The sequence below is a fragment of the Ambystoma mexicanum genome, chromosome 2q (assembly GCF_040938575.1).
Source record: "Ambystoma mexicanum isolate Mex_15411 chromosome 2q, UKY_AmexF1_1, whole genome shotgun sequence".
Classification (NCBI taxonomy): Eukaryota; Metazoa; Chordata; class Amphibia; order Caudata; family Ambystomatidae; genus Ambystoma; species Ambystoma mexicanum.
Genome location: NC_090924.1, coordinates 633,056,517 through 633,128,605, shown reverse-complemented (window position 1 = coordinate 633,128,605; position 72,089 = coordinate 633,056,517). Strand labels below are relative to the sequence as shown.

The 72,089-nt window shown below is 47.5% G+C and overlaps 1 protein-coding gene across 2 annotated transcripts; it reads right to left on the bottom strand.

Annotated features, from left to right (window-relative positions):
* Positions 1-30,333: 30,333 nt before the first annotated feature.
* Positions 30,334-35,777, bottom strand: SOCS1 (suppressor of cytokine signaling 1). 2 transcript variants are annotated; one of them, XM_069647803.1, is made up of 2 exons: positions 35,638-35,777; positions 30,334-31,193 (listed from the first exon to the last, which is right to left on the bottom strand). In XM_069647803.1, exon 2 carries the CDS (start codon positions 31,111-31,113, stop codon positions 30,478-30,480), a length of 636 nt encoding a protein of 211 aa, XP_069503904.1. In that variant the 5' UTR covers positions 31,114-31,193; positions 35,638-35,777; the 3' UTR covers positions 30,334-30,477. The 2 variants fall into 2 exon arrangements, with proteins under 2 accessions (XP_069503904.1, XP_069503905.1); XM_069647804.1 differs by lacking the exon at positions 35,638-35,777 and adding an exon at positions 33,160-33,183.
* Positions 35,778-72,089: the final 36,312 nt, after the last annotated feature.

Here is a 72,089-nt window from a genome sequence, read left to right as displayed (position 1 = left end):
AGCACCAGAAACCTAACAACTGCTCTACATGGCCACCCATTCCCCCTCTCCTCCATCCCCTGCCCCTCTCCTCCCCCTCTCATACATGCACCCCACCCTCCTCTACACCACACCCTACTCAAGGCTCATCCGCCCTCCTTCTCTCGCCTCCCCATTCTCCTCAACCCCTCCATGCATATCTCACACTTCCCAGAACAGAACTGCATGCTGGTGCGCTACAATCCAGAACATCAGCCCTATCAGCCACTGTCCCATCCCTCCTCATGACCCCACCCCCCAACCTACCTACACACTCGACCTGGGCCACTTCCCCACCCTTTCCTCCTCCCACATCATCCTTACAACCTTCCTCCACTTTCCCCAATTCGCACTTCCCCTTCCCAAGCGCAGCACAGACTGCGTTGTGCAACACACTGCTTTCAACAGCCCCTCCCACACTCACTCACATCCCTATGGCACCCCGGCCCCCCAAAATGCACTGGTCTCACTCACCTCAGGACCTCCCACCATCATTCTTCTCCTCCGCTCCATCCGAGATCCCACCCTTTGCCCCCCTATTCCATTCAGCCCTCTCCTGCCACCCCCAACCCTGCCTAGTGTTTGTCTCCTCGCCCAAATCCCTCAATACCTGCCAGTTTCCCACCTATCCCCTTCCCAGAAACCACCCGTGTGCTTTCCTCTGAATCCCCCCTCATCCTCAACCCCGCCCCATCTCTCCTTACCTCCCACCCCACCAGCCCCACACCAACACACTTCTACACCCACTCACAGTCAGACCCTCACTCTTGTCACCCTTCTCCACCACCGCCCATGCCGACTCCCCCTGTCAACCCTAATACAATCCTCTTCCAGAAACCGAACCTGTTCTCTTTCAAACTCATCAACGCTAGCTATGTTTCCAAAAACAAATTCAGCATTTTTTTTACTTTATCTCCAATGAAAACCCAGACATGCTCTTCATCACACAGACCTGGTTCACTAACTACGAACCCATCCCACACAAGGCTCCCCCTCCCCCCCCGCGGCTACTAATTGTGCAGAATAGGTCCAGCAGAGCAGGGGGGTTAGTCATCCTCCACAAACACCACCTTTCAGTCCTACTCACGGAAAAACTACCCTGCAACACAGAATGTGAATCATTGCTAGTAAAGATACACCCCCACCCCCTTCCCTTTCAGCCATAGCTTCCTAATCCTACAAAGGCCCCCCCAGTTACAATAGGAACTTTATGTGTAAAGTTTTATGTTAAAACTGTGTGACATTAAATAAAACTTTGAGACTCCCTTAGTGACTCCTTATCAGCCACCTTAATTCAGCATCCATCTCTCACCATATTAGGAGACTTCAATATCTGATTTGACACTTCCTCCAACCCCTTAACCCATTCTTTCACTAACAACTTGGAAGCCCTTAACTTAAGCCAACTGATATCAGTGGTCGAAGTGGGCGGGAGCAGTCGGGAGCGGTGCTCCTCTACTTCTTTTAATTAAGTTTTACCGTTCCTATACTTTTATTTTCAAAAGAATCCGCTCCGGAACGGTTTCGTTTTAAAATAAAAGTGTAGGAAGAAGTTGAAACTTGCACTTTCAGTGCACTGCACAGGACGTTTCATTAAAGAGCAGGCACATGTGTTTTGGGGTTTTAATTGTGCATGGGAGGGGTCGCGGCGATGAGGTCTGTGGGGAGCGGTGTAGGCCAGTAGGGAACATAGTTCTACTACTTCTTTTCGTGCACTTCGACCACTGACTGATACCCACTCATACCACAGGACACAGCCTCAATGCTTTGTTCTATGGACCTGATCCCTGCCCTGCCACCCCGCCCACTAATCTGGATGGATCACTCCACGATCATCATCTCCCTCCTGATCACCCCACCCTCCCCTTCCTGTCATGCCAGTCTTCCCTCTCTAACCGCTAACTCCCCTGTCCCTCTCTGGAATAAAGTCATTATGAACCTTCATCTGGCCAACTCCCTTCTATACTCTCTCCCAGCAATCTCATTCCATGAAGGACCTCCTTCCATTGACCCAAGTGATACAGAGCCAACTTCAAATCCCTCAAAACCCTAAAGCATTGCCTGGAGCTGGCTTGGAGAACTAACCCTATACTTCAAAACAAAATCTCTCTTGCAACACGGAGCAGGGCCTACGAGATGGAAATTAGAAAAGCCCAAAAAACTTCCATGAGAACTAAATCTCCAACCTCTGTAACCCTAACAGGGAACTGCACATGATTCAAAATGCCTCGCTGCTCAACCCCGCCCTCCCCTCCCTCGCAATCACTCTGCGATGCACTGTCTGACTACTTTCATAACATCGCTATTGATAGACACTGTTCCATCATCTCCAAACTAGCTTTGGCCACGCCCCCTCTTCATGTCCTCCACCTAGCCCCACCCCTCTTCTGTCGGTCATCTCCTCTTTAACCCCTATTTCCCACCCTACGTTCCTCAAACTTCTAGCACAAAGCCGACCCTCGGGCCCTCCTGTAGATCCCTGTCCCATTCGCTTAAGAACATCCTAATGACAACATGTGCAGGCAGTACTGCAGAGTACCTTATTAACCATTCTATCTCCTGAGAGGCCTTCAAAACTTCACATGCCACGCCCCTTCTCAAAAAACCCTCTCTCGACCCCCTCCTTCCCTCCAACTACAACACTATTGACCACGCCATACTCACAGACAGGCTCCACTCTTTAGGCATCAGAGACTCTGCTCCAAAATGGATCTCCTCCTTCCTTTCCAACCGCTCGCAAATCATGCTCCTCCCCCTGTTCACCTCACCCTCTTGCCCTGTTCCCAAAGTGGTCCTCCCTGTCTCCTCGCCTCTTCAATCTCTACCTTAACCCACTCCCGACACTCATCCGCTCTCATAACCTTATCATAACCTTATCTGCTAGAACTATGAGGATGACACCCAGATTATTCTCAAGATCCCTAAGATGCCAGCCTCCGCCCACCCTGACCTCTCCTCTTGCCTTTCTGAAATCGACCTCTGGATGACGGCCAACCACCTCCTCCTCAACCCTGGCGACCCTGACATCCTAATATGCAGCTAAACGTCTCCCTTTCAATAACCGATCCCCTGGCCACACTCCCTAGGGCCTCCTCCTGCAGCATCCACATCTGTATACATTCTTGGATGCACGCTAGACTCAGGCCCATCACTCTCCCACCACATCAACTCTGTGTCCAGAACTTGCCTCTTATACCTAGGCATCCTCAGGCGAATTTTCCCTGCCCACACCAAGTCTCTGCAATCCTTGTCATCATCCTCTCCGGCTTAGACCATGCCAACTCCCTCTACATAGCTGCTCTAGCATACCAGCTCAGGAAACTCCAAAGAATGCAAAACTCTGCCACCAGACTCCTCCTTGCCCTCTCACCCAGAGACCACATTACTCCTGCCCTCAGAGTACTACACTGGCTCCATGTCACCCGACAGGTGACCTTTAAAGCCATTTGCATCACTCAATGCGTCGTCCATAATACAGGACCGGAATCCCTGCATAACAAACTCAAACGCTGCCAACCCACCAGAAATCAGGAGCCGTCCACTATCCATCTGGAGGAGCAGGAGCTCCCCCAGGACTGTAGGAGCAGTGCCCACCTTGATCCGTGGGACCGGATCACTTGCCGCAACATAGGTAAGCCTGTGGGCTCATTGTACCTCAGCAGATACAAATTGTGCGTGGCGCAACATTCGCGCTGAGTTTGTGCATATTGCCCCCAGCCAACGCCATTGCAAAACACAAGGTGTTTGCATAGCCCAAGATGGCCGACCGTCAACCTACTCATACTCTCCTTGCCTTGCCTCATCCAGCTGCACTACTATTAGCTGGAGCCTCCCTTTTGGCACCCAATCCTGAACCGGCAGGCGATTAGCCAGCCCAGAATTACAAAGGCACAGATAACTAAGGCTGGCTCCTGTCTTCAGCCTGCGCAACCTTCCTCGCCGTTCGCCGGGATACCATGCCCGATTACATCCTTACTGCTACTTCCGTGAACCTATGAACCCTGCATGATGATCCTGTCGGGATGCACTGCCGCTGACTTGCCAACACAGTCCCGCTACAGTAAGACTCTTATACAACACAAGCATTGACTATGTGCACTACTATATCTGTACTAGATAATGCATCCGTGCTTACCATCACAGTAACTTTACATGCGCACCTTTCTCACCCGCCATCCCTGCTCACCTGTTCAATATACACGCACTTGCTGTGTACGCTCGCTCCTTCTATTGCCCCCCCTGCATGCGGAGACTGCTCTCTGCACTACTGTTGATCATCTCTGTCTCTGTCTCGGTGCTTCAAATCCTCTTAACATATGATGCCTTCTGTGCCATTGCATTGTTGATTACTGCCTGTATCCGCAACACTCGGATGCCCGTTAAACCATTTGACTACCATATGTGATTTGCCAGCTTGCATAACTGCCTTATTCATGCCCCATGCTAACGCATTGCCCTTGTGATTGTGATTATTGTGCATCTATTGTCTCACATTGATCAATCCCGCCCAAACGCTTTGAGGCCTATGGCTATCTACCTGTTACTATTTGTGCATTACCCTTGTCCTCACTATTAAGAACATTACTGGCCACTTAATGATGCTCATCCTTGCTGTATTTTTTCCTCTGCTATCCTTGCACCATTGTTAACTTGCCTACCTGCATAGGCTGCCCTCTTATTGCTTGCCCATGCCAACTAATAACCGCAGTACCGCATACTTACCTACTGCAAACTGTACTCCGGCAAACCTAACCCCTTTACACTGCCGGCCCTGTCACTATGTTTGGCCAGCGAACTCCCTCTGTCAGTGCCTACCGCATACTGTGTCTCACCTTCAAAATATTAGCTTTGCTTGGATTACTTTTATTCTGTCGTAACACCCCACTTGCAGCCTTGCCACTGTCTTGCCCACACTCTTACCCTTCGCCTCTCTGCGTGTCACAACTCATATCTAACATGCCTCCTACCTCACACATGCACAGCCTTAGTAGCACTCAGTTTATCCCACGCCAGCAACACCCTACTTTGGCGACCGCCACTGCTGCTCATTCCACTAACCCCTACCTCAACTCCCCTTCCCTTTGGCTTCAACACTTTGCCACTAAACCAACTCCAAACCAACCCTGCACTGTGCCCCTGAGGAATCTCAGACTAGGATCTAGACTCCCTCATGTCTCCCACCACCCTACTAACAACAACCAGCAGACCAACCTATCTCACTGAGAGCCAATAGCCCTCGCACCCCATCCACCCACACCCATAGTGGACGCTAATCCTGATGCGAGTACCCAACCTCACATCCCTACAACATCTCTTAAGGCTGCACTGATCAATACCAGATAACTCACGGCACACGCACTTGATATGGCTGACCTCATCACAACTCATGACCTTGACTTCATAGCCATTACTGAAACCTGGCTTCATGCGGCTTCAGGACCACTTCTATCTCTACCTATCCCTGAAGGTTATACTATTATTAGAAGTGACCGTACCACTGGTCATACCAAAGGAGACAGCATTGCCATTATACATAAAAAATATATCAATCTCCACCGCTCCTCTGCTCTCCAAATCAGCTCAGCCGAACTACTCACAGCGAAGTTAGCCATCACCCCCAATCAGACTATTACACTACACCTTATCTACAGACCTCCTCGGCCCTTATCCACGTTTGCTGAAGACCTATCTCACATCCTTGCTGATAATACCAAGACCAAGTCTCAAACCATCGTACTAGGTGACTTCAACTTAGGCTACCAAGACCCTAATGATGCTTCAGCCCATGACAGGAATAGCAGAGGAGAGTTAGAGTCAATGGCTATTCATGGACGTAGATGGGGAGGTCACCTATGTGGTAGCAGTGGAGCTAGATGTTTGCTAGCTCAAATTGAGATCACCGGGGGCTACAGAATATTTCAATTTGTCATAAGAAAAAAGTTTAATTCAACATAACATGAGAAACATAATTTACATAAATAGGCATGTGCCTTTGGTATGCATAGGGAAATACATTGGGGTATGCATACAAGTGGGTTAGTAGCATAAGTGACAATTATTTCCTGTATTGCTAAAAACAAATAATGTAGTAATATGCTAACATTGTCGACACACTGGTTGGTGGTGTTTCTGGTTCGGTGCGTACTAGAAAAGAGCAGTGGCTGCTTAGATTGAGCAGCGCTGCTATTGGGCACCAAACTGTCTTCAGGACATTGATTGTGGTCAAGACACTGTTGCATGGTGTTAAGCGGCTTCACTTCAACACTACAGCTAAGTCAATGCCTAGTCTGGGATGCTGAGGGAAACCCTTATTGATATATTTTTAGGTCCAGTTCATGTACTCTGGATGACAACCCTTATATAACACCCCTCTCTTAGAATCCCCCTGACCCCACTGAGCCAAGAAGTAGGTCTGTTTCGCAAATTTAAAAGGTTTATTTGAGAAATATAACAATATATATCTATCACACTTTTATAATAAATTAATATTGGATATCACACTTAAAATATGACAGTGATCAACAATGGATAATGTTCTACTGGCAAACTGATTTGGTTACTTAGAAGTAGTATAGAGGATGAGGTAGCTGAAATGCTTTATGGTTTCAAGGAAATGCAAGGTGGAATAAATGCAGTACAGAAAATAAACTGATATGGTTTCACAAGAGATAATCTGTTCACTTTTTCCCCTGGTGGCAATTCACCCCCCCCCCCTATATGCAATGCAAGGAGATGGAAGTAACACACACAGTATTCAGGAATACAATCAAATACAATACGGAATTCAGTTCCCCCCCCAGCAAGCTTAGACAACAGGTATGCTTTTTAAAACACGGGCAAGAGTGCTTTGTAATGTGGTGGCAAGGAAGTGAAAAATGCTAAAATTGCTTTTAATTCCCTATAGGAGGTTCAGGGTGAGTGGTAGACACTTTAAATCAGTTCAGGTCAGCCCTAACAATGGTTCAGGGATGGTTATTAGGTTGCAAACGAATTTTAGCAGTTCAGACAAAAGCGGCTATCTTTTTACAGATGACGAAATCAGGCCAAATCGCAAATCGCGGTAAATTTTGCGAGTGCGTAAATCGCGATTGTGGTAAAAGTATAAGGAGTAGGAGGTCGGTTCTAGGCTTGTTGGAAAGCTTAGATTCTACGCTTGCAGAGGAAAGTTAAATCTCGTTCCTAGGACAAACGGTTCCAGAGATACGGACGATTTAATAAAGGTAGTTTTTCGGATTTAAAGTAAAACTCAAAGTGACAGGTGACAGTTTGCAGCTTTAGAATGACAGATGACAGCTTGCAGCTTCAAAATGACAGATGACAGGATTACTAGGAGGCAGTTCTACTTAGGTTAAAATAGTTTGGATTAGATTATTTTAACTAAGAGATTGGTTCTGCACAGTTCTGCTAGGTACTTGCAATATAAATTTGAAATAGGCCTCGTCACGGATCTGGTCAACACGTCCAGCGGCGGTTCTCTCTGTTCGGCGGGTCAATCAGGCACCGGTTCTGCTCACAGCGATCCGGATCTCTGGTTCTGCTCACAGCGGTCTGGGTCTGGTCTGCGGTTCCGGCAAAAGTTCTTGGCAAAGAATTCAAACAGCTCGTCCGGCTGTTGAATAGTTTGGTTAGGTTTGCTGGATTCTGAAGGCCTGCTGAGAATACTTTTGCTTGCAGTGGGCCTTCTAGGTTCAAAGTTATGTAGTCTATGGGTCTCTGGTTCTGGTCTCTGTCTGGATGGGATGTCGGCCGTCAAAATGCTCAGCAGAAATGGAAAATGAATGTCTCTACCTGTCCCAGCAGTCTCTTTTTATGTGTTTTAAAAAGTGGGTGGAGAGGCTAGCATCACTAAGCCTGCCCCTCTCTTGATTTGATAGGTCAATAGATTCTTTGGTCCCTGATTTGGGAAGGGATAGTGTGTCAGAGTGATGTCATTTTTATGACCTGCAGAAATGAATCCCTGAAACCTTTCAGCTTCTCACCCCTTTCCATCATCGAAGTTGAACATAGTATCAACAATCTCAAACCTTCTAACTGTCAGGGTGACCTATGCCCTACTACCATTATTAAGGAGTCCTTGCATAATCTAGCGCCTTTCATTACCATGCTCATAAACTCTTCTTTTACCTCTGGGATTGTCCCTGACAACCTCAAGGATGCCTGTGTCATTCCTCTCCTTAAAAAGCCTACATTGGATGCAAACATACCTACCAACTACAGACCTATCACCACGGTCCCTTTCCTTTTAAAAATTCTTGATCGTGCTACATACCTGCAGATCCAAGATTATCTGGAAACTAATAATCTCCTGGGACTGAGGCAATCAGGTTTCCGTCGTCATAGATCTCAAAACTCAGATTGAAGACCTAAAAGATAAGGATAAACTGGCCCTCTTACTCGTCTTAGATCTATCTACGGCCTTCGATCTAGTAAATCATCAAATCCTTTGCCGTCATCTTAAAACTGCGGCCCACTTCTCTGATAAAGCAACGACTTGGATCACTTCTTTCTTGGAAAAATTGATCCATGAGGGTTTTGTCCCGATCTGCCACCGCTGAACCCTCACCAGTCACCTGTGGGGTACCACAAGGATTGTGTGTCTCTCCGACACTCTACAATGTGTTTACGAAACCACTTTTCTTTTCGACATCTTGGATTATCTGGGTGTCACCTACACTAATTACGTCGATGACACCCAGATACTCATCCCTATTACAGGTGACCACAAAACTGATACTCTAGCCATCAACTCTATTTACCAAGTCATCCAGGCATGAACTGTGCTTGAATGACGAAAAGACTGAGCTTCTCATCCTAGGCTCCCACCAAAGACTCAGCAAACTAGACCTGTCATTCAAATCTTTCATCATTGATAGTAATACTGTGAAAACAGAGAAAAAATATCGAGGCTGAGTACCCCAAAAGGAAATACACCGAACACGGGTTACAAAGGAACATACAAAGTACTTTATTCTATACTGAATCCAATTACAAAAACAGTGCAAAATCAGATAGCTATCGGCCCTCAGTACAACACAACGAGCTCCAGCGTGGTTCAGTGTGTTCAGTGAGAGATGCTGTACATTAGAATGCATTTGCTTTTTATACATTTAGTGGGTGCGATGTCCAGCCCCACTTCGGGTTAATATTCCTTTTAATATATCACCGATCTAGGGTTCGTGCCAAGTCTCAAATAACCGCATATAACTGGTTTGCCTTTAATACATGTATCAACAAGCGTATGCAATAGCTGTGTATTCTAAAGTTTTCCATGCAGGCCTTCTTAAACATTAATACAATGTAGTTTAAACAGATGTTCTTTGTTCAGTATTTGAATACATTGTCTCAACATATGCTTGTGGATTAGTTTTCATTGTATGAGTAATCCTTCTACACATAGGTCAACGAAGGACAAGGTCTCAGTTCATGACCTCAACAAGTGGCCTGCAGGCAAATTACACATTAGCTATGTACAGAGGTCAAGATGGCCATGTTGTATTCTGCAATTACATTGTCCACCATTTTAGCTCACAGGGTGACTTTTACACAACAAATCCTAAATGGCGGTTTGATCTAAAATGGCTACCTACATGGATTTAAGGTCAGGACCTTGCAACACAGATTTCTTTCGCAAGCGACTTTCGAGCAGCTTGGCATAGGCCAATATTAAATATATTTATTACAATAGGAGGCACAATATACTTTCTATTTCGACAATACCATTAAAGTTGCCAAGGATACTAAAACCCTTGGCATCTATATTGACTCCATCCTCTCATTGTCCAGACAAACCAACGCAGTATCATCGGCTGCAGCATATACATGCAAGCTCATTACAGCATGTTGCCCTTTTCTATCACCAGCCAATTGCACCACACTAGCCAGGACCTTGGTTATGTCCAAAATGGACTATTGCAACGCCCTCTATCTCGGCACTAACCAATGTAATATCAACAAGTTACAAGTCATCCAAAATAATGCTATCAGAGCGGTACTAAACATCCCCACGAACCTTCACATCTCTGACACTAGACGGAGTATCCGCTAGCTCTCAGTATCTCAAAGAGTCTCACTTAAAGCGCAAGCGCTAACACACAAAAGTCTCACTAATCATCTGGCCAGCAGATTTACTATACACACCACTTCAAGACCACTCAGAAGTGGCCAAACCAATTGCCTCTCCATTCCGCGCTTCAACCTCCAGAGATCGGCTGGGAGCAGCTTCCCAGTCTTGGCAGCAAAACTATGGAACTCGCTCCCTAATACTCTCAAAGCAGAACCCTCCTTCTTGTCCTTCAAGCGCAAAGCCAAAGCCTGGCTGTCTGCTCAAGACCTGCCCTGACTCTGAGCTTCCACCTCCACCTGCTTCATAAATCTAGCGCCAATTTGTTAGTAGTTATAACCTGATTGTTAATATGTATATAACTTGTATATTTGCCTAAAGTGTCCTTCTCATTGTACTGTTTTTATTCTTTACACTGTTTTGTATTATGTCTGTAACCTAAGTGATGTGCCCGGATGCCCTTGGGCCTGGTGCGCTATATAGATAATAAAAATACAAAATACAAACACAGAAATCTCAGACCTGGTTCTGCACTCCTCCTCGTAATCCCCCCTTACAACTCCACCAGAATGGGAGGATTCCCTTTCTCATTGAAAGCCTCCTCCATCTGGAACTCATTTCCACTACACATCCACTGCAATGAAAACTCTCCCACCCTCGGAAAGGCCCTCAAAACCTAGCTATTCATTACGGCAAACTGAATTTACTTCACTACCGTTATCTCCATCATTGCGGCTTCATACACTTTCGATTTTCTTGGCAACACCAAATTCAAAGCGCCAACAAGACATGTAGTCATAAACCACCATGCGGATGCCAGCCGTTGTCGCGGCGGCCCACCCATGCACACTCACAACCGCACCCTGTACACAAATACACAACAGCCGTCAGACTGCGAATATGACCGATGATTAACTTCAGGCCATCAGGACACACAACAAATCCTTGGCACCAAAATGCAGCTTGAACCACATCAGAAGTGAGGTATGGTGGTCACATGGTGAATATCTTCGCTCTCTAATTCCCCTGACCTCTCCCACTGCACTTCTGTTTACCCAACCATCCAGGCTTGCTTGGTTGGATGCCAGCCAGCCCACCTGGCTCCCTCTCTCAGCCATTTGCGCACACGCATCCTGTACATAGATCCTAACAATGTGAGGGTAGTCTGTCTATTACACATGAAATGTATTAGGATAGCATGCCCATCGCACGAAAATTGTATTGGGTTTCCTGCCTATTGCACTCGATTTGACACCTAGAAGATCCATGATGTTAACCTGTCTTTGCTGTCCAAAGATGCATGGGATTGCTGATAAATGCACTCAGAAGATACTTGATATTGGAATCATAAGTTTCAGGATGACAGCCTGTCTATTGCACTTAGAAGGTGTATTAGGCCTGCCTGTCATTAGCACCTAGAAATAACACAGCCTCTATACAGATGACCTTATCACTCAGCTACTTCAAAGACAATACTCCATCTGAGCCTCAAGGTACATATGCACACATCACTTCAGAGAACTTCTGCCTCAGACATGGCTACCCACCTGCATGCTTCAGAATGGAGCGACGACCTACGACAAAAGTTCAGCCTAGCTGGACACATAATGCTCCACCAGGCTTAAACACAGTGCACAACGCCTCTGCCTTCAGAATGAAGTGACGACCTATGGCAAAATCCGTTCTAGCTGGACACATAATGAATCCTTTTGTTATCACACATAATTCTCTGTGCCTGACCTCATGGGTAGCTTTTGGAGTTCTGGCCAGCCTACCTAACTCCTTATCTTAGCCAAATGCACACACACACTTCAAAACCTTCACACAATTTCCCCCACCTTGGACTTTGGTCCCCCAAGGGTGTTGCCACCATGAGTGTGTTGAGGCCATGATAATGGGATAAAGGTGCTATACAAATGACGACTACTACTACTACTAAACATGTGAGCTGGGTCCCAATCCAGAGACTATTTGCTGCCCCAGTCTCATTTCTAAACCCATGAGCTGTGCCTCATTTCTTAGCTGGTGATCTGCACCCCTCTTCTGATCCCATTCTCCATCATTGGCTTGAGAACTATGCCCCAGTTTGGAATCTGCGTCCCATTTCTCAGCCTGTGAGCTGTGTACTATTTCTGAGCCTGTGCGCTTCCTCAGTCCCATTTCTAAGCCTGTGAGATGTGTGCCATCTCAGAGTCATGAACGTTGTCCCATTCCTGAGGCTGAGATGGTCTTCACTCTTTAAAGCCTGCATGCTACTCTAGTCCCAATTCTAAGCCTGTAAACTGTACCACACACACTACTGAGCCTGCACCCCATGCCCGGTTCTCGACCTTATGCATTGTCTCCACTCTCTGAACCTGTACACTTTTCCCATTGCCCAATTCTGGTTCATTCCATGAGCTGCCCCCCTCTTGGGGCAAAATGTGTTCCTGCCCCAGTAGTAACAGAAGTAAGGGGGGGATGCCCCCCTGTACTCGGCGCATACGTTAGGGGCAACACACGACCGAGCCACGGGCCTGTGTGAAGAGGCACTTCTCGAGTCTTCACTGAATTCAAAGTGGCTGCTTCTTTGTTTCGAAGGAACACGAGCCCCCCAAGCGCCCATGCTCAAACACAGCGCTGCCTCCCCACGAAGGCAGGCACGCCTTGGTCCCCTGATATACCTCGCACCAAAGCAGCCATTATTAATTATTAGTGGTTGTGTTTGTTATACTTCGCATGGGCAGAAGAGGTATACTGTTGAGCTCCTGGCATTCACTGGGGAGCACAGTGCCAGTCAATAACCGAGGAGACCAGGCAGTGGTAGTAGAATGAAGATCGGAGAAAGCATTGTGCATTATAATATTACACACTCGTGCCATAACAATACTGTGAACCTGCTCTTGACATTTAGAGGAGAGGAGATTTGTCAGAATAGCGACAGTGTGCGTCAGTAAATATGGAAGGGCAGGCCACGAGTGAGAGAGTGTAAACAAAGAAACCCCCACCCCCTTAGTGGCTTTAGTCTGAAAGATCCACATGTTGGCGGTATACAAATCCTGCACCCGAAAACTGCGTTACAGGGCAGCACACCCCTTTGCCCCTCTTCTCCCCTGCTGACCTGTTTTCCCTTTTGGCACCATGCACCTGGACACCCTCTGTCCTTGGGCCCAGGTACCTGCTCACCCTGCCTCCCTCCTGCACTGCCTCCGGGCCTCCCATTGCACTGGGTTCTGTATCTGTACCCATACAGTCCCCTACTATTCTTCTGCACTTATCAGATATACCCTATCTGACTAATCTTGCACTTGCCACTTGTTGGCTGCACTACCACCTTTTCATTGTCTGTATTTATTGATTTCCTTTAACTTATTCTGTATTCTTTTCTCTCCTCTGTTCTGCACTTTCCACTTCTCCACCTTCCATGCACTTTCCCCCTTTTTCCATCCTCCATGCACTTGTGCGTTCTTAATGTCACTAGTAGCCTAGTCAGATCGTTGTTTTTATTTTTTGTTCTCCCTTGTTCCCCTTCCTTTGCTTGGTCGCGCTCTGAAACACCTATTTAAAAATATATCATATCATAATAATTTGAGTGTAAGCATGAGCCAAACATACACCCAGTGTGCATTGTAAAATAGATCCTCAGGGGTGGCTATGTGCTGCCCAGCCACTGGGGCCCACGTCAGCCCTACATAGGTTTGCTGTCCTCTGTAACTGAACTAGTGCCACCTTACTTCCCAGAGATATCTGGCTGCAGAACAAGGTGCTGGACCAGTGTATGTATCACTAACAAAGAACCTCCAGCAAAGTGGATATTTGTTTAACACTGTTGAATCTGGATTTATAATTTGGGTAATGTCCAATGCCGCAAGAAACAATGTGTAATTTGGTGTAGTTTGCATAACACACCACTGTATATCAAATGAGAATACGCGCATATGATCTGGCCCAAACGGATGTGGCCAGGATGTTTAGGCACATACTATTTTATCAGCAATTATCTGCCATTAGCACATGGAGATCGTATTGATCACCTCTTAGCCAATCAGAATGTTCACAGTGCAGTCAATTACTGGTATTGACCGCATTTGGACTTCAAAAGCAGATAGGCAAACACCAATGGTTTTCCAGGCATGATTTCTTTCAACAAGACACTACCTCTCTGGGAGGACCTTTTTTCTGCCACTATGTCATATTTAACAAACCAAAGAGAAAGCTGAAACAGGAGAAAATGCTTACACTTTCTTACAAAGAAACCCTTAACACATGACACCTAATTCACGCTCGTAAAGTTACGTTTTTTACTTCACCACCAAAATTTGAAAACATGCATTGTTACTAACAGTATGTCTAACAGCCCTGGGAGTGGCGATTATTGCTTGGGATAATGACAATTCCACTACTTATAACCCTCACAGCTTGACGGCGGGTCATTATCCTGCAATAATGACCCCTCCCTCACTCTAAGGCAGTGGTCTTCAAACTGTAGGGGGTCCACACTAATGGGGGGCTGAAGATGTGGGGGGGAGTGGAGTGGAGGGGGGGCTCAACATTACTGTCCCGTTCAGTAAGGCCTTCAGGAAACCACAATAACCCATTGTAACTTCTACCCAAGAGCCATACTACCATGCCCTTCCTCACCATTCCTAGCAGCTATGCCCTGTAGTGTGGGCACATCACTTGTGCCATTTTACGTTAACCCTTTCTGCCCAGTACGACCACCTTGCATGCAAACTTCAGGCACCCAAGAAGCCTATGCACTTTCCACAACTCGACCTTCTTGAACCCCAGGGCCTCCCTCAAGTTCTGCAGCAGCGTGTCCACCATGTCCCTTGACATCCTCGAGCGCATCGCTTCCAAATACAAATTCACACCCAGAAATGTCAACTTCGCGGCAGGCCCTTTTGTTTTGGTAGGTGCCAACGGGACCCCCCCCCATCTCTTCCAATCAACCTCACAAACTAGCCCACCCATCCCTGGAATGCTTCCTCATTTTAGTCCCGACCACCAAACAGAAAGTCTTCCAAAGAATGCAATGCCTCTGCAGAGCCCATCGTGAATGAAAAGCAGCATTGCGGAAATGCACAAAACCATTCAAAAAGAACGCCCAATATACAGAGCATCCCATGGGCAACAAACATCTCCCACTAGAACAGCATCCCAAACGAAACCAGTCCCATCAGTGCACAGGCAAGAACCAGAAGGTTGATTTTATGATTCACCTCGTCATCAATGCCGCTCTTTTAGCAACACCTTACCAGCTCAATTGCTGGCCCCCACTGGTGTAAGGAACCAGAAACTCGTCCTCTACAGTAATTCACCAACAACCCTTCCAGCCATGACAAAAAGATGAACCAATCTATACTCCACCTCCATCTTCTTGGGTAACACTTCTAAAGGGGAAACAATTAGGTACTCCAGAGCCAATCCCCATGACAGGCCTTCAATACTCTCTTGTTCCAGTGACTTTTCTAATTTCCAAAGGTTCACCTCCGACAACCTCTGGAAGCTCCTCCCACATACTCACATCCTTTGCCCAACTCTTCCCCTTTGGACCCTTGTATTGAAACTTAAAACCAATATTAAATCCCTCCTCTAACAGCATCGTCCATCCAGGTAATGCCACAGTCACCCAGTATGCACTGCCCTCGACAACTACCCCGCTGGTACTGCCGCTTCCATTGATGATAAAACCTGCACCTCCCCTCTCTGCCACCAAAATGCACTCATTGACTGGGTGGTGTCCAACGCCTACTGCACTTTTGTCTAAATTTGTATCTCTGTCTAAAACATGCCTTCTTGTTGCCTGACGAGCAGAACATTCCCCCTTCCCCTTGAAACTATAAAGATCTGGTACGGTACCGGCAGCCCACAAGCCAAATGCATGGCCACAGATGGACGCGGGGGAGCCTCCCAGTGCAACCATGTCCAGCTCCCCCACCACCCAACAGCAACACAGTCTCATCTTCCCCATGCAGTCTCTGAGCCCCTAATCACATTACACCAACCCTCAAAAATTGTGAAAGAGTTCATATTTAAGGCCATATACGTAAAAAGCCCCACACAGCGCTCGGGTATCACTCGCAGTATAGGCTAGTATATTATAAACGTCAGCATACAATTCTCCATGGTCTCTGGGATGCTCAGCCTTGTTGACAACTCGCTCTTCTTTTCCTTAGAACCCGCCTTTACCTACACACCCTTGTGGGAAAGCTTAACTGTATATCATTTCCTCCTTATTTGACTGCATCACGTGTTCCGCTGGTGCCTTTGTAATCCCTATGGGGAAATGTGTTGCCTTTCTCCTAGCCTGCTCCCATTCCCATCTACCTTCCACAACTCTGAATCTTTTTGCTCACCCTTTGGGTTCTCTGTATTTCTCACCTGCTCCTTTTCTATGTTCACCCCCAACTGCTCCCTCCATCTCGTTTGCACCTTAATTTCACTTTTTCTCCCCAGTCTCTCTGTCACCAGCTCCCTTTACCCCCAATCTTATCCTCAGGACATCTACCCATCTCTGGCTCCTCCCACCTAGTGTCCTCCCCTTTTCTCACCCCGTACACCTATCCTCATCATTCTCACCCATGTTGTAGCTCAGCCATTCCCTCTCTCACCTGCCGTCAATTGGCTTCCCCACTGTCAACTCTTTTCCCCCACATTTTCCACCATTTATTTTATTTAATGGGCATTTATTAGGCACTGATACAGTAAGTCAATTCTGTTTCAAAGCGCCCACAAGGCAACAGGGAGGGAACATGGGATGGAAACAATAATACAGGGGAGGATAAAGACAAACCCACTATGCCTTGTGAATGTTCAGAACGTGCAAGTGCAGCGAGAAGAGGCGAAGTGAGAGTGGGGGTAGGTACTAGAGTGTCCATGGGAGTGGGTGAGCAGCAGATGATGTGCATAATATGATATGTGCTGTGCGGCCAGGAGCCGCATTAGGTAGATGAATACAAGCCTACAGGGCAAAGACCGGTTGGTGCCGAGGCAAGTGCTGAGAGTTAGGCAGAGGCTGTGGCGATTGGGTGTAGATGGCCAGGACCCCAAAAGATACATAAGGGCCCTGGTCACCAATCACAGCGACTGTGAGATTAGCAGAGGAGGAAGTGAAGAGGAAAGTCTTGAAGAACTTCCAGAATTTGAGGAAGTCCTGCTCAAGATGAAGAGGAAGGGGGAGGCTGTTCCATAAGAGGCAGCCAGCTGAAGAAAGGGATCAGCCTCCGGCCCTCTGTTTAGCAAAACACTTTACACACAGAGAGTTGGTGCCAGAGGAGTGTGGAGGTCTAGAGGCAGAGTATTTAGTAAGAGAAAGTTGCAGATAGAGTGGCCCTCGGCCCCAGACAGCCTTGGGATAATTCAGAGGGATTTGAATTTGATCCGTGCAGCAACCGGGAGCCAGTGAAGAGTTTTTAAGGAAGGAGAGATTCGGTCACAGGGCTTAAGGTCAAGGATAAGTCTTGCTGCCCTATTCTGGATTAGCTGGATGGGTCATAGAGTAGAAGAAGGTGGATTCAGGAGAAGGCTATTGCAGTAGTCGGGCCTGGAGAGAACCAGGGCTAGGGTAACACTGAGCTTCTGGGGAAAGTGAGAAGAGTTGAAAGTGGTACTTCTTGGCAATGTCCTGAGTGTGAGGGAGGAAGGAGAGAGACGAGTCAAAGAATACTCCAAGGTTTCTGGCTTCAGAAGAAGGGGCAGGGGGAGAACCCATAGAGGATGGCCAGAGTGAGGAGAAGAAAGCAGGAGCAACAGTCCCAATGGGAAGGATCTCGGTCTTGCTGGCATTGAGGCAGAGATCATTGGTGGTGCACCAGGACTGGATGGCAGATAGGCAATCAGGGAAGATGGAAGATGCAAGAGTATCAGCAGGAAGTTTGAAGAAGAGTTGTGTGTCATCTGCGTAACACTGGACATTGGCGGAGAAGGGGGAAATGAGGAGTGTCAGCTGAGCAAGGTAAGTGTGGGAGCGAGGTTAGATCCCTCGGGGACACCACAGGTGGAGAAGGAAGTAGGTGAGGAGAAGGTGCCCAAAATGACATGGGACAAGCAGTCAGTTAGGAAGGAGGTCAGTCAGTCCAGTGACCACTCCGAGATACCAAGGGTGTCATGGAGCCATTTAATGAGGATAGAATGCTTCAGTGTGTCAAAGTCAGAGGAGAGATCAAGTAGGATGGTGACAGCTGGAGAGCTACAGTCCAGAGATGCGAGCAGTAATTCACGGGTGTTCAGAAGAGCAGTTTTAATTCCTCTGGATGCTCGGAATCCATATTGATGGTTGTGGAGAGCACCAATAAGCTCAGTGTGTGAGGTAAGTTGCAGAAAGGCCAACTTCTCCAGCAGCTTCCCAAGGAAGGGGGTCATAGAAATGGGGCAGTAGTTCACTGGACAGGTAGGGCCTGCTGAAGGTTTTTTCAGGAGGGGGTGCACAAGGGAGTGCTTGAAGGAGGAGGGGAAAGATCCAGTGGCCAAGGAGTGATTGCAGAGATCAGCAAGGGCAGGGGCAAATGAGCCAATGTTGTCCTTTATGGTTCTGGAGGAGCAAGGGGAAACCTGTTTGGAGGATACCTTCATGGAGCGGACAACTCTGGAGACTTCTTCAGGTGTGACAGGGGAGAAGGAGGAGTGAGAGGAAGAAGGGGGGTGAGAAGCCATCAGAGGCAAAGGAGTGAGGGAAGGGTTGGACGGGAGGGTAGCAAGGGAACTCAGAGATGTCCAGGGTTTTAGCGGTGACATGAGTGGCCAGTGTGTTGTAGAGGGCCTGCAACGGAAGAGGGGAGGAGACTGTGGAAGGGTTGGCTAGTTCTCTGCAGATTCTAAAGAGTTCAGCCATGTTGTTGGATGCACCAGATACCCCTGCCTGGATATGGGCCCTTTTCTTGGCACGGATCAAGGGTCTGTATTGCCTTTGCAGTGACAGGCCAGTTTGTCAGAGGGTGAGCCTGAGGTTTGGCACTTCTGTTCCGCAGATCTGTACTTGCTTTTCAGGGCTGCAAGATCAGAGTCATAACAGTTATTACACTTGGAGGTGGGTTTCAGGCAGATCCTCATGACTGAGGCAAGAATGACAAGGGTGTTGGTAATGGCCAAATGGAGGTTGCTGAGAGCAGAGTCAGTGGTAGAGTCTTGAGTTGGGGGAAAAATGGGGTAAAGGTGGATGCGAAGGCAGCAGCTGACACTCCGTTTCATCGGATGGATGTTTGTGAACGAGGTCGGCAGGACTGAAGGAGGTACAGTCAGAGGGTGAAGGGGACCCATGTGAGAGGAGAAAATGGTCTGACCAAGAGAGTGGAGTGACCAGGGGCAGGGGGAGAGGTCAGAATGGATTATGGCGTCCGGAGTGTGTCCAGCCGAGCGGGTTGGACCAGAAGGGAGAATGGAGAGGATAGAGAAGGGCAGAGGTCAAGGAAGAGAGTGGATGCTGTGAGAGGGGAGTCAAATTGAAAGTAGAAATTGCCCAATAGGGGGAGATTGGAGGTGGTTGAGAGAAGAGAGGAACAGACATCAGCCCATTCAGAGGGGAACAGGGTAGTAGTGCCGGGAGGCCTGTAGGTAGTAGCAATGGTCACAGAGGAGGAGAGAGAGAGACGACCAACTTGCAGACCAGGCTTTCAAAGGAAGAGTAGAGATGGGTGGGCATGACAGAGGAGGAACCCCACTCAGGGAAGATTAAGGCAACCCCACTGCCAGCACAGCGAGGTTGTCGCTTGGAGATGATCTTGAATCCATTAGGGAGCAGGGCATCAAAAGCAGTGACTGAGCTGTTATTGAACCGTGTCTCAGTAAGAGCAAGAATGTCTAGGTCAGTGTCTTCAAGAAGGAGGCAGATCTCGGCTGAGTGTTTGTTGGCTGAGCAGGTGTTAAGAGTTGCTAGGTGAAGGGGGTCTCTGCCTTAGAAGGTTTTCTGAGGTGCAGTACAGGGATGTGGCACACCAGTCAGAAGGGGAGGGACAGAGAGAGTGGTAGGGGGAGAGGCAGGTGAAGAGAGGAAGTTAATGAGGGACGGCAGGCGCCAGTCAAAGAGGAGTTGGTTGGGTTGAGGACCCTATACCAGGATAGTGCCTCAGTGGTAGACAATGATGCAGCATATTGATGAGAAGCCAGCCGAGAGGACTTCCCACTTGGTGTCACCATTAATGGGAGAGGGTGTGAAAGGGAGGAGAGTGGAGATGAGGAGTACATAGATCTGGAGAAGGGATAGAGAAAAGGATGTCAGTGAAGACCTCTCTGGAAGTTGCATTGACATAGGTGTCTGCAATGGGTAGGCCAGGGTTGGCTCCCAGTATGTCTTTTTGTGTGTTTTTCTTCCAGACTTTGTAGGACAGGGAGGGTAGGTGATAGTATAGCAGTTGGAGAAGATGGTAGAGATGGTGAGTGCCATCAGGGTGGTAGAGGATAGTTGAAGGAAAGAGGATAGGTTGCACTGCTAGTTCTGGCCCAGCTCACAAGGTGGTCTAGTGGTACAGGAGGCACACATGCAATGCAATCTGGAATGCATGATGTTAAAAAACACAACACCTAGGTTTGAGAGTCAAAAACAGAGCACAAATGCAAAGAAGAAGCTGTGGAATAGGTGAGACAAGGCAGAGTGAGAAGGCACAGATGATGTTCAGTGATGATAGTGGGAGAGGCAGTGGAGGAGTTCATCCATCACTCACTTGGCAGTTTGCAGGGTGCAGGGACATCCACAGGCACTGGAGCCCAAGCTGTGGGCTCCAGTGCCCGTGGGCCCAAGCTATATTCGAGGCCTGCATCGTGCTCCAATGGGAGGAAAGGAGGGAGGCCCTCTGAGCCCTTCCAGGCCCACACAGGCACAGAAAGGGGCCTTTGTGTGGGCCTTGTTTCAGGGGTCAGCTTGCGATAGGCCAAGGTAAGGAAACAGCAGGCCAATCAAGAGCAGCACGACTCGGTTACTGTGGCAACCATCTGATGCCCTTCGGTGCTGTGGAAGAGGGCGGTCAATATGTAAAAACAAAGTAACACGATCAGTGCAGCGCGCTCATGTAAATGCTGAAATGGTAATTAAATCAGCTGCATTGAGGAAACAGGATGAACGCTGCTCCTTTTGCAGAATAAAATTCACTGGTGCATGCCGCTACTCCACATGATGCCCAGATGGGCTTACCTTCAATTGATGGATCACTGGGCCATCCCCAATTGCAGCTTCAATGCAAGGATTAGGTCTGTGGAGGGGGGTGCCTGACACCCCTTGTGCCGAGATGTAGAAAGACAAAGGACACAGGATGGGGCCTTGTTTGGGCCTTGGTTCAGGGGTCGGCTTTCCCAACGGGCGGCATGGGATGACCCACGGTAAGGAAACAGCAAGTGAAACAAGAGCAGCACGACTCCGTTACTGTGGCAACCCTCTTAGGCACTTGGTGCCGAGGAAGGTGGTGGACATGATGTAAAAACAAAGTAACATGAATCAGTGCAGCGTCTCGTGTAAATGCTGAAATGGCAACTAAATCTACAGCTTGGAGGAAGCAGGATGAGCGCTGCTGCTTTTGCAGAAAAATGCACTGGTGCACACCACTACTCCAAATGATGCCCAGATAGGCTTACCTTCAGTTGATGGCTTATAGGGCCATCCCCAATTGCAGCCGCACTGCAGGGATTAGGTCTGTGGAGGGGGGATCCAGGCGCCCCTCCTGCTTCATGCCAAGATTTTGAAAGACAAAGGACACAGGACGGGGCCTTGGGTGGGCCTTGGTTCAGGGGCAAGCTTTCCCGCCTGCTGGCTTGTGATAGACCAGGGTAAGGAAACCCTCCTATGGCCGCACCGGGATCCTACTGCAGGAGAAGCAAGGACCATCAATCTGAATGTTAAATATGACCCTCTACTCTGTCCATACTGCAACCTCTCTCTGTACTTTTCCTGACCAGCACCCCTCCCCATCTCCAGGGACAGTCACCATGGCAGTACCTCCTATTATTTCCCCTTGCCACTATGCTGTGCCTTTAAATCCGTGGTCTTCATCTCTTCCAAGCTCTCTGCATTCTCCTCCACCCATTACCACCCCTCACAAGCCCCGTCTTTTCATTCCACCTCACTATTATCCTCTTCTTGCACTGTGTACTAGTTTGCTTCTCAAATTATTCGTGCTCATTGCTGATCTTTTAGTTGCACGGGGGCACCAAACCCCTCGCTCTGGTCTGATTGAAGGTGGTTCTGCCAGGCCAGCACCTTCTACAATGCCATTGGGTTGAGGTATTCCGACTCCCTAAACCTTGTCCATTCTCTCCATTTTGGTGAGGCAGTACCAATATCTCCCTCCTCCTGGGGTGCTGGGTCGTGGCATTGCAATCTCTCACTACATCATTCTGCCCCACATCCACCTTCGTTCTGACACTTTGAAGGCAACTCCAACCCCTTGCCACCACCCTCTGCACTGCCCCACGAGACCAGAATAGCATTCTGATGAGGTCCTGAGCCCACCTATGATCATGTTCCACACTGTGATATGCGCCTCCCACACCCCCAAGCTGTGGCAACAAACCCACCCCTCCACCCCTCCCTCCCACCCCCCAAGACTTGCTGAACTCCAGACTGAAACTGCACCGGCCACCTGGCTACCCTCTCTTCTCAGGCCCAGGTCCCTTCCTCTACCAGCTGAACACCTGCACTGCCTCCCGGACAACCCCTGCACTTGTTTCTGTATCCCTACTGTCCCCACCGGCTCTTGTTGTCTGCACTTACCACAAGCTGGCCGCACTTGTACCTATTGATTTAATTTATGTTTTACTGTTGATCCTATGTATTGCACCACCCCCTCCCCATGCCCCCCCACTTTCCCTTCCCCCCTGCCCTGCACTTGCGCGATCTCAATGTCACCTGGCACAGTAAGATCGTTGTCTCTGTCTTCCCTGTTCCCCCTCCCTTGCCTCATCGCACTTTGAAACACCTGTGCATAGGCGCGTTAAAAATGCCGTATTGTACATGTCAGTACCTTCTCACACCCGAGGGGTGGGGAGCTAGCTCTCCAAACCCCATTTCTCCTTACCAACACAGAGTGTCACATCTCCTCCCCTTCCCTGCATTTGCTCTTGAGGCTACCACTCTGATAACCCCGCACTGCCAACCCTTTACTATTGTGGCTACTTTAGAGCCTATCCCCCCCCTCCTCCCATATGGATCTGGCCCTATACCATGACAACTTCTTACAAAACCCTGTTACAGATCCACGGGTCAGACACCCTAGTCTCCCTGGCCTCACGGTCCTGTCCTACTTGGTCTCCCTTACACCTGTTGCCACCTTCCCCACCTTACTCCCCCTTTGCAAATCATCATATCTGCCTCTACTAACTGAGCGTGTCACAGACTTTCTTTTGGCTCCAGGCATTTCCCGAGATCCTGCTCCCCACAAGCTACCTGCACACCTTTGGGGAAGCACCTTCTGCACCAAAATGATCCTCCCTGTAGAAAACCCCATACGGGGGGCTTCTTTGCCACTCAACCTCACATCTAAAAGGACCTGAATGGGATGGGCCCCTAAACAATGCTCCACTTCAGATAGTGGGCTAAAGACTCTGGGTAAGGCTCTCATAACCATGACTAATGTCTGTCAGAGGGACTCCCAGGACCCCCCCCCTAGTTATTTGCATATTTTAAGTAATGTTGGGTCTCACCCTAAGTTACTGGGGGAATCCAGATGTGGACCCCTTGCTCACTATTCTTAGAGAGGTACAGCTCCACTCTACTGATGTAGTCCAACCACACTGAAAAATGTGTCTGGGGTTGCTATTGGTACTCTTCTTCAGAGGAGAATTGCTTAGCATTTCGGTCCTGGACTGCCCCAGGGCAGGACAAAGACTGATATGTTTTGGATATTCTCCTCTGTGAAAGATAGTGAGCTAAAGAATCTGGGTAAGGCTCTCATAACCAGGACTAGTGTCTGGCAGAGAGACTCCCAGGTTATTTCCACTTCAGAATTAGGCAACTAATCCTACTTCCTCCTACCCATGGGGAGCAAGTTCTTCATATAAATATAGGCTATATGGGAGGAGGGGCACCTGTGTCCCACCCATTCACTGCTTGATTAGCACACCGCTATTCTACCGGCCTGCCACACTAGGCTCCCTACACATCCCCCACTCACCACCGCCGGCCTGCAGGGATGAGCACTCACTTCCAATAAGTAAAACCAATGACAGGGCAGAAAGGTGCAACTCCTCTCCTTTTACCCACTGTCGCTCGCCCATCAATCATAACACTAACCTGCACTTGCAAGTACATGTGGCTGGACTGTTGTTGGCACTCCAGATTCCAACAGCCCCTTAAACTACTTTGCTGCAGTCTTCCTGCCCTGAACGCCCTAGGCTCCCTAGGCACCTGCTACTCACAGCCACACACCACGAAAGTCTGAAGCAGACAATCATCCCTCCACTGAAGAAAAATGTAACATGTTACTGCTCTGCAACTTTCCATGGCAACGTAAATAGTAAAGCACAGGTGAATCACCCTTGCTCTTCACTTTCCAACTATGGGCCTAATTCACAGAGCGTTTTCTAATGGGGTTTTGCCATCATGAAACGCTTCTGTGAATTAGACCTCTGTGTCTAGAAACGTGTAAATGCCACCCGCTGTTAAAGATTGTGGGTGCCACCTACAATGGACTCCTTTGGAATCTGCATGCTTTCACCAGGTGTAAATGTTAGGTGTATTTTCGACGGGAATTGAATGGCTTTCCACCAGCATATCCACGCTGGTGAAAAACCAAGCAGGTTTGGCAGGCAGACCTGGAAGAGCAAGCACACGTTTTAAGACCTCTCTGCCCTCCAGCTTTGCATGCCAATCCTGTGCGCCGAAAAAAGTGGTGGTTAATGCTTGTACCACTAGTTTTTCCATTCCGCTGTACGGTCATCTGATTTTAGCTTTACTTTCCCCGATACGTAATGGAAGGATAGAAGTTCCAGTAGGCAAATGAATAAGTACCTAAAAAATAAAATCTTAAGACACACTGAAATAAAAGGCATGGCAGAATCGTTGTTTCTCACTGCTTGCGGATTGCTGTGCATCCCCGCAATTAGGGAAACCAGGGTAACTAACATAAAAGTAGGACTAACTCTTGAAAGTGGCTGTCAAGGCGCTGCACTTGTGTTGCGTTTGGAGGAGAAGGGGTTTAAATGTTACTGTTCAAAGAAACATATTATAATTACCTTATCACAAACTACCACTAGCTTAAATTGGAAAATGCAGCATTTTTTCTGTGCTGGATTGAGCATTCCTGCCTGGCAGCTATGAAGACTTACTACAAAAAACCGGGACCACTGCCATTTCCAATGGGAATAGAATCTTGAAAAAGGGGGACAGAGCACCAAATACCGAGACAGTCCCGGCAAAACTGGGACGTCTGGTCACCCTACCCATAATCTCCCTCATAGCGTATTAAAACCATATTAAAACCATATTGAATTTTAAGAAAAAGAGTGCCACAGTAAAGGTCACTGCCATTCACCTGTGCAGCCCCCTTGTAAATGGCATGCATGCTGAGACCTTTAAAATTATGCGATCTCAGGTGGGGGCGGGGGATGCGCGCAGCCTGGCACTAGAAGCAGAGCAGGTGTGGCGTGCACCTCTGTCCCATGTCCGACAGCTAAATCCATCTCTGCTCCTGCCCCGTTTTCCACTGGGTGACCAGGTCCCTGATCTACCTCCTGTCAACTGACACATCCGTATGGCATATTATTATTATAAGGTATGGAGAAACACTTGCTATGGCAACGGGCTTCTGCGGTGCAACGTGCGCTTTGTTCTCTGGAACTCACGATAAACTCGGACCTGTAACGACCACTACTAGCAGCAGTATTCCGGATGACAAAGCGTCAAATAAAGTTGAAGTCTTCGAAAAAAAGGGCGCAGTGAATGCTCGAGTGCCTGAAAATGCAGCACAATTCTGGATGCTTTGTTAGCGCTACCCTTTCTCCTTGATTTCCTGGCACGCTTCATTCCTGAATACATGCAATCTGTTATCTGGCATATGGTCTTCATCTAGTGCCATTCATTCTCCCGGGATGCTGGATAACATTTCTTTTTTTAATAAAACTTTGAATGTATGCAGCGTTAACTTTATGGCGTCAGGTAAAACCATTCAATGTTCAGGTACTTCGGTTTTCATATGCATCTGTGCTCTAAAATCTCCCCACTGGCTTCCGGTAGTTGCAAGGTCCAAATTCAAGACCCCCTGCATCATCCACAAGGCTTTCTTGGGCCTGGCACCCCGCTACAGCCATGTATCTCTCTCCATCAATACCTCCCTGCTAGAGTACTTCGGTCCTCTCGTGCCAACTCTCTGTAGGTCAGACGCTTCTCCAAGCAGAGAGTGGGGGCGGGGGAGTAGATGGGCAGGAGCTGCCCTCTGGAACAGCCTCCCTGCCCATCTCCGACTTGAAACGGATCTCCTTAAGTTCTGGACGCTCCTCAAGACCTTCCTTTTTTCCTCCTCTTGCTGCAACCGGCTGCCTGTGCCCTTTATGAGCCTTACCGTGGCCAGGCCCTCCCTCGACTAGTCTTCCCCTGCACTCCCTCCAGCATTTGCCATTGGGATCCCTTCCCCCGACTTGCACCGAGGCCGGTCCATCCCCTCCCCGCACTATTGACCCCCCCTGTTCTTTTTCCCCTAGCACTTGCCCCTTGGCCCCCTCCCTCCTGCACTTCCCCTCACCCCCCCATGATCACCTCCCCCCCTGCACTTTGAAGTACTGCACTTGCACGATATGAATGGCACAAGGTCTAGTATCCCGGTTATTGATTTTCTCTTCTGTCTCCTGCACCCCTCCTTTGTCTTTTGGCGCCTGGAAACACTTGTGCTGTATAGGCGCTATTAAGACAGCCTCTTTTCCTTTGCAGATGGGAACAGGTGCAAGTGGATCTAGGTCACCTAGCCTAAGCCCCGCCCACCTGGTGCCTTCCTGCCTGCCGCTCTTTTTCACCAATTGGCAAGCCCTGCACACCCTTTTCCTATCTCCTCCCCTTACTTTCTTCTATGCACTTACTCTATCAGAATTGTCCCTGGAGCTAATATGATAGCAACCTCGTCTGCTTCCTCCACCCTCCCATTACTTTTTTTTTCCTCCCCACGCCCCCTCCAGCACTATCTGAAATGTCGTCATGCCTAGCACGATAGTCGCTTGTTTTGTTCCTCCCCTCCCTTTCTGCACCCCTCTCCCTCACCTTCTGTTTTCTCAGGCTCTACCAGAAATGTTGTCAGGCCTAGTACGGTAGTCGTCTTTCTGCTTCCATTTCCTTCCCACTCTCCCCCTCCCTTCCCTATGTCTTAGCTCTTGCACTATCTGAAATGTCGAAAGGCTGAGTATGATAGTTAATTTCACATCCTTACTGTTCATGGCCTGTAAGAATGTCATTGTATTTTCCCTTGTTCCCTCCCTTGCCTCAAAGCGCTTTGAAACATGTTGTGTATAGGCGCTATATAAATAAACGATCATATAATAAGATATGCACAATAAATAAAATGTCACATACAGCAAAGCAAAGTTAAACTCGCTACAGGAAGGCCCACCAGCAGGAGCAGCAAATTCTTCTTCCAGCAGTCATGAACTGACTTTCTGCCTATTCAAAGGAGGGATTGAAATATACCGCACAGCTTTACCACATCCGATAGGAAGCAAAAACATGTGCCAATAAAGTATTGCAACATGCAAAACTGTTCACATGTCATTAAGATAACTCAACTTAAATCCAAAGATTGCTTCAAAAACCATAACAAACTACAAATAACCAAGCTGCACCTCCCAGGAAGCTTCTGTGTAGCGGGTGCACAGGTAGAGGTTACATTCTGTAACTGCAGCAACTGATCCGAGTTGACAGACACACAGAATGATGGAAGGCAGCACCAGGAACTTTTTAACTTCCTTCACAGAAAAGATGGACAAATTAGGGCTTGATTCACTGAAGTATTTTAGAATTGTGCAATCCCATAGGAAAACGTTCTGTGAATCCGGCTCTTGGCGTGCACATGCTCTGGCCCTCGTCTTGTAACACCTCCGTCGCCAGCCTGCTGCTTCCTGGCACTGCCAGGGCACCTGCCAGGGCACTTGCCCAGGTAAGACCGCCAGGGCGTCTGCCCAGGTGCGTGCCGGGACTACGGACAACTACACACCGGAATACTGCGAACCGGCCAAGAGGCAACATGCTTATGGTGTTTTCTAGAAGCACATAAATAATAAGTCTCCAAATAACACCTCGATTGGAAAATGGGCATTCCCTGGGTGCTATTCAAAAAAGTCAGGCCTTTGCCGTTCCAGAATGTGGTGCCCCCCACAAAACGGAAACAAAGTGCCTATAGATAATGTGCAGCTTCTGCGGCACGTTATGAGCTGGGTCTTAAATACCATTCACTGCGGATTTCACTTTGTGTTTGAACCCAAACTGCAGAGAGAGAGACCCATGTCACATAACTGCTTACTAATCACGATGGTGGTGAATACAAGTTTGGCAGTACCCACACGGAATGGCCATGACTGAATGTGGTAACATGGAGGGCCTGCATGATTCTGGGAGGAAAGGTCTTCCATCCAAAGGCTGGTGTCAAAGAAACGGAGTTGGGTGGCGCAGCAAAACACGCACTCTTCAGAAACACTGCATGTTGCAGCCCTCCAGCCAAAACCTGTAATCGCATCCTACGAGAAGCAGCTGCACTACAAAATTGTTGAATCACCTACGTCTGACGTCAAACTCATTAAAAACATGTAACATGAAGAGAACATTGGTTCCAGGGGGAAGAAATGTACTCCTGTTCACCTTAAAGTGCTGCTTAACTGCTTTGAATAAACACACTGCCTGCACGCTGCGATCTCAGTATCTTAACTGCAGGCTTGCATTTAAGTCTTCTACTAGAAATGTCATGGGGGGCAGAGGGGTGTCAACATTTTAGGCCGGTGAGCCTGTATGATGTGTAACTGCTGGGAGCTTAGACTAAGCTCCACACTTTGGTGTGCTCATTGCACAGGCCTCCCATTCCCTAGTCCATTAGGCTCGTAAGTCTTGCCCGAGTGTGCCAGCTTGAGCCGCAGAGGCAGCACGGATCTGCATTTAGCCACAGCAATGAAGCTTTGCACCGTATCACACGTACTGAGCTGTTCTGTGCATTTAGTAAACCTCTCGAAGGACTGCACAGCGACTCGTCTGTTTTCTGAAACATCTGGGGTCGAAACATTGTTTTTAGACTACATACCATGTTGAATTTCAGCTTTTTGGTGGCATGCAGTGCGTTGTTTCGGCACATACTCTTACTGTAAAGTGCCCTTGCAGTAGTACAGCACTTCCTTTTTATACATTATGTATTAACATTTTTAGGTACAAGGATCGAAATAAAGACCACGGGTCTGATTTGTGGAATATTTTGCACGGTGCAAAGTGACGTTTTACTGCTGAAAAGTGACTTTGCACTGCCAAGAAACGCCCCATGGAACAATGCAAAGTGTCTTTTTGCCCTGCATTCCAATGCTCCACCCTTATTCATGGAACAGTGCAAAGTGTCTTTTTGGCGTGCATTCCAATGCTCCACCCTTATTCATGGAACAGTGCAACACGGCATTCCAATGCTCCACCCTTATTCATGGAACAGTGCAAAGTGTCTTTTTGGCGTGCATTCCAATGCTCCACCCTTATTCATGGAACAGTGCAACACGGCATTCCAATGCTCCACCCTTATTCATGGAACAGTGCAAAGTGTCTTTTTGCCGTGCATTCCAATGCTCCACCCTTATTCATGGAACAATGAAAAGTGTCTTTTTGCCGTGCATTCCAATGCTCCACCCCGATTCATGGAACAGTGCAAAGTGTCTTTTTGCCGTTCCCAGTAGCCATTGTTGTCAAGCCAACCAAGCTCCTCTAGGCTATAAGCAGGAGATAAATGGCTGCAAACAATTTTAATGAATGAGGGATTTGACAATATGCATAACCAGATATCAAATGTTACATCTGTTTATCATAAGGGAACTGCGGACATACACCCAGCCACGAGAAGGGTGCACAACAGAGGCGACCAACCAGAGGCAGTCTGAAACACCCCCAACTGCAATTAAAGCCCTCTGCAAGGCCCGTGTCTGCTCCCAAGTATGGGCAATGTGATTTCTGAATGACCCCAACGATTAAAACAAAATACACACCGGCCGTTTATAGTTTTCAAACTTTCACAATAAAGTTTATTACTTCTGAAAATATTATAAAATATATTCTGCTCAGCAGAAAAATTTTTCCAGGGGTGAATTGCCCCTGCTTTGTGCAAACCGTTTTCTTCCATGTAAACATGTACAGTCAAGTGTTCAAGTCCTATCCCAAAATACAATAATAAATTGCTACAAAAATAATGTTGACCATAGTTAAATAAGATAAAAAACCCTGGCGGGTATATTTTGGCGCCCATTGTCTTGCCCCTTGCGGGTTTAATGCTGTACGCGAGTCAGATTTGAAATGGGAAAGACTTCAGGTAGTCCTTTAGCACTGGGTTGAGGGGAAGTTGGTCCAGGTTCTCGCCCCCAAAGGTGGTGACAATGCTTTTGCGGCACAGCTCCTGCAGCGTCCGCAAGCGGACCTTCCGTAGCGGCGTGACCAGTAGCTTCTTGGGCGAGGTTAGGTAGTGCTCCACCAGCTTGAAGAGGCAGTCGAAGGACTCCTTGCTCCCATCCAGGCTGAAGCGCCCTGCCTGGAAGCTGACCCTGACGCTGATGGGCCCCGTGGCCGTTTGAACACTGATGGCAAAAAAGCGGTTGATCTGCTTGCTGTCACGGATAAGGAACGTCCCAGCGGGCTCGGCCGTTAGCTTCTCGTGAGCCTCGTTCACAGTCATCGGCCCCCAGTAGAAGCTACAGTCCTCCAGCCGGGCGCAAGTCTGTGTGATGATCCTGAAGTCTGAGTGGGAGCGGAAGGTCCGGAAGTGCGTAGTGGCCGGAGCATGGCGGGCTCTGGGGGGCACCGGCCTGGGCTGGCACTGCTGGAGGCTGATGGGGCAACGGTCCAGGGCCTGTAGGTCAAGGAGAGGCAGTCTGACGTTGGTGTTGGTATCTGCATTATCTGCCACCTTACTGTGCGCTACCATCCTACAGACTAGACCAACCTATGTGGTCCTCCATGTTCGCCAGTCCTTCAGGGCAGGGTTGCAGCTGCTCAGGATTCAGTCTGAAACGCAAGAAAGTGACAGCAAATATTACTTTAAAACAGTTCAACACACACATCATAACATTTGCCCTCTATACATTTTGAAACCCAGGGATCAAGATTGCAGCCTGGGCGAGCATGGTTACCCTGACACCACCAACTACTTTGAGCCACTTTGCACTACTCAGCCCATCTGGTGCGTACAAACAGACTTTGAAGCTGAATGTTTTGGAACTGTATACGTAAACCTCATTTAAAGCATTTTGGGTTGGGGGCATGAATGGAGAAATGCTACAGTTTGCATGTAAGGGGGCAGTAGATTTGCAGCACGCTATGGACCCGCTCCTTGTCCCTCACAGGCAGCTCCTTCTGACTAGGTAATACCCCATAAAACCCAGGAGCTGGTTTTCGGTCCTTTACGTCAAATCTTTATTTGGACACCTGCAAACGTGTTTTTTAATTCATGAAGTGAAGAGAATAATGAATAGTAAATAGCCGTTAACTTGTCCCCCTTTCACAGGGTGGTCGGCTCGCAGAGACCTCCTCCCCCTTTGTACACTCTGGCTCTTTAAGCCCTGGATTTAAAATAGAAAAACATATAAGGGCAGTCACCAGGGTAACAGTGACAGCTGAAAGGGAGCACCATGAGAGGCTCAAGTATAGGAAAGGGGGAGGAGGGGGTTTCAGAGAACCGGGAGGAGAGGGTGAGTACATGGAGGGAGGCCATCTACGCAGTGTAACGGTCTGGGAATGTGGCTCGGATAGCTTTTAATGAGCCCAACACCATAGTTGCTATGGCTCCCGAGGGCCGGATCTCGGCGGGGGTCTGGTTTTTAACAGTACAGTATACGCAGCAACATGTAGGTTTCCGTGTGTGACTAAGAAGTGCGGAGTTAGTGACTCATTTGGGTTTGAGTTAACTTCGAAATGGCGTGCTAGGTTGCCAAGGAGGCCCGCTCTAAAACGTCCTGGCCAACGTAGAATTGCAATGCCTGCCAAAGAACTGAGGCTTCCTCGTTCTTAGTGCCAGTCTCAAGGCCTCCCCACGCCTGGCACATAAAGCGTGACATAAAGGGATGCAAGCAAGTTCACTACCGCGCATTATGAGGGAGAGAAAGAGAGCAAATACACAGGGACATTATGGGATAGTAAATAGTGGGGCAGGTGGTGGTGGTGATGGTGGGGGGCGGGGGGGGTTATACGGGGAAACGGCCGACGGCCTGCCAGGAAAGCAGCGCGCTCCGCGACTCTGTGAAGCCGGCAGCGCGGCTCGTGAAAGGCAGGCCGGCAGGCAGCCGCGGTTTCCCGACCACATAAAGACGGCCACAGCCGGTCGAGTGACAGGAAGCCCGGCAGGGGCTGCGGCGTGCTGCGCGCTGGGAAGCGTGTCACTTCTCGGAGGCTGCATCACAGCGCATGCCAGAGCCAGGGCTGTGAAATTAACGTCGGACATATGCGGTATCCGCACTGGCCAAAAATAAGACTAGCACTTGAGAGAGAGAAAAAAAAGACCCGACTCCCTGGAGTAAAATGCAATTTGTGAAGCTTGATTACAAAGGCAGCTGCAGGGAATGCTCTTAATTAATGTGCGCGATGGATGGACTCGCGAGCACATTACTGCCACCCGCCTCACCACAGCTGAACTGAACATCAGCACTGACGGCATGCACACAGGAGGCCTTTAAGTGCATATTTACAGCATATGAATATGCAACATAAATGCATTCAACAATGTATAGCTGCACGGGCGCAGTTGGATGCCTATACGTCTATCTACACATATACATGTTGCAAAACCACGAGTTACATTCCCATGTGATTTGCTCGTGTGTATACTGTGCATACAATAAACCAGGGAAATACATATGCACGTATGAGTGTATCTAGGCACACCCATTTGTATGCACGTTAAAATGTGTAAAGAAAATGGTCAACTCTCTCACACACACGCACACAATGAACGCTGCAATCGAGTACTGCGCCATACCATGATCCACGGTCTAGAACCCCTCCAAAGCGGCCACCTTTACAGAGCCCAGAGCACTTGCCCGCCGCGAGGCCGCCGTTTTCATAAGTGCTCGCAATCTAAATGGCTGCTATTGATATATCATCGCTCGGCGCGGCTGCCTGCGCCTGACAGCGCGGTTCAATATTGCCTCTCCGGTGATTGACTTGACCTTACTGGGAAGCATGGATTTCAGGCCCCGTGCCTCTCCGGGCCAGTTATTGACTGCCCGGGCGCATTGTTGAGAAACCGGCAGGCCTTCTCAGAAGCCAATCCCCCACAGCCGGTTTTATGGGTACTCCTGAGCGGAGGCATTGATTGCAGACGCGGCCTCTCGCTTGATTGCCAATTCGCAGCATTCCTCGGTGGCCGCAGCGGGCGGGGGGAAAGGGGAGGAGGATGAGGGCGAGTGGACCTACTCCGGGCTGAGTGCATTATACCCACAGACTGAGCTTCGGACGGGCACAAGGGTCGTGACGAGGAGCGTGCATTGCACAGGGCAAGGGCACAGTACAAAAGCACATCGCATACCGAGGACTGCGGATAGTGACTGGGCTGCAGAGATGTCAGCGCGAAACAATGACTGCGTGCTACGTCTACAGAGTGGCCCACGTATGCTGGGCTACTCATACGGGCCAGACACCGGGTTATTGAATACCGAGCACGATAGATGATCGTAGGCTAGGCTGCATGGCTTTAGGCTTCCGAGGCCACGGCTCGAGAAAAGGAAGGCATGAGTGGGTTATGCGCGCAGTAAACATACCACGCCGAGATTGCGGATACAGACACGCACCACCAGCCAAACAAGGGCGCTGTGCACACAGAACGTGCACTGCGCACAATGCACGCGGGGTTACATGCCCCAGGCCAGATACGAGTGTAACGGGCCATATTTATATTCAGAAGTGCATTGACTAATAGATCTAACGGGTGCCCCTTGTGGGGCTGCATGAGTTCTGACCCCCAAATTGAAGGCTACAGAAAAGGTGTGCATACTCGGACCATGCACTCGGTAAAAACAAATATATATATCACACTGCGTGCAGGGCTATAATAACACTGCGTGCAGGGCTTTTTGGATACTGATTTGCGGCAGAAACGCACCAGCCACACATAGTGCGTTGTTGTGGGTAATAATAGCATGCACACAGAAAATGCGGGCACCTACCAGCCCCACGGCCAACTAGCTCTCTACTTCAATGACGCCAGCGCCCTTTGAACGTATGTACTAGTACACTTGGAAAAAACCCAGTCACTGAAAGAATTAGAACCAGTTACATAGCGTACATGCGTTGCATAAGAAGTCATCGGATTGAGAAATATTCCGGCGGGTATGCAAGCGACGAACACGGCTTTCGCAGTGGCGCAGTTCCAGCAGGCATTCCTCAGTAATGCGCGGGGGGTGTTTACACGTGCATGTACTCACGAAGCAGCAGCCACAATTCCAGACACCCTGCTGCATATCTGCAGCTGATGGCGATATTTGATGTATATAGGTCGTGCATACCGCGCTGCAGACTTGCGTAGCGTGAACAGCAGCCCCACTGAGAGATGTGCATGCAGAGCGACCCTGCATCTTAGAGAATACCACCTGCACACCACACTGGCGCAATGCCACCAGAATGCAAGCCCCACTGCACACCACACTGGCGCAATGCCCCCAGAATGCAAGCCCCACTGCACAACACACAGGCGCAATGCCACCAGAATGCAAGCCCCACTGCACACCACACTGGCGCAATGCCCCCAGAATGCAAGCCTGCACACCCGATTCAAACATGCACAGACGGGCACCGTGCCGTCTGCTGGCAGAGTACACACGCCGCAGAGATTCACGTTGTGTATGTGGGTAAATGGGTGCCCCAGGCATACCCAGGGGCTCATAGCTGGTATGAAAGGCAGCAATGGCTCACGGCTCCCTGGCTTCTCCAGCCGGAGTCTGGAGACACGGAAGCAGGCGCTCATTGGGAGTCACGTATGTTCGCAGTTCGCTCATTCGTATTCCGGTCCACGCTCTGCCTTGACTTCCAAATCCCTGCCAACCCCCAGCCCTTGGTAGATCTCGCATAATCATTCCCCAGACAGCGCAGAATGCATTGGAAGTCGGCGCTGGCGGCCGGCTATCGCGGCCAAGACCCAAGTCACACAATGGGAGCAAACGTTTTGTAGAATCAGCTACTGTACCGCGCGCATTTTAAGAGGATGTGGCGGTGCCGCAGACATGCAGAAGCCCTTCCATTGGCGCACAGCCAGGTTAAACACCACACAAAAAGGCTAGTTTGGGGGGCCACCCGTTGTGGGAATCCGCGACTGTTGCAATGGCTTTTCTAAGGAGACGGGCTGAGCTCCAGTCTAGCAATCCTCACCGCAGCTGCCCCCCTTGCTTCTTATTGCAGGACTCGGAAGGGCCGCGCAACGCTTCACACACACTGCCCATAAGAACACGGAGCGTTGCATTACCTCCCAGACTTCAGCACCACAGGTCGCTGCGAGGCAGTCCAGGCGAGACATGTAGCGGCGAGGCGGCACGGGCAAAGGGCACTGCTGCGGAGTTCCTGCCGTGGTGCAGCTCGGGGACGTCGTTTACTCCCTGTGTCCAGAGCCACCATAATCCCAGGTGCCGTGTGCCCGCGTGCGAGGCCGGCCTGTGAACGCTGCCCGGCGCTAGCAGCTGCAGCAGAGGGAGTGAGTCTGAGGCAAGCGACAGCGCTGCCGAGCCTTGCCCCTCACCTATGTATCCAGCGCTCGCCCCGCCCCCACCGCCCCTCCCCCCCTCCAGTGTGCGCGACTCGCCTTTCCTGGAAAGCACGTGGCCTTCGCTCAGCTGCGCGCACTTTCGTTTTCGTTTAGGTTTTCTCAGAAGAGGAAGCTTTGGGCTCCGCTGAAACAGGAGGCCACAGGGGCGGCGACGCTAGGAGACACCAGCCGGCCACCTTGCCCTTCTCCTGCTGCTCTCTGATATCATCAACCAGCGTGCAGTGTCTTGTCAGAGAGATTAAAAACAGAGTTCAAAAAAAGGTATTTTAGCAAGAGTTTGAACATTTTCACGGCTGTCACCCTGCCAACTTGACTAAAGCCCCCGCTTAAACTTTCCTTTTCAATGCCTCTATCCATTCTTTACTTTGAACAATGGCGCGGTGATATCCATTAGTTCTTGTTGGCTTTCTCATCACAACGTTTGGGATACCATTAAATAACACAGCAGCGGTTGGGCAAGTGCAATTGCCATGGTTAGTTCCATTTGTAAAGCGCACTTTTAAGTACAGGACAAATGGAACCGTCTCCTTGTTTTCCGCAGAGAGCCTAGCCTTAGGCTTTCACTGTGAAGCAAGTCTCCACACACGTTAACGCACTGCCAGAATCCCCCCTTCTCACCCTCGTAAGGCTGCAGTGCCACAATGCAGCCACCTTTGTGGGGCCCTTCAAAACCCCTTTCAAAGGTAGGCTGCACATATCCCATTTGGTGGTCAACATGGTTGATACGATTTGTGTCCCACCCTCCCCCGCTTGATTTTGGAAAGAAGCCTCGATCCCCACAATTTGCTTGGGTTGAAGGTTGCGACTGCACCACCTTTCAGCAGAGGCGTTGCCAGGATCGTCTTGCAAGTGGGTCCTGAAGCAAATGTAGTTGAACCCACCACAGTGACATTAACGCTGCAAATGCCCACACAGCGCTGCTGAGCGGGCATTTATAGATTTTGGATGGGCCTTGCCTGCTCAGGCCCTACCCTGTCTGCGCCTCTGCCTTTCAGCAAAGAGGGCACTGCGCAGGGTCTGTGGGATCATTTGAGGACCATTGCATAGGCCTCGGTTATAATGAGGGACACCAAATGTCAGCAGCTCTTTAGTGAAGCTATTGTCCTTGTGCACACTACCATTAGGGCAGCATGTGCAAGCACAAAGGATTTCCCATCATTTGCAAAATGCTTTGAAGCATAGTGTGATGCATGAACTATGCCAACAGGAAGAGGAACCTAGGTTGAGTCCCTTTTTTATGTTGGCAGCAACCCGAGTAAAATGCATCAATACCATCCATGACATTATGCTGGCAAATTCTTAAACATTCGATTAGTAAAATACCATCAACATCAAGCCAGAACATTGCATACGTATTTAACATTCAAAGCAAACTGTTATAGCTCTTGCATAAGTAAAATACCATGCAAAACCACCTGAAAAAGGGCTGGCGCAGCTTAGAACACCTGTTTTCTGCTCTCGTCGGTTTACCTCAGAGCAATACAGTTTGTCTAAACAAGTGTGGGGAGCGATGGCAGATTTAATGCAAAGGGCTGAATGGGCGATATTGACAGGGGACCCATGGGTGGGTGGGTCATGGATGCAGAGCTAAGGGTAGCAGGAGTTTACTGTCACATGATGAACTTTACAGAGAAATGTTTCATGTTTTTATAAGTTTCGTTTTTTCTATTAGAGTTGACTGTTTAGGCACCTGACTCTGGCTGTCACCTCACTTGACGACATACAGTGATTTGTCCAGGATCGCTCACAATGTTCAAGAGGGAAAACCTCTTTCCCCTACAATCCACTTATCCATTCCAAAATCTAACACTGTCTCCTTCCAAAATCTTCATTCTCCTCTTCTTTTTTCTATCTAGTGCCTCTTCAGTTTCCTTAAGGCACCCACTCCACTCAGCTTCCATTTTCCACCATCTCCATCTTCCATAAGCCCCACCACACCCTAACCCCCTAAACCATTGCCAATCATCTTCCACTATCTTCATCTTCCAACTGTCCCTCCCACTCCTCCCACTTTCCATCCACTATTCTACCTTCCACCCGCTCTCCCCTTTTCCATAAAGAAAAATGCCTTTGCAGAGCATGAACATTGAAAACTGCACGCTTCAGATGCTTGAACAAGAAAGTGCATGAGAAGTGAATGCCAATTTATAGCAAAATAATATACCACAGACCAAAACCACCTTGATAACAAAGTTGCACTCTTCTTGTGTCTACAAGAGACTACATTGAAATTTAAGTTGTTTGCAGAAATGTATCTTTTTAAATGAAAACTTCAATAAGTAGGTGATCACTCACACCAATCAAAGTTATACATCTCTTGAAAGAAAATATAAAATGAAATTTCAATATTGAAGCCCCCACTTATACAAAACTCCTTGTATGGAAAATATATAAAGATATATAATCAAAATTGTTCCCAATTTTAAATGAAATCTCAACAAGAGGCTTATAAACAAAAACAGTATGTACTTATCGGCACACAATCTTTTACAAAAATGAAATCTTTGTACATTGGTCATAGACACCCTCTACTTAATATTCTATCTGAGCGTTTCATATCTTCAACCTTCTTCAGGAGACATGAGGGTTCCCCACTTCCTCTATAACAAATATATCAACAATCTAAATCAGTATAGAAAAACTTATATGGTAGAATGTACTTTTCTATTTAAAAAAAAATGTACTGACCTTATTGTGGTATCCCTTAGAGGCACTCTAGAACAAATATATAATTGCTGGCCTCATGTTTCATATAAGCGTTAAACACTTGCTATTATTACTCACCGATGAGGGGAGCACGTGACAACAGACCAGGACTTCGAACTGGGTATTTGCTTGAAGAGCTCGAGTTGGAGCCTCCACCTGAGCCTCCTCTCTGTGAGGGTAGATAGCTCTTTACGATGATATGACCCTCTGCTGTATGAGGTACCAGACAAGGGGACCGATCACTCAAAAGAGCGAGGAGAACGCACCGCCACGGACCCAGCTGCAAAGAAAGGACAAGAGGTGAGTTTTCAGACAGAACAGAACCCTCCCGCCCCAAGTTCCTAGCATCTAATGGAATACCTGAAAAGTTTCCCCTTATGCAATGAGAAAGACTAGAAGCAACCTACAAAGAAGAAGAAAAATTAGGTACTCGCCTAATGAAGAAAAACCAACAAGGATGGTAAACTTGAAACAAGACCTTACCACTGGTGGAGGTAGTAATGATTGAATGAGTCCAGGACACAACAAAAGTATAAAACTTTAAAAAAGGGTGGTTAGTAAGGTAGCTAAACCCGGGCGGCACGAGGGTTGCGCTAGTTTGGGGGTGGTGCACAAGCAGCAAAGCGACCCTACGTGCACTTATAACTGGACGAGACTCAATCCAAGTGAAGAGTTAACAGTCTGTGATACAGGAATCAGAATGTATGTAGGTAGTCTTACTAGCGTTGCTAGACGAAATGCAGAGGTAGTAGCAATCCCAGGAGAAGGACAGCACACAGGGGATGCAGGCGTGAGAGATTGACAGTCCGTGAGCAGGTAAGTGTAACTGGTACACAGGCGGGCAACGAACAAGAGCAAAATCGGTAGCAAGAAGTCCGTTAACAGGCAAAAATGGTCTGGTGCACGAGCGGGCAGTAAACAAGAGCAAAATCAATGGCAAGGAGTCCGTTATCAGGCAAAAATGGTCTGGTGCACAAGCGGGCAGTAAACAAGAGCAAATTCAAATGGCAAGAAGTCCGTTAACAAGCAAAAATTGGTCTGGTGCACGAGAAAAGGACGAGAGAGCAAGGGGACACAGAAGTATGAACTGCGAACAGTGCTGGCTGTAACTGTAAACTGAAGCAGCGTTCCGAGAACAGCCGCAGGTTAATTGAACAAGCAGGCGGAACCGAAGTAAAACGAGGCTCCCATACTAACGCCTCTGGACTACACGAAAGTCAGGTTTTCTGGGTAGTGTAGTTTTATGAAGCTCATTTCCAGGGTAGCTGCCATTGCAAATAGAAAAGGTGCAGTAAAGCGCCGCACACCCTTATGGAGAGCTATAACTCGCTTGTGCTTCTTGTTTAGTGTGCTTAGGGAATCCCAACTGTTCTTACTAGAAAGGGAGTCCAGGGGGGCATGAGGCAGATGCCGGAGCAGACGACGAGGTGAGTGTAAAGGTGTAACAGCTATCATAATTTCCCTTCTAAATTGTACATAAGAAAGAGTTCATATCACTTTGTTATTGCTTAATAATTTTATATCTCGAAGCATGAATACCTTCATTGAATCTGTACCAAAATTAAAAGACTTTAGTGTCAGACAATTATTAAAGTATCAAACTCCAAAATGGAGCTTAAGTGAAATATTTAGAAGGACTGCCTACCTTCATGATAGATAATGGTGTTTTATATCTACAATCAAACCTTGCTTCAATCATCTATGCTGAAATCCATAGTATACAGAATCTAACCAGCCTCATTCATATGGAGCAAATATTTCGTTGTTTGTGAAGTCATTGGTGGGATATTTAGGCAATGTACCTCTAATGTAATGATATTCTGCCTGCTTCATTACGGACAGATGGCAACGAGAAACTCACTATGCATTTACAACATCCAATTATGGAAACATCACAACCCGGAAGGTATTTAACCTATACTGCTGGTCTAGACCGCTACAGTTGCTTAATTCATTGTTGAAAGTAATCTCGTCAAAAGGGTGATCCTCCCTTCTGAACTCTTTCGGTGGTGCAAGACAATATAAATGTAAAAGTAACTACAGTTCCACCTGTTTATTATGTGACTAATAATATTTTAGCAATAACACCCGATCTGGACAACCGATGGCCCCCAGCGCCGTTACCAAATGATCCAGCGGACTGGATCTGCTGTTATTGCTATTAGAAGCCTGTGTTGCCAATCCTGTAACCCGGAGCACTGACAGCAATGTTTTTTGAATGAATGAATGGAACGCCTTGTGAAAAATGGCCGCCATGGAGCTGGAAGACAGCGCTCCAAGCAGAGCCCCTCTTCCATTTCCATGGTGGCCAGCAGGGACACAGAGCGGTGGGGGCACAACCGCCGCTGAAGGAATCAGGTAAGAGGAGGTGGGAGGGATGGGAAAACAGCGGAGATGAGATGGGAGGTTGGGGGAAGATGGCGGGGCAGGGAAAGCTGTCAGGATGCTCGAATGCAGTCTAGGATCGTGGGATTCAGCCCACGTTCTGAGCAACTTGATTGATTGCTTCCCCAGCCCCGGGTGCTAATAAAAATGGAAACCATCCTATCTCTCCAATCGGTTATACCAGTAATGTTTAATTTCACTGACATGTTACATCAATCAATAATATGACCAATATTGTGATGATATTTTTTATTTATTTATTGTGCGTTACAGCACAAATATGCACTTTTCACACAAACACAAACAACCAGATCTAGCGAATTCCATAAAAACAGAATTGAACAATTTCATTTCCACCCCTATAGTCACATGCCTAAAATCATCAAACAATGTATGACTGCATTCCATAGTAAACCAAAACCTTAAAAAACAGTGAAACGTGCCTTTAAAAACTCTAAAAGCCTGATTGACAGGGCAATTTCATATGTGATGATATTTTGGAATGTCTATGATTTAATCCATTCAGAAATGACAGGGAGAAAAAATGGAAAGTTATTTGTTAAAAAAATAACTTTCTATTTTTCATCCCACGGTCATTTTAGATATCCCGCTCCCACCCACCACCCTACTTACCCCTTGGCGGCACACTTCGGTGTGTGCGGCCGACTCGCTTTGTCCCTGCTATGCCTGTTCCCTTCACTTCCGTGATCTGCAACCCATGCTGTAGGGACCTATTTCTTTTTCCAACTTTATTTTTTGGGAAGTGGGGGACACCCCGCAAGCCCCAGGCCATTACATTGAAAAGGAGTGCAGGGGGCACCCCCACAACTCCCGCCCCCCTTGTTTACTGTAATGGCACCGAATGGGAGACTTGATCAAAAGGTTCTGCTATTCAAAATATTAGTATGGCTAAAATTCAATCAAATCTCCCATTTGTTTTTTTAAATTCGAATAATTATACAATTTCCGATATTTTGGTGTGCCTATTATATATCCAAGTCCAGATACAAGTATACTAGAGTAAACCTGACTTTAAACATATTTAACATTTAAAAACTATATGGTTCAGTTGTCACCCTAAATAAGTCTTACCAGCGCTTTGAGGTCATACCAATGATATATAGAGCACTATATAGATGCCAAATAACATAACATAACATTATTTAAAACAAATTTAGCATGGCAGAATTGTGTAACACATATCATAGTCGTCCTTAGATTAATTACACTGTTAGATAATGCTAAACATATAACACATTTACAGATCTCAATATAATATTTCCACATTACTCCAGTATCACATAACACTCTTCATTGTGCAAAGCCAAAAATACAGGTGTATGTTATCCCAAGTAACAAATCACAATGACCAAATATGTTGATAGTCACATAACATGTCTCCAAATCTTCATCAGTTTGCTTTCATTATCTGATTTTGACAATATCACATTTCATTTGTACAGCTTTTCAAACGGAACAATTCAATTCAAAATCAACATTCAACCCGATAGGGCTCAACGTAGATACTTCATCTATCCAAAAATGTTGTTGTTGTTCCAGCAACTTCATAATGGTATCCTCTTCTCCTTGGTATTCTTTTTTTTTAACTCTTTATTGATTTTATAATAACAATACAAAACAAACAAAATATATAACATAAAACATAACCGGCTGTTTGGCACACTGCGTGGGTGTCTTTTCTTACCTTCCATCCCGGAGTGATCCGGCAATTGTGTTGTTGTGGGCTAACTCTATGCCCGTGGCAGTCTTATAGATTTTCCAATTTATTTCCACCTATTCTTGGGGACTTCTCCAGTGTCTTTACGTCATTGTTCCTCTTCCCCTCTAGGGTCATCCCCTTCACTTTCCTCTCTGTGTTCAAACAGGTCCTGCATCAGGGAGTTCCATGCTGTTATTTTTAGTCCTGTTTCCCCTTCTCCTTTCTGCACTGCTCGTATCCACACCGTCGTTTCTGCCATTGCCCATTTCCTGAGGTCTGCCCACCATGAGTCTATTGTCGGCTCCTCTTTGTATTCCACGCCATTGCTATCCGTCGTTTGGCTAGTATGCATATTAGATCTTTCATTTTTGCTAGATGCGTCCTGTGTCTGCCTCCTCTTGGGAATAGGCCCAGCAGGTACAGCTTAGGATTTTCTGCTTGTATTTGAAGTCCACTTCTGACCACTTTATGTCTGATTTTATCCCAGAAGACCCGTATCACTGGGCAGGTCCAGAACATGTGTATCATGTCCGCTTCTTCATCGGAGCAGCGGGGGCATGTGCGGGGGTCTCCCAGGTTCATTCTGTTCATCCTTTTGGGCGTGAGGTATGCCCTGTGCGTGGTGTATAATTGTGCTTGTTTGAACCTTGCGTTCCTCGATACTTTTTTGGGATATTTCAGTGCTCTGGTCCATTCCTGATCGCTAAGGGGTCTCCCGAGTTCTTCCTCCCAGCGTCCTCTTATATGTATCTCTTGCAAGTTATTGGATCGTAGCAATTGGTCATATAGCCTGGAGGTTGTGTGTCCCCCTTCCGATATATCATACCAGGCATCTAGTTCTCCACCTGTATCCTCTTGTTCTGGCCATTCCGGCCACCTCTTCTTAATTGCCAGTATTATTCTGTTATGTAGGAGGAATTGGCCTTCGTGTATGTCGTATTCTTCCACCAAGTCTCGGAACTCCATCCATTTTTCGTCCACTCTCAGATCACCTATTTGCGCTACTCCTTTGGTTTCCCAATGGGATCTGTATGTTGCGAGTTTACTTGCGTTTGTGCCTAGTAATCCCGCTAATGGGATCTGTGTTGAGCAGGGATCTTTTGCCCCCTGGAGTCTCCACGCCCTCGCCCACAGATCCATTGCAAGCTTAAGCATGTTTGGCAGGGTCCTGAGCAGGGATTTGTCGATCCATGGTAATTCTCGTAGGTAGTATGATTTCAATGCTGGCTGGAAGAGTGTTTTGTCTATTGACTCGTCCTCGCCCAGCCATTTGACCACAAATTGCAGTTGCCCTGCTAAATAGTATTTTTTTCGAAATCCGGCAGTCTGATGCCTCCTTCTTCATACTCCCTCCGTAGGGTTGTCATTGCGATCCTGCGCCTCCCTCCTCCCCACAGGAACCTTCGTATTGGGGTTGCTGTGGTACTCTTGTTCAGAGGAGAATTGCCTAGCATTTCGGTGCTGGACTGTCCCTGGCCAGGACAAAGACTGATATGCAGGTGCTGGTAGAGAGATTCCCAGACCCCCCCTTGTTTTGCATAAATTAACTTTGGGTCTCAGCCTAAGTTACCAGGGCGATCCAGACGTGGACCCCTTGCTCACTGTTCTTAGAGAGGCACAGCTTCCCCTCACTGATGATGCCCGTAAAGGCTGAAACACGTGTATGGGGCTGCTGTTGGTACTCTTGTTCAGAGGAGAATTGCCTAGTATTACGGTGCTGGACTGCCCCAGGGCAGGACAAAGACCGATATGCATGGAAATGTCTTCTTTGTGAAAGGGACAGTGAGCTAAAGACTTGGTAGAGTCTCTCCCAGGGGTTATTCACCCAAGAACATGTCATTGGGCTGTGTTTGTGCTGGTAGAGAGATTCCCAGACCCCCCCTTGTATTGCCAAGTTTAGACAATGAATCATAATTAATCATGTCCTAAGAATAATAGGAATGCACTTTTTATTCAACACATATACATTAATTGAGCCATAATAAAACAGTACAAAACAGAACAAAAGAGAAGCCAGAAATATAATGTGGAGACATATGTTTAATATTTCCTTCCAATCTGCTCTCCCATTTCCCTTCACCTTTCATCCTCAGTCACCTTCATCTGCTCCCCCTTAGCACCATTCCCATTTACACCCCCAAGCAGTACTCACACTCGCACAGCGTCATCATGGCCTGGCTAGGAAGATGTGAGGATGATGCCCCCTCTCCCCTGCTAGGGAAGATCAACAGAGCCACCACTGCCAACCCAGCTTCAGTGCATTACAATAATGCCCTATTGAACACTGTGGCCATTCCCAGCAGTCTTCGGAGAAGGTTGGGGACCCAGCACCTATTTGTGAAAGACAGTTAAACCCATGAGAATACTTCAGAATGGAATGGGGCATTTAGTTGCTTAGAAAATTACATTATGCAGAAGAAAATTGTATTTCTTTGTGGGATTTATGTAGCACATTTAATTGAGTTGAGAGTGTACGGTGTGCTAGGTGGCAGGAGAGTGGGCCAGGGTGCAGTAGCAATTGAAAATGTTAACAGGATTTGCAAGATGGAGCACACATTTGGAACCAACATCTACTTTGTTTGGTGAATGTGAATGGTCACGATTAATATATATGGAACAACACTAATCTAGTGAAGCATGAGTACATTCTTTTTGAAATAGCATACCCTGAGAACTGAATCACCTCTAGGGGCCAACAACTTTCACAGGTACACACACTTTAGTTAAGTGGTGAAGCTGTGATTCAAGCCTAGTCTGAAATGTAGGTTCTTGGCTACATATCTTTCCAGCTCAAGTAGGTGTAAATATGTGTTAATGTTTTGGTTTGAAGACCGACCACAATTATCTGTTTTATAGAGATCACTTTAAAAGTATGCAAGTCGCACTATAAATCAACTGCAAAATTAATAAATCATTGAAGAAGCATGTTGATCAAAAAGAGTATAATTGTAGCTTTATTTCTCTACCCAGAAAGAAGGATTACAAGTTCCCGCATGTAAAGTAATGCAAATCTACAAAAAATCCTCCTACAGACACAAGGGAAAATAAAATCCATCGCACGATCATTTTTTAATCCGACTTGCAGCTTGTTTTGTACCCACATCATTTATAATCACCCAACAATTGCACTTAAATATCTTATTAAAACTTTATGCAAATCAAAGGGAAAAAGTGGTGGAACAATGCTGTGTGCCAGTTATCTGTTTCTACCACGAATCACTTCCTGCTGCAAATGATATTCTGAAACATAATCAATAGCTCCCCAGCATGCCGTGCACTGTTCTTTGAGGTGACAGAGGCAGAGCATGGCGGCTCCCCATTGCATTTACTCCCTGACCGGACTGTGAAATCTACGCCTGGAATGTAACCAAAATGCTCATGTAATTGGACAGATAAATACACAGGCAATACCCACTGCACCTACTCAGATGAATATACAAGTACTGATTTCAATCCTTACCCGGTATCGTCCATTTGAGAAGTGTTACCAACTGAGACAGCCCTACCGCCCTAAGAGCCTATGGGTAGAAGACAAACCTAACTAAAACCACAAAGTTACTGATATGAATAAGATAGATGAGTTGACTAGTAGATTGACAGATAGTCTTACTATGTATAGAGATAGAAAAGTGCATGCATTAGACATGAACTCCACATTAAGAATACGTACAATAGGTAATTATGCATTTAAACATGAAGAATACTAACATAGCATCCATAAGACACAAATAACATTAACATGACCAATGTATAAAGCTAATAAAACATGAACGAAACACACATATAGCTCACTAACAGGGAAGCAAGAGTGTAGTTGGACAGCCATCTTCCTAATGAAGGACGCCACATCATGTCTCAGAACGAGCACAGGCCGCAAGGCCTCAGAACACTCAAAAGGCTGAATCCACAGAAACCCATATTTGTGCAGATCCCAAGCAGTAGCTTGCAGCAAGAGCCAAGGTCAGGAACTCGGAGGGGAGTCTTGGATGAGCGGAACACAGATACCAAATAACAGTTCCCAAGACGAAGCATGGTAAACTCCCCAATTAATCAAGTTTAACAAGAGCACAAAAACAACCCTTGATATCCAAGTGCAGAGAGATCAGCACACCAAAAGCCTTCATAGAAAGTAACTGACCAGCAATCTGAGCTAAAGCCTTAATAAATAGAAGGAAATACACTCTCAAACATGGTCTCTTAGCACGTGATCGAGATATGAAAAACAATGCCTATTCATTATGTGCCAACATAGATAGAACATGTGCAGAACTCCCTTAGCATGCACACAGACACCAGATGGCACACAAGGCCAAATTCAAAGAATAAAGCAAGCCTCTTGCCCAGGGATGATTAAGGGTTGTAAGCGACTTCAATTTAACACTACAGCTAAGTCAATGCCTAGTCTGGGATGCTGATGGAAGCCCTTATTGATGTATTTTCGTTCGTTTACTCTGGATGACTACCCTTATATAACACCCCTCTCTTAGAATCCCCCTGACCCCACTGATCCAAGAAGTAGGTTTGTTTTGCAAATTAAAAAGGTTTATTTGAAAATTAAACAATATATATCTATCACACTTTTATAGTAAATTAATTTTTAATAGCACACTCGTGAGGATGATAGTGATCAACAATGGATAATGTTACAGTGGTACACTCTTTTTGATGGCTTAGAAGTGAGATAGAGAGGATAAAGTAGCTGAGAATGCTTTTATGGCTTCAAGGACAATGCAATGATGAATTAAAATGCAGTACAGAAAATAAACTTGATATGACTTCAACAAAAGACAATGTAATCACTTTTCTTTGACAATTCACCTCCCCTCCCCCTTATGCAAGGTAAAGAGATGGAAGGAAAGCACACAGTTCTCAGAAATGCAATCAAATATAATTCAGTTCCCCCCTAGCAAGCTTAGACGAAAACAGGTAGGAGTTTTAAACACAGGCAATATACTTTGATGTGGTATGCAAAGAAGTGAAAAATATGCTAAAATTGCTTTAATTCCCTATAGGAGGTTCAGGGTGAGTGAGAGATACTTTGTATTAGTTCAGGATCACTTTAGCAATGCTCTATGAATGATTGTCAGGTTGCAAACGAATTTCAGCAAGGAAAGCAAGGACAAATATTTTTACACGTGGCTGAAATTAAGCAAAATGTCAAATCGTGGCAAATTTAGTCGCGTGCGTCGAGCGCAATTACGGAGGCACTATTGTCACCCGCAGGCGTTCCGCTTGGCGGCTTCTCCCGCGTTGGAAATTAGGACACAGGTATGCAGGGCACTAGTCCCTCCTTTGTGTCCATCACGCTTCTTCCTCACGACGCGGGGCCGCTGGGAGTATAATTACCTTCCCGGCCCAGCGGTCCCTGCGTTGCAACTGTCCAGTGGAAGCCCTCGTTGCTTCCTGGTTCTTCGCTCCTACCCCGTTCAGCTTCCGTCTACTCTGCTCTGCTCTCGCGCCCCTTCACGGCGTACGTTTTTTCTCTTACCTCTCTCTCCTCCAGTTTTCCCTGTAGTCACCGTGCCTCGGCGACTTTTGTTTCAGTTCTCTGCGGTTCCGTCCTCGCGGATAGGCTCCGCCCCTTTTTTCCTTCGTTCCTCTGCTTTCTCTCTGGACTGCCTTGCCGGTGCCTTGCCGGTGCTTTTTTCCTGACCTCCTCCCATTCCTGGTCCTCGCCCCGCTAGTTGCTTGGCTGGCAGGGGTTTCGGGGATTCTTCCACTCAGTAGGACCCCCCTGCTGCTTTGCTGTTCCTGCAACCAACACGGATCCTGCTTATTACTTTCTCCTGCTCACCTGCACGGCCACGTACAATACTACCTTGCTGACAACCTGAGGAGTCCCAGGGTTTTTTCCCCATCAGGGGTTTTTTCCCCTATTTTCGGCTTAGTCCCGGAAGGGAGGTCCCCGGCCAGCTGTTCCCAGCAGCAGTCAAGGTGGCCTCCCTCCGTGACAAGCAGGCACATCGAAAAAAGGAGAAGGACTATCTTACTCGACGGCGGCTACAGGATCCCAGCAGTAATTCCGGCAGTTCAGGTGAGGAGAGCTGGACAGAAGGGGGAGAAAAGGGAAATCAGGCACCTAAACCATCACAGATTGCAACGCCAAGTAAAGACACGATGTCCGCTGAGGGACAAGTGCAAGAGCTTTGGAAGGCGATCCAAGCTATGTCTCAAGAACTCCAGGGAGTCAAGGCGGAGAACGCCCTCCTTAGACAAATGGTTTCCGCCAGGGAACCCCCTCCTCCAGAACTACCACCTACGATACTATCCTCGGGAAAGTTTGACGGTGCCCCCAAGAAGGTGAAGGAATTCCTAGAGGCATGTACTGTCTACTTTACTTTCCGACCCCGCACTTTCTCTACGGATCAAGCTAAAGTCGGCTTCCTAATCTCGAATATGACCGGCAATGCTTTGACTTGGGCTACTCCCCTAGTCATAAGCAACAATGCCATACTTCAAGACTACTCAGCATTTCAGAATTCTCTGAGACAGACATTCGAACGCCCAGAATTATCATTCACTGCTTCTGAAGAATTGTTGGACGTCAAGCAGGGTTCCTTGGATGTCCTGTCATATATTTCGGCCTTTAAGACAGTAGCTTCTGGCGCTGGCTGGCCAGAACCTGCACAGTATGCCATTTTCAGGAGGGGTCTCAAAGAGGAAATTAAGGACGAGTTAGCCAGGTCTACTCGCTCGCCTACTTTTTCGGACCTACTAACGGCTGCACTGCATATCGAGTATCGTCTACAAGAAAGGAAGACAGAAAGACGCAGACAACGTGGCTCAGGATTCCCCCTGGATGTTCGGGCATGCTCTCCCCCTCGTCGCTCTTCCACTGCCGCGTCAGAAGAACCCATGCAGATAGGCGCCACAAGAGCACCTTTGACTGCTGCCGAAAGACGGCGAAGAAGGGAAAAGGGACTTTGTGCCTATTGTGGGTCAGACCAACACCTTCTTAAGGATTGTTCTGAATTGCCTAGCAAGAGGCAGGGAAACGAGCACCCTCGGCATCAATAGGGACTAGTGTCCGGGGGTTTCCAGTTCTCTCTACTCGTCCCTATGTTTCGCTTACAGTTTCTTCTTCTGAAGCCAAGGAAGATACCAGACTCATGGTAGTTACTGCCACTCTTACGGTAAAAGGCGAGAAGGTGGAGACTCTCGCGTTACTGGACTGCGGAGCAGCCGGCAACTTTGTTGATACCCTGTGGGCAGACCAGGTCGGTCTACGCAGGATACCCCGGAAGGAAGGACAGAAGATAGAAGGAGTCGACGGCTCTCCCTTATCATCCGGACTCATCACCCATACCACTGAAGATCTGTCCTTAACAGTTTTTCATCATTCAGAAGTGGTAAGATTCGACATTATCCGGGCTGCACATTTCCCAATCATACTGGGAATCACATGGCTTCGCAAACACAATCCCCAGATCGATTGGACTAAGAACCAGCTGAGCTTTGGTTCTTCATACTGCACCGAACATTGTCTTCCTCCGAAGAGCCAGAAGGGCCCTGAATCCGTTACGGCCTATACCTCGGACTGTGTGAGAGTGTTTGCATTGCCCAACTATTGTTCAGAATACTCTGAGGTGTTCCGGGAGAACCTTCACTCCATACTGCCACCTCACCGGCCCGAAGACTGTACCATAGATCTGGTACCCAATGCCCTAGTTCCCTTTGGCAGAATGTTCTCCCTTACTCTGGCCGAGAAACTTGTGTTACGACACTATCTGGACACTAATATGAAGAACGGGTTGATTCAGCCTTCAAAATCCCCAGCAGGGGCTCCTCTGTTTTTCATAAAAAAAAGAGACTCTACTGATCTGAGACCCTGTATCGATTACAGAGGTCTCAACAAGGTGACGATCCGTGATTGTTATCCTATGCCACTTATCTCCGACATCATCGAGGCGGTACAAGGGGCCAGAATATTTACAAAACTTGACCTCAGAAACGCTTATCATCTGCTCAGAATCTCCCAGGGTGACGAATGGAAGACGGCATTCCGCACTCCATTCGGCCTATATGAGTATAAGGTGATGCCATTCGGGCTAGTTAACGCCCCGGCTGTGTTCCAAAGATTTATGGACAGAATGTTTTCTGACATGCTCTCTACTTCCGTCATCATCTATTTGGATGATATCCTTATCTACTCCCCCAACCTACAAGAACATATCGGGCATGTCACTCAAGTCCTGGAACGTCTACAAAAGAACGAGCTGTTAGTGAAGGCTGAGAAGTGTATATTCGCGGTCCCTTCCGTGCAGTATCTGGGCTATCAGCTGTCCGAAGAGGGTATAGATATGGATCAGAGGAAGGTTCAGGCCATCCTCGAATGGCCCGCACCCACATCTGTCCGGGAGGTGCAAAGGTTTCTGGGACTTTCCAATTATTACAGAAGATTCATCCCCAACTTCTCTGAAGTAGTATATCCCATCACTCGCCTACTCAAGAAAGAGGCCTCTCCGTTCTACTGGTCGCCCGATACCGAAAACAGTTTCAGACTACTCAAACATCTTTTCTGCTCGGCTCCGATCCTCCACCACCCAGATCAGACTTTGCCCTTCATCCTGGAGACTGACGCTTCTGCAATCGCGATTGGAGCGGTTCTACTTCAGACTGTCAACGGTGTGGAGCATCCAGTAGCCTACTTATCCAAGACTCTCTCACCTAGCCAATTGAATTATTCGGTCCTAGAAAAGGAGTTGTTGGCTATGAAATTGGCTTGTGACGAATGGCGCCATTTACTCATGGGGGCCAGGCATCCATTCCTCATCAGGACTGACCACAAAAACCTGAAAGCCCTCCAAGAAATGGAGTGCTCAAATTCCAGGCAAGCTCGTTGGGCCTATCTTTTCTCACAATATGATTTTCAGATCTCTTACATTCCCGGTTCGCTTAACCGTCTGGCAGACGCTCTATCTCGCAAGGACTCCAGCAAGGAAAGGGCTTCACTAGACACTGAACCCATGTTTCATCACAATCGGATATTGGCCCAGGTCAGTACTTTCCTACAAGGGGTTAAGACCGCCGTGAGTCAAGAGCTTCCTCGAATTGCGTTGCACCCCACTTCTCCTTATCAAGAGAAAGACGGCTGGCTGTTCTTCAAGAAACGTCTATACATTCCGGAAGGCCCGCTGCGGAAGAAGATTCTGGATTGGTGTCACACATCCCGCCTTGCGGGTCATCGCGGGGGAATCAACACTCTGGAGCTCATCTCGAGAACCTTTTCCTGGCCCACCGTGAGGAGAGACACCCTAGACTTTGTGAAGACCTGTCCTATTTGTGCCCGATCAAAATATCCGACGGGGAAACCGTTGGGATTACTTACCCAAGTTGAAATGCCTACTCGCCCTTGGGGGTTGGTTTCTACGGATTTCATTGTAGACCTCCCGGAATCTGGATCATGTACCTGCATCATGGTCACGGTAGATGCATTCTCCAAGATGGCACACTTCTCCCCTCTTTCTGGGGTTCCCACAGCCACCAAGATGGCTGAAGTGTTTGCACGAGACATTTTCAGGCTACACGGTCTACCCGACAAGATCATCTCGGACCGGGGAAGCCAGTACACTTCGAGATTCTGGACAGCCCTGTGTACCCGTTTAGGAATTGAGAGAGCACTCTCTTCGGGTTTTCATCCCCAGTCCAACGGGATGACGGAACGACTTAATGCCACTCTCGAACTATATCTGAGATGTTACGTCACTCAACACCAGGAGAATTGGGTTTCCCTACTCCCTACTGCAGAATTCTCGTATAACAATGCCAAACACTCTGCCATAGGTCTTTCACCTTTCTTTTGTACCTATGGGGTTCACCCTAAGTCCTTTCTCCCTGAAATTCCCAGTTTCACCAATTCCCCGACGGCCGAAGAGGTGTTAGATCAGATCAAGGATGCCCATGACACAGCATTACAGAGTTTGGAGAACAGCAGGAGACGATCTAAGATGGGAGTGGATAAACATCGCAAAGAATGTCCGGACTGGAAGCCAGGCGACAAGGTGTGGCTGTCCACCCGGTTTCTACCCAAATGGACAAGACCCTCTAAACTGTCCCCTCGTTATCTGGGTCCTTTTCCCATTCTTCTCAAAATCAATCCTGTGGCTTACCGTCTTCGGCTGCCGCCTTCTCTAAGTCGCATTCACCCAGTCTTTCATTCCTCTCTCCTTAAAGACTTCTATTTCGATTCCCATCACAGACCAGTGCCCAGACTTGCTCCATCACAGACCCCCACTCAAGCAGAATATGAAGTCTCCAACATTAGGGACTCTAGGTTCTATCGAGGCAGGTTGGAATACCTTTTGTCCTGGAAGGGTTATCCGGAGTCGGAGGACTCTTGGGAACCTGCTTCTCAGGTGCATGCGCCTCGCTTGCTCGCTAGATTTCACCGCCTGCACCCAGGGAAGCCGGGGGTGATACGGTCTGGAAGGGGGCATACTGTCACCCGCAGGCGTTCCGCTTGGCGGCTTCTCCCGCGTTGGAAATTAGGACACAGGTATGCAGGGCACTAGTCCCTCCTTTGTGTCCATCACGCTTCTTCCTCACGACGCGGGGCCGCTGGGAGTATAATTACCTTCCCGGCCCAGCGGTCCCTGCGTTGCAACTGTCCAGTGGAAGCCCTCGTTGCTTCCTGGTTCTTCGCTCCTACCCCGTTCAGCTTCCGTCTACTCTGCTCTGCTCTGCTCTGCTCTCGCGCCCCTTCACGGCGTACGTTTTTTCTCTTACCTCTCTCTCCTCCAGTTTTCCCTGTAGTCACCGTGCCTCGGCGACTTTTGTTTCAGTTCTCTGCGGTTCCGTCCTCGCGGATAGGCTCCGCCCCTTTTTTCCTTCGTTCCTCTGCTTTCTCTCTGGACTGCCTTGCCGGTGCCTTGCCGGTGCTTTTTTCCTGACCTCCTCCCATTCCTGGTCCTCGCCCCGCTAGTTGCTTGGCTGGCAGGGGTTTCGGGGATTCTTCCACTCAGTAGGACCCCCCTGCTGCTTTGCTGTTCCTGCAACCAACACGGATCCTGCTTATTACTTTCTCCTGCTCACCTGCACGGCCACGTACAATACTACCTTGCTGACAACCTGAGGAGTCCCAGGGTTTTTTCCCCATCAGGGGTTTTTTCCCCTATTTTCGGCTTAGTCCCGGAAGGGAGGTCCCCGGCCAGCTGTTCCCAGCAGCAGTCAAGGTGGCCTCCCTCCGTGACAAGCAGGCACATCGAAAAAAGGAGAAGGACTATCTTACTCGACGGCGGCTACAGGATCCCAGCAGTAATTCCGGCAGTTCAGGTGAGGAGAGCTGGACAGAAGGGGGAGAAAAGGGAAATCAGGCACCTAAACCATCACAACTATAAGGAGTAGGAAGTCGGTTTTAGGCTCGTTGGAAAGCTTAGAATCTTAGCTTTAAGATGACAGTTAAAACTCGCTCCAAACAGTTCCGGAGATACGGCCGATTTAGTAAAGGTAGTTTTTCGGATTTGAAATTTCAAAGCTCAGAATGACAGAATACAGTTTTCAGTTTTAAAGATGACAGAATGACATGATTCTAGGAGGCAGTTCTAATAAACTAAAATAGTTTGGATTAGATTATTTTAAACTAAGAGATTGGTTTTGGCACAGTGCTAGCTGGGTACTCACACTAGATTTTGGACAGGAATGCGACTTCGTCACCGATCGGGTCAGGATTGGCTGGACTTCTGCTAGCAGTTCTTCACAGCGATCTGGTCTCTGGTTCTCTCTGGTTCCGGATACAGCACTGCTTTCTGGATACTACTACAGGTTCTTGCAAAAGTTCTTGGCAAAGAATTCAAACAGCTCGCCCGGCTGTTGAATAGTTTGGTTGGTTTTGAGGCCTGCTGAAGAGGATTCAGCTCGTGGATTCAGGCCTCTCTGCTACAAATTCTGGAGTTAATTTCTGGTCTCTGGAGATTGATGGATTTGAAGTCTGGATCTCTGGATGTGAAGTCTGAAGTCTCCCGGCAAAGCGTCCCGCAAGAAAGTGGAAAGTGAATGTCCCTACCTGGGTTCCAGTGGCTCTTTTTATGTGTTTTGAAAGTGGGTGTGTGCATGGGCCTAGTAAGCCTGCCCCTCCCACTTATCATTGGCCAAGCTTTCCTCTCTCCCTTGATTGGGGGAAAGAAATAGAATGGAAAGAAATCATTGGCCAAGCTTTCCTCTCTCCCTTGATTGGGGGAAAGAAATGGAGTGTCAGAGTGATGCTGTAGGTTTTATGGTCAGAGGAACCTCCCCTTGTCAAATTGCACACAAATCTATTTCTGACCCAAATACATATTTATCTATGTACCATTTTTCTAATATTATAGGTCCAGTTAACATATTTTCTGTAGCACCAAACCATCCGATCCCTGTCTTTGTACGATGTCGTGTCCACTTATGACAGAATTCTCCCCTTTTCATCCAGATAACGACCTCTAAACCTTTCCAGATTTTACACAAATGTGCACCAGGGATATGGGTTTCAGATGATAAAGTGTCAGATTTTTAACATGCATACATTTGGAGTAACAACCTTTTTTTCCGCTACTATCCCCAAGAACATCCCACAGGGTCCTAACACCTCTTAAAATGTGCACAGAAAAATCCCAAGAATGATGATGTTATTTATATAATTTTGACAAGTCCGCACTGTGAATTATCCATCTTTTTAAAATCATGCTCTGGCCCCAAAGGGGTGTGGTTTTCCAAAGCACATGGTGGAATTTCTGGTTTATCCACTTCCCCCAAGCTCAGCTGACTCTCACAGGCACTGCCCCTCCCAGTTTCTCCCAAGAGGAAGCCATTTTACGACCCTCCCAATATAACATTTGCCTGAGTCCAGGACAGGGCTTTGTTCAACTTCCTGCAGTCCCCAGGTGCTCCTCCCCTTTTCCAATCAGAGAGGTGTCATCTCCTTTTGGAAGGGGCAGCAGGATGCAGCCAGGCCTGGGAAGAGTTGTTGAGCCAGTTCAACTCCTGTTGGGGGTAGTTGTCAGGCAGAATTCAGCTAAATGTCACTTTAGTTCCCAGTTTTCTACGTTCAAATCCAACTTACAATTTTTGCACATGCAGCTAGAATGCTGATTCTAAGTTCAAAACTATGACATTTAAACAATTGCAACCTATGTGATACTCACAAGTAGGTTACTCATTTATTCTAAACATTTCGATTTTAGTGGCTTTAAACCCAAATTCACTTAAGCTGCTGACATCCCCAGCTATTTTTTTTATATATACATTAAATAATTACTTCCTTCAAGTCATTTCAGAATATAGTTTTACATTGTATCCACCTCTTAGCAAGTCTTTCCTTGGCCTGGTTTGGGTTCATTTGTTCAGTTTTACACAAAAGTCTGGTGGTTTTAAAACGCCGGCTTTCTGATAGTGGTGAGCACCAGTACTGCATCCATTTTTGACATTAAGAAAATGAATTCCCCACAGTTCTGGGTTGCTTTTGGCAATCAGCATTGCCATTCCCAATGGTTTCAGGCTACTGTGTGTGTAGCCCAATGGTGGTTTTAGGCAGCGCCCTCCTGTGCTCACAACATAGGCAAAAATGGGTGGCAGCCTATTCTTCATGTTTTCCCTGTGCACTCTCTGGCGAGTTCTGGCCATCATGATGTTTTCAATGCCAGTAATGCGCAGTTTTATGGTAGGGGTTGGATGCATGGGTAAAAACATCCCACAAGCCGTTCTTTAAGTGGAAATATGTCATACCATGGAAGTCTCTTCCCCACTTGTGTCTAGCTCGTATCTTGACATATTGCCGAAATGTCCAAGGTTGATATGTTAGTCGCCAACCAGTAACGGGTCCGCTTACCACACCGCCCATGCTGGGTATCTCCAACCAATTAATAAGCCCTATAATGATGTAGTAGAAATTATATCTGTAGGAAGGATTGGCCTAGGTGGAGACATCAGATAGGTATCCACCAATTAAGTCAATGACCTCTAAACATTCTATATGTAGCTCGATATACAAACCAATCCAGATTCCCCATAGGTTTTGTAAAGTGATAAAGTAACGTAACGTCATTTCTGATGCAATTGTGTAACGCAACCAGCTTGTAATCGCCTGGAATACGAGAGCTACAAGAGGAGATGCTCTAGATTCATTGTCTGAATAACGCTGGGTTTGGATGTGCACCTGAGTCCTCAATCATTGAGTATTTTTTGACTGATTGTGTGATTCTCAGCACCACCTTAACACTCAGAAGCATAGAGCGACACATAAAACATGCAAAACAAGAACCGGGACAGAGTATGTTTCCAGTCTAGGTGGAGAGCATTCTAAGTGAAATCCAGCAATGCCACCAACAACACCCTACTTTGCCTACTCACATGCCTGCATTTTGGCAAAGATTTAACATGTTTAGCGAAATACCATTCAGATCCATCTAGAAAGTGACCAAAGCCATTGCCATTCCAGGCAAAATACATCCGTTTTTGGATTGCTAAAATACTATCCAAACCAACATGGACTAGTGCCAGTGGACATAAAATGTGGTCACTTGATTGAAACGTTTCACTCCAGATGCTCTCCTCATGCAATGTGAACGTACCCAGTGTACTTCTCCATCATTCCATCATTTGGATGGGGACAGGCAAAGGGAAACGAGTGAAGGCCTGAGTGGATTAGCACAGATTTTCATGCTGACAATGTGTATTGCAGGATAAGTATTACAAAACAAACTTGCCACCTGTTGTGCCCCTACAGTAATTCTGTAACTGCATTAGAAGTTTTGCACTCACATGGTACAAGTTGTAGTATGGCCCCTGGGGTTCCCACTAACCTTCCCCATCATGGGGAAGGTTAGTGAGGACCCCAGGGGTTATCTCACAAACGTTACTCTGTGAGTGCAATATATACGTTTGGGCACAGCACTTCCCCCTAACGTCTGCCAACATTGGGAGTGCTTAGCAAAAGGTTATAAAGCTCCCAATAACAAAAGTATTCTGCTTTTGTCACCTAAAATCGATTAAGAGCAATTCAGTGTAAGCTATTGCACTATGTAGCTCTGCTCACTAATCCAGTGTATTGTATTCCTAGATCCAAGGTGATATTTATTCATTTGCTCTACAAAACAACATTTTTAGTTTACAAAAATTACTGATGCCCTTTAGGCACCCTCCAAAATAATCAGTCCAATGAATTTTAGTGGAAAATTCCGTGTAGATCAACATTGTAATGTGGGAGGCCTGCGTTAAAACAATAACAGATTGAGGTTGTGTATTTATAGTGCATATCAGTGATGGTTTATTTGTTATACTGTGGCTGGGTCACTCCACCCTCCTGTTTGAGTAAACCATTAGTTTATTGCCCCCTAATGGATCAACTGGTCATATTTGTTCCACACTTGATGGTTAAAATGTCAAATTATATGTAGGTAATACTTTCTAGTGGGCATTCAAGTATAACTTCTCAAGAATTCAAACCAGGCCTCATTTGACATGGTGGCATTTAATTTCTCTAAAATAAATATATGGCATGTTGCATACAGAATTATAGATGGGGAGCTATCATCTACGGTCCTATATTCCGCTGTGGGGCTCAGAGTGATTTCTGACAGACAACAAGAGTGAAGTTTTCTATTATTTCACATGGATCTCTGCGGTGAAATACACTCCGTAGTTATAATTGTATATTGTCTATACCCTCGTGTGTTCTTTTTCCACCCTCAGAATTGCCTGTTATGGAACAAAATTGTAGGGGGTGTAGTGTGGGGGCATTAGGGGACCAAATACGACAGATGAACCCTAAACACCCTCTCTCCTCACCCCATATTAACACAATACATAGAAGAAGAAAAAACAGACAGAAACAATGCTGTATCCTCCTGCCGTGACATCACAGCAATGGATTATGAATTCCATGGTCTGGACGGTTGCCCAGAGCAATGCCAGAGGCTATGATTGATTCTAAACCTTCCAGCCATCGCCTCTTTTGTTTTTGCTATAGTCACCCTGAGTGGGACGGGTATGCCGAGACGTGGGTCCTGTGCCGACTGGGTCTAGAGACCCAAACTACTCCTCACTGATGAGGCCCAATAAGGCTGAAACATGTCTGTTGATGCTTGTGATCTTGTGCAGAAGGCTGGACTGCCCAGTTTGGGGTGAGACCAAGCATGATTTGCATATTTCCCTTTTTGTAATGGCTCGGCGGGCAAAGAACGATGGTCTGTAGGGTTGCCCAGAGTAAATGCCAGAGGTTACGAGTGATTTTAAATCTTCCAGCCATCACATTTTTGTTTTTTTCCATAATCCTATGCCTTCAGGATACTCATGAAGGGAAATAATTGTTAATGGCTTCCCATGGAACAAGGTATTTATAAAGTGCAGAACCATCTTGCCATTGATTTCTGCCCAGATTGTGTGAGGTGTGTGCAATGTACTTCTTCCTTTATTAGCACATTGAAGTCATTATTGACCTCCTTCCAGCAATCAGACTGTTTGTTCTACAGTCAATAACTTCTGGTATTGACTGCACTCCAAATATCCTGATTTCAAAAGCAGACAGGGAAACAATATAGTTTTCGGTCAGATTTTTGTTTTAACAAGCCGCTTCCTATTCACAAGGATCTATCTTTTCACTGCAATATCGAATTTAACGCACCAAAAAGAAAGCTAATACATCTGAAAATGCTTTCTCTTTCTTATAGAACAACAGTTACTTTAACATTACACCTAGTCGATGCTCATGTTAAAACCTTTCCAGTGCAACCAAGTTTGCAATCAAAATGTTGAACTTATAAACTCAACCTTGTTTTTCAAATATTACAAAATAAAAGCACATTTGATTGACTAACACTATTTAACTATTTATTTTACTCACTTTTAAACATAATGTTCTACTTTACAACCACGACACTGAAACCTATATTTCTATTTATTTATTTATTTATTTATTTATGGTTTGTTTAAACCTTTACAAAAATAGATTCACAAGATAAAAAAACACAGTATATAGCATAAAAAACATTTAAAAATCAAGAACAATTCATTAACATCACAATTCATCTAAAATCATATGTGCATTGTAACTAATATTTCAAGATCTCATACTAAGCACTTCATGACAGAAAGCAGAAATTCTTAAAAAAGGCAATGATTCTTAATTTCAAGACCCTAGAGGTGTTATGTCGTATCTGAAACCAAAACATTTCCGTATTTACGGAGTGTATTTCTATTACCAGCATGTGCGTATAGCCTTATAGACCTCAGAAGTGTCCATTATGACGTAGGATAATGCCCCTTCCCCATCGTATAGCCCAAAGTGAGTGAATATTCCATGATAATTACCCCTCCCTCAGTCATTAAGGTTATATTAATATTCTTGGGATTCTCTAGACAGACCTCCAAAATGTGCCTTTGCAACCAACATTTGCTAGTTTTAATTCCCTCTTGGAGATTAAGAAGTGGTGTGCTGTGTGTATGTGGCGAATTGGAGGGGTGACTTTTTAGGCCTGGCTAGTAGTTTAAAAATTGAAACTTTTAAGCCCTGAATTAAAGTTGGTGGGGGAGTGGGAGTCAGGACAAATTTCACAACACCTGTTTGGTCAGATCAGGGTGCAGTATGTTTCAGATGAATGGGCTTCATCCGAGAGCCACAGTAACTCATTGGGGAAGAGCATGGCCAACACTGTGGCCATGCTCTTCCTGGACCATTCTGATTTGTCTCTGCATGCGGCACAGCTGGGACAAGAATTCACTGCATGCATACAGAGCCCCCACCGAGCCTTTCATTTCACGCACCCAGCGGCCCTCCTGAGATACGTGCATTGTGCACATCTGCATAGCACAGACGGTGACTATATTTGCAACAGAGACACCATGCATTCTCCTAGACCATTCATTTTGGCGGAATATTTCTGTTTTTTGCTGGTGCCAGAAAACCTTCCTCAAAGTGATCAGAGCCGACCCAGAACTGGAATGCCTATTCTTCTCCAGCTGGAACGCCACTAAGTCGGCCTGGGATTTCTCTGGGAGATGGAAGCCCACCATGCTGCGAGGAATGGTACACATAATTGTGCAGGATTTGCCTGGAAAATCTGCATGTTCGCTACCTTCAGAATTTGCTAACACACTAGTTCTGAGGGCGTTCACACATTTTTTTGACAAATCTGTTTTCTTTGGAAAATCTCTTGGACTTCCACATGCATGGATATTCCAGCCCATGCCTTTTGTTTATAAAATGTCTCTGGTTGCCACCTTCAAAATATGGGCATATGTATTTGGAGAAAATGGACGTGGTTAACTTTGAGTTTCCATCTGCTGCTTGTTGACCTACTGTTAACCAGTCAGAATGCTGGGAATGCAGTCAACACTGCGGTTATTGACTGCATTTTGATCATTTGGATTTCAGAAGCACACCAGTAAAGAGGAAAAGGAATTTTTCGGCATTCAAGAAACAGGCATGCAATTTCCCGATAGGATTTCTTTCAACAAGGCACCTCTTCTTTGCTAGTATTTTTTTCATTGCACCTATAATGTGACAGTCTACTTTAAATGGAACAAACCACAGTAAAAGCTAAAACATTGAAAATGCATTCATTTTCTTGCAAAGAAATTATTTACTTTTGCTTGTCACCCAACGCATGCTAATTTTAAAACTGTTTCAATTTCATCAAGCTTACAATTAGAATGCTTACCTTTAATATAACCTTGTTACTTAAATATTATAAAATAAAACCACATCTAATTTACTAACTTGGCCTTTAACTTTACTCAGTATCAAACTGGAATGTTTTACTTTGCCAAAACAACTCCTACCGTATATTGCTCCTACCACTACATGCTAATAGCCTGACCAACTGCCTTATGGGTCATTCTCAATTGGGAACGTGACCCTTTCCCAACCTATGCCCCTCAGCTTGTCCTCAGCCCATAACCTGGGGGCAAGTCATTATTCTGTGCAGGTGTTCAGTTGTGCCTCTTGAATACACATTTTGCAAGTATGCATGCAAACATTCACGTGAAATTGCTAAGTCAGCCTCAATCTTCTTTCTTGGCAGAGTCTCATTGTCTGTAAATGTCCTTTCACGCCGCTCTAGCAGAGTTCAACTGCCTATGATGGACATATTTTCCAAACCAATAACCTGGAACAATTTTCCAAAGTTAATATAATTGACATAGAAAGGGGACATCAAACGTCCCTTCCCATGTATTCACCTTTGACTGCCCCTCTGTCCAATCTACCGTTACCTTCCTTCAATTCCTTCCCATCACTGCTACTCACTCTCTTTCGACTGTACCTCTCTCTTTATTTTCTGAGCCAACCAATCTTCTGGCAACAATAAAAGCTGCTTGCGTGTTCACTGTCTCTCCCTCTGGCCTTCACCAGAGAAAGGCTCTAAGAAAGATGCAGATTCAAAGCCTATTTTAAAAAGTGGCTCATTTGATTGTTATCCAAAAGCTTTTCAATACCAATTGAGATGGTGTGAAAACTAGGACTGTTCCCCGGTCAATGCTTTATTTGTGGGGGGGGGGTGGGTTTCCAGGGCTCAGCCCCAGCATTTACTTTTGAGCCCGGACACTTATTTCTGAGCCCAGTTTGATTAAGAGGTGGTATTTTGACAACTTTATTATTTTAATTGTCAGTCGTCGTAAAACAACAAGCAACACCAATGTGGCCTGGGTTGGCAGGTCATAGCTAATTATCAATGTTCATGAATACAATGAGTTGGAAGGTGTCAATGCTGGTCACTCATGCAAACCATGCCTGCACACTGCGCCACTCAGCCTGCATGACATTGGTGCAAATTCTCTACTTTAATAACCGGCGCCACTGACACGCACAGCAGGGTGAGTTGGCAACAGCAGCACAGTCACCAGTGAGCAGCCCCAAAACAGTGACACGGTCAGTGAAAAAGCCTTAGCTCGGTAATGATTTTGCCTGTATTTGTCCATCATTTCACCATAGGAGGAAAGCATGTTCGCTCTTTTGTCTGTAGTTAGATGGTCATGTTCCACTTGCCACTGATAGAATTAGAGAAAAATGTTAACGATGATGTGTTTTAAAGAAACACTTAAACATGTATGTTATTTTAGAGCCACAACTAGTATGTTATTTTATTTAGCATTTTTAAAGTGCTCACACAGCCTGGGGGCACCGAGGCGCTGAAATTGCCAGAGCCAGATCATTCATTACCTTCAATGAACCAGTGGGATTTGCAGCTTTAACCCCAAATATGTTGACACCATATGGAGCAGACCTTGGTGGTGGCCACCCTGGTGTTTCAGACGTGTGCTAGAAAATATTTGGACTCTCGGACTTATTTTCTTACAAATTAAGCACAGCCCCCAATAGCAGGATGCCTGGTCACCCTACCATCACCCAGTTGACACTTTAGGGCCACCATCGCATACATTCGTCACCTTGCATCAGAGGGCTTTTAACATAGGAGTAGGCATGCCTAGAAGCTAAACTGATGGCAGCTTTGTCCAGTTGTTTATATAGTGTTCGGGCTGCTTCTCTTCACACCCAATCTCGCGAGAATGAATGCCTAGAGGTGAGGTTATTGTTCGAGGATGCAGTGGCGTAGCCAATGCAGTGTCGCAACGCACATTTCCAGGATCTAAAGTCATAAACTTGGGAAAAAGCCCATATGTCCGCCCATGAGGCTTGTGCTTTTTCTGACTTTGGCAGCCGCTGGAGAGAAAGATCACAGTCAGTCGAAATGCATTTTGTTATAATTTTAAACTCACAGCATTTTTTCTACTGTTAAATGCCATAACCAATCTTTGTTTTCTCATGTTTACTGTTTTGCACCAATATTAAGACATGTAATGCGGCCCCATTGTGACCTGCTTTTCGAAGACTGATATCCATCCGCATGGTCATGCGGTTGGGTCATCACGAACTCATTTTTAAGGGTCCGTGGATACCGTGCTCCTTTACATGGAATAACCTTATTTCCTATTCTCGCTCCAAAAGGCACATTTTTACTGCAACTGCAATTACGTTGTCTATGTGGCGTGAATGAACGAGTGCAGTGGTGATTAGAATGTGGGCAAATGTATGCAGGTTACAGCATGCCTTGAGCCTGAAAGCTCGTGTGCCCTTTTTTCAGCACAGTTCATGCATGTCTGCAGTTCCCTCGCTCGGCCCGTAGGTGGGGAAACAGGGTTGCATTTTTCCCACTGTAGGTTCGTAGCGTGGCTGGAATTTTATAGCACCACAGGAAAAGAAACTGCAACGCACGCTTTGGGGGAAGCTTTCAAGGCGTTTGGCTGTTAGGGTGAACAGGGCATGCAGCGTAATGTATGAAAACGCATGCAGCCACAGGAACCCCATGAGCCCGTGGGAGTAAGGTAGCAAGGGGCTGTATGCGTGGTACCAAACACTCTTTAACACTGAGATGCAAAGCCTCTCACATACCTCTATTTAAGGTACCTGATGCATTCTCCATGCGCCCATAGACTCCTATATGGAGAGGCATGTTTTTGCTTCAGGACACTTCCGTTGCCAAAAAAAGGGTCCCAGTGGTATTGCGCAATGCGCATGCGTTAAAGAATCGTGCAAGGTCGCACCCCGACATGTATTAGCCAGTGTACCTAAATGTAATATGTATTTAGTTATTTATTGCCATGCATAGAGGAGCCCATTGTTCGCTGCATTCGTGGCCCTTTGGGGCTATACCCAAGGTGGGGACGAGGAGTGATGAAGTCAGGTTTGTTGGCAGGTCCAGGTCTGCATGGCTCTTCGGCTTGGAGTGCGAAAAGTGACCGAATTACAACCACAGCGCAATTTGCCTGAATATTGGCTAGGAAGTAGGGGTAAGGAAATGATTACTGCTTTGCAGGAGTACAGGGATGAGTAGTGGCTAACGTGCCTATTCAGCCTCACACTATTACTAAATCAGCAGTGATACCCAGTGCTGGAAATGGGCATTATTAACTGTGGGATCCCACTAGCGACGGGGGTGGGACTGTGGGCGGGGAGCAGAAAGGAAAGGGGAATCAGGGAGAAAAAGTCCATCTCCATAAATAAGCATTTATTTTTTTATTTTTTTATTTTATTGATTTATCTGACATATCAACTTTTCAATATCAATACAACATGCACACATATATAAAAATTCACAAAACCTTCATAAAAATGCATGAGACCACATTCAAAGTAAGACAGCAAAACACTTCTGAAACAATTATGAGTCCAATTTAAGAGCTTTTTTTAAAGAAATTAACAGATGCTAGTTGAATGGACATTTTGCCAGCACACAAAATATAAGGCCAACGTCGCTCCCCTTCCAAAGAGCCCAAGCAGGAAGAGTGAAGACCAAAATGAATATGCTGCAGCTCTATTAATGCGGGACAGGTTGAGATAAGATGCTCAAGCGACTCCGGTGAGGCTCTCACAGAAACGACAGAAAATCATTTGTGTGTCTATGATTTTGCGTCTTGCTTGAATGACCCTCAAAGATTGAAGTGCAGCTTTAAAATGGCACTTCGCATGGCAGGTGAAGGGGATTTTGGCACTTCTCATGGCAGGTGAAGGGGATTTTACCAAATACGATTCCATAATTTTCATATGTTTAGAATAGCAAAGTCAATCGCAATGGTTCTTATATTTTATGCAGCTGGTCTGGGTCGCAATCCAGTCATGGCGAATCTAACATCTGTTTAGCCTTGTCTGGATTTGTGACGAGGATCTCTACAGTAATGTCCGCTCTAGCAAGGGTAGAGTAAACTTCCCACATCCATTTTTGTTCAAAGACATGAAAGATTGAAAACGCATATGACAACAAGATTCTTAAGATGTTGTAACAATCAGTCGAAATCAAACATTTCTGGAAAAGAGCACAAAGACGCAACAATTAGACAGCATGGAGTGAAACTAAGCCAAGTTCATAGCGAATCGATGAGCCTGGGATGCATTGTGGCAAGGAGAGAATACTTCTCCAAAATTTGGCTTCTGCTTTGTCAAGCGAAAGTTGAGTCCAGATCGGCTGCGTTTCGAGGTCTTAAAGAATGCATGTGATAGCTTTCTGATAAATAAGCATTTCCATTTCAGAAGACCCACAAATTATTAACACCTGGAAAATAACCCAAGAGAGGAGTCTTTCCTATGATGCGCCAAGCAAAGTTTAAAACATGCACACCTTTTAAACTTACGAAGGTTGAATACATTTTTTCTGCGGCGTGCACTCGTAACAGAGATATTCACATGTATCCTGACAAGGTGTTCAAGTGGTCTCTAGGGGAAGTCTCTCAAATGTCATCCTGAGGACTTGTGTTTGAATCCCGGCTTCAGCAAAACCCTTGATGCAGGGCCGACTGGGAGGCCACCCTTGGCAACAAATAGTGTTTTAAGGTGTCACAAGACAAAAGGGGGTGGGGGAACAAGGGTGAGAGATAACAATAACGGTACTACTAGGCCTTGTGACATTCGGACCGTACAAACGCAGTAACAAGATGTGCAAGGAAGAGGGTGGGGGAGAGGGCAACACAGGGTTGGCAACTGTTAAAGGGGCCCGGAAGGCAAGTGCCAGGTATTGCGTGGGTTCAAGGGGAGAGGGTCCCCATGCTAAGTGCTAGGAGTGGGGGACTGGGCAGAGGGGGCTGGTGCCCTGTAGAACTCATAGGGAACCAGGCTGCCAGTCACTGCGACAGGTGGGGGAGTTTGCAGGGGATGGGGAGAGGGATGGAAGAATAGAAAAGGAGGGTCCTGAGGAGTTTCTGGAACTTAAGGAGGTTTGGCTCAGGCCTAAGAGGTGGAGGAAGACCATTCCAGAGGAGGAGAGATACCTAGCCCCTACTCTCTACTTAGAGAAGCATCTGATCAGCAAAGAGTTGGAGCTAGAGGACCGGAGGGCTCTAGCAGGGAGGTATTTATGGAGAAAGAGGTGTATGTAGCGGGGTCCAGGAAGCCTTGTGGATGATGCAGAAGGTCTTAAATTGGATCCTAGCAGCAGCCGGGAGCCAGTGGAAAAATGTTAGGGTTGGAGAGATGCAGTACCTGGGCTTGAGGCCGAGGATAAGTCTTGCAGTCCTATTCTGATCTGTTGGAGGGGGCAAAGGGAGGGTAAAGGAAGATTGCAGCAGAGGCTGTTGCAGTAGTCCTGCCTAGAGAGGACCAGGGCTCTGGAGACATTGAGTATCTGGGGCAAGGTGAGGAAAGGGAGAATGTCTCTGAGGAGTTGCAGCTGAAAGTGGGCCTTCTTGGCAAGGTCCACGATGTGTGGAGAGGAGAGAGAGGAGTCAAAGATAACACCAATGTGTTTTGCCTCACAAGAGGGTGAGGGGAGTCGATCCAAAGAGGATGGCCAGAGGGTAGGAGGGAAGGAGGGATCTGGGGCCCCAATGAGAAAGATCTCAGTGTTACTGGCATTAAGGTAGAGATCATTGGCAGCACACCATGCCTGAACAGCAGTCAGACAGTCAGGGAAGAGAGAGGAAGAAGAGGAGGAAGTAGAGGGAAGCTTTAAGGAGCGCTGCGTGTCGACTGCATAACACTGGAAGTGAGGAGAGAAGGAGGAGATCAGGCGGCCCAGTGGGGCAAGGTGGATGTTGAAGAGCCAGAGCGAGAGGATAGGGCCTTGAGGGACGCCACAGGTGAAGACTGATAGGGGAGAGAAAAGGGCCCAGTTGAACCTGGGACAGTCGGTCAGAGAGGAAACCAGTCCAGTGCTAGCCCCATGATGCCGAGGGTGACACTTAGTCGATGTGGGTGGGTGGCACAATTGACAGTGTCAAAGGAAGATGAAAGATCCAGAAGGGTAAAAACGGAAGGAGAGTTGGAATTGAAATTTCAGAGCAAGTCTTCAAATGTGTTCAGTATAGCTGTTTCCATGCCTCTGGCTGCTCTGAAGCCAGACTAGTGGTCGTGGAGACAACCAACAGATGCCCTATGTTGGATCAGTTGGGAGATGGCCAACTTCTCCAGGAGTTTACCCAGGAAGGGGTAATGGAGATAGGGCTGTAGTTATCCAGGCGGCAGGGGGTCGGCAGAGGGCTTTTTGAGGAGAGGATGCACAAGGGAGTGCTTAAGTGGTAGCTGGAAGGAGCCCATGGCAAAGGAGTGATTGCAGAAATCTGCCATGGCTGGCGCAAGGGAAGAAATGTTGTTCTTGATAGTTCTGGAGGAGCAGGGGAGCACCTGTTTGGAGGAGACCTTCATAGAGAAGACTTGTCTAGTGGCCTTATCCGGTGCTATAGGAGAGAAAGCAGAGAGTAGAATGGTAAGGGGGGCAAGAGAGGTCTAAGAGCTGGGGCGGGAGGAGGGAGTGAGGTAGAGGAGAATAACCACAGGATGTCTTGAGTTTTGGTTAAGAAGTGGGGGGCAAGTGAGGTACAGAGGGTCAGGATGGCAGGGGAGAAGTGAAGACTGAAGTAGGATTGACGAGTTCCATGCAGATTTTAAACGGTTTGCCCATGTTGTTAGAGGCCCCAGAGATGCAGGCTTGAATATGGGCCCTCTTCTTCGAGCGGGTGGAGAGTCTGTAATGCCTTTGGAGCAGGCGGCAGGCCAGTTTCAGAGGTTGTAACAGATGCTAACCAGTTCCAATCAGCAACTCTGCACTTTCAGAGAGGCTAGGTCAGAGTCATACTAGGTGTTGCACTTGGAGGCAGGCTTCATGCGGATCCTCATAACTGCAAGGATGTCCAGGGTGTTGGTGATAGAGAGGTGAAGATTAGCAAGGGCAAAGTGAGAGTGGGAGTCAGTAGCATGAGTGGGAGGGCGAATGAAAGTGGTGGCAAAAACAGCAACTGACGGGGCGTGGCCAGCGAGCACGCGATGAAGACGTGAATCTTCGGCGCTCCCGTGGCCGCCTGAAACATCCTGCAAAATCCTGCCATATGGATCGTGTAAAAGCAAAATAAAGATAAGTCCGGGCGGCGGAACCTTGGAGCAATACCCGGCGGAGAACAGAGCTAAGTTCGCAAAGGGAAACACGAGATATCAGCGTTGGAAGTTTTGCCCGGGAACTCCCCGAGCCCAAACAAGATGGCCGCCTTCAAGACCCGCTGAACCGTGACAGGGATTAGCAAATGCAGCCCACGAGCCCCGACTGCTGAACGCAGCAGCCTTGCCAGCATCCCCGGCGCCGCCACTGAATCCTGTCATCTGTTCCCGGTACGGCCGGGGCAGAGAAGATCAGAGTGGGCGAGCCCTCGGCCTGCGACATCGGCTGGAACTGCTGCCGGAGCCGTGTGGTGTGGCCAGGGGAAGGTGTGCGGATGACTCAGCCCGCCCCCGGAGACAGAGAGCAGATCCCCCCAGAGGGGGAACCCGACACAGGCGGTGACAGCTCAGAATCCACCCCTCTGCCCCTTGGACCCCGGAACTAAAGTGAACGGCCACGGGTAAGCTGCCATGCGGGACCTGCCAACCCGAATCCGATGTGCCCATAGGGAGTGCCCCTGGGGGAAACAGCAACTTACGCCCGTACACGCAATAAGAGCAGAAGAATACTGACACCTCCAGTGCGCAAAAGAAGCCAATCCTGAAGAACGGGGCCTCCTCCACTGGCACTGCTAGATATACGGGGCCCTACACAAAGCAACACCATGGGCAAAGAAAAAAAGCAGAAAGACCTCGACACAAAGCACCATGGACCAATACGACACAAGCACATCCACCATACAGGGCACTGAGGACCATGGGGTGACCCCCCCCTCCGCCAGACGAGACCCTCTCGCTCAAGGATGTGATGGCCGCCATCGCCAGCTCGTGTTCCTCGGTGGAGCAAAAAATGGACGCCATCTCTACCGAGGTCTCCGTCCTCCGCCATGACCTCCAAAAACTGTCATCCCGAACTGGAGAGGTGGAACAACGGTGTGGAGGATGGCCTCGGTGGGGTGCACCAACAATTGGTGCAAGCACTAACCAGATTGAAAACCCTGGAGGCCCGAGTGGATGAGGGAGAAGGGAGGTCCCGCCGCAACAATATTCGCATCCTCGGACTGCCGGAACGTGAGGAGGGACTCAGCATGGAGCCTTTTCTGGAGGAATGGTTGGCAGACCTGTATGCGCCAAAGACTCTCTCAAACTTTTTCTCAGTGGAATGTGCACACCGCATACCCGCAGGCCGCCCGACCCCGGGCGCACCCCCAAGGACAATCATCGCAAGGCTCCTCAGTTATCAAGACAGGGACACCATCTTACAAATGGCCCGAACCAAAGGGGCAATGACATATAACGGAGCCTGAATTGCATTCTATCCAGACTATGCCCGCGAGGTCCAGAAAGCCAGACAATCCTTTGAGCACCTTAAAAGGAAGCTCCACTCTATGAACGTGAGATACAGGCTGCTGTTCCCGGCCCAGTTGAAAATCCAGCATGAAGGTAAAACCGTCCACTTCACCGATCCCCAGGAAGCCTGGAAATGGGCCGAGACCCATATCGTAGGGGAATGGGCTGCACCGGTTCAAAACCGCAGAGGTAGACCAAGACCCCGACCACAGGGAGATGGACCCACCCAACGACCCATACCGGAATTCCAGCGGACCCGGACGAAGACCGCGATCCCTGATAAGGTTCCTGGAACAGTCATGTTGGCCAGAGAGGGGAACTCACGGTAACATCAGTACCCTCAACGATCAATCCTTTTCTTGGCAACCATTTGCAATGCAACGCTCCTCCTGGGACGACACCAGTGATGGGATGCCGTCGCTCCCACACAATTCATCAGAAAGTCACGCGCTGCCATCGCTAACACACCATGCCATCGGTGGACACCACGCCCCTGACACGAGTCACCAGACCCGCAAGCGAGTAGTAAGTTGGTGGGAAGGTGACCAGAGTTCACATTAAGTTAATCTGGCGACACAGTTTTGAGCGCCAGTAGAGTTTGGGCGACAGATACTTCATGTTGGGAGGAGTATGGGGAGGGGGGAAGGGATACAGTTCTATGTTAGTTACTTTCCGTGAAATCACACTATATCCGCATTGATCAAGATGCCACCAAACACACCATGTCCGAAGCCAATGCCTCCACCTCACACATACGCCACATCTCCACGGCCAAACGCACCATTCACCCATCTGGCACAACCTTCCAGATCTCTAGACAGCAATGACCACACAGCACCAAGATGACCCCACTTATGGGAACGCACTAGCCCCAATGACACCCAACGAATGCCACAGGTCACTCAAAATCATTACTTGGAACGTAAATGGCATGGGCTCAAGTATAACACACCGATTAATCACGCAATTCCTTAACAGACGCTCCCCCGACATAGCCCTCCTAACCGAGACCCACTTAGCGGGTTCAACCTGCCAGTTATTTTGCAGAACTAATTACCGACTAGCATACTGTCTCTCCCCTCAGCGCACCCCGGATCATCACAAAACGGCCCGGGGTGCCCTGATCCTTTTACATAAGCGACTCCCGTTTGATCTATCTGCTGTGGTACAGGAACCCTCGGGCCGTTTTGTGATGATCCGGGGCGCGCTGAGGGGAGAGACAGTGGCCATTCTAGCGATATATTCCCCGCCGGGGTTGGGGGAGGGTCTCCTGAGGGAGGTGACGGCCCTGATGGCACAACAGCAAGCAGAGGTGTGGATCGTGGGGGGGAATTTTAACGATGTTATGTGCAACACACTTGACCGGACCCACATCCGCAGCCAGAACCTAGACCGTCCCACGCAGCTGGCGATCTTCACATCAGCGCTTGGCCTGAGCGACGTGTGGAGAGAACTCCACCCTACAGATCAAGGATTTTCCTTCCACTCGGGGGTCCATGCATCGTTATCCAGGTTGGATTACCTCTTCCTCCCGGCCCCAGAAGTATATAGGGTTATATTGGCAGATTTCCTTCCCCGGGGCATATCAAACCACTCTCCCCTGGAGGTGACGCTCCGTATGGATCGCCCCCTGCCGCCCAAAACATGGCAGCTAAATGGCTACTACCTGGGCCTCCCCGAGTTCGTGGAGCACATCACGGACAAATCCAATGAATTCTTTGAGATCAATACGGGCTCGGTAGAGGACCCTGTGATATTATGGGAGGCACATAAGACAGTGCTTAGGGGGGAAATGACAGCCTGGATCTGTAACCAAAAGAGAGAATATCACAGGAAGGTGACGGAGGCAGAGGAAGAAGTAAAGAAATGGGAAACCAGATATATATCTAACGCTTCCCCGGAAATGCACCACTCCCTCCTGAAGGCCAGAGCATCCTTCATAACACGGCGCTTGATAACGCACGGCAGGCGCATTGGGAATCAAAGACCAGAATTTATGAGCAAGGGGACAAAGCCGGCAAACTATTGGCATGGCTGGAAAGACGGGAGGAGGGGCACAGACATGTCAGACAGATCACCGGCGGCCCGAGCGGGCCGGCCCGAACAGACCCAGAAATAGCAGAGGCCTTTGCCAAATTCTATACTACGCTTTACGCTGCTCCAACGGTCCCC

Bases quoted from the DNA above. Each gene is read 5' to 3' on its own strand.
- SOCS1 (XM_069647803.1), bottom strand. From the start codon at position 31,113: ATGGTAGCGCACAGTAAGGTGGCAGATAATGCAGATACCAACACCAAC.